Source organism: Schistosoma mansoni, assembly GCF_000237925.1.
Source record: "Schistosoma mansoni, WGS project CABG00000000 data, supercontig 0199, strain Puerto Rico, whole genome shotgun sequence".
Classification (NCBI taxonomy): domain Eukaryota; kingdom Metazoa; phylum Platyhelminthes; class Trematoda; order Strigeidida; family Schistosomatidae; genus Schistosoma; species Schistosoma mansoni.
The window spans coordinates 182788-251035 of NW_017386074.1; the positions used below are offsets into that span (position 1 = coordinate 182788).

General features: G+C 34.9%; 3 protein-coding genes and 1 non-coding gene across 4 annotated transcripts in view; 3 read left to right on the top strand and 1 right to left on the bottom strand.

Annotated features, from left to right (window-relative positions):
• The first annotated feature begins 32672 nt into the window (after positions 1-32672).
• On the top strand, positions 32673-32739 carry Smp_tRNA_00289_Gln_TTG.1.1. The gene has a single exon. It is a non-coding gene (tRNA).
• Positions 32740-39212: 6473 nt separating this feature from the next.
• Smp_033330 (sh3 domain-binding glutamic acid-rich-like protein) lies at positions 39213-44146 on the bottom strand. The gene is made up of 3 exons (XM_018793621.1): positions 44087-44146; positions 43876-44049; positions 39213-39874 (listed from the first exon to the last, which is right to left on the bottom strand). Exons 1-3 carry the CDS (start codon positions 44129-44131, stop codon positions 39773-39775), a joined length of 321 nt encoding a protein of 106 aa, XP_018647124.1. The 5' UTR covers positions 44132-44146; the 3' UTR covers positions 39213-39772.
• An 8405-nt stretch (positions 44147-52551) lies between these two features.
• Smp_140160 (hypothetical protein) lies at positions 52552-59559 on the top strand (the record flags this gene model as incomplete). Its single annotated transcript, XM_018793632.1, has 2 exons — positions 52552-52684; positions 59432-59559. 2 exons carry the CDS (start codon positions 52552-52554, stop codon positions 59557-59559), a joined length of 261 nt encoding a protein of 86 aa, XP_018647125.1.
• Positions 59560-64205: 4646 nt separating this feature from the next.
• Smp_140150 (katanin-related) overlaps positions 64206-68248 on the top strand; it is a gene marked incomplete at both ends in the record, with an annotated part of 16470 nt that continues 12427 nt past the window's right edge. Inside the window, 5 exons of the mRNA XM_018793643.1 lie at positions 64206-64288; positions 64320-64480; positions 64518-64549; positions 65786-66052; positions 67943-68020. Coding sequence (XP_018647126.1) covers positions 64206-64288; positions 64320-64480; positions 64518-64549; positions 65786-66052; positions 67943-68020 — 621 coding nt within the window. The remainder of the gene's footprint in view (positions 64289-64319; positions 64481-64517; positions 64550-65785; positions 66053-67942; positions 68021-68248) is intronic.

Here is a 68248-nt window from a genome sequence, read left to right on the forward strand (position 1 = left end):
AACAAAACGATAAGACTATAATTTATGGATTAACAAATTAGGTATAAGATGACAAGTCTTTGATTTTGTCACGAAATACATTCATTCATTTCACTAAATTGAGTTTTGGCATCATAGCTGATGTCCGTCCCTAATCGTAAACATCATGAGTAAATTATAATCCCTATTCTGTGCACAGGTTTATAACCTTCATTTAGCCCTGGTGAACAGATGGACATTCTCAAAGTCACTTTGGTGTCTCTCACAAGATATCATGTTTTTGCTTAAAGATGAGATAAACACATGAAAAATACTTATAAAATTGATAATATAATCCAATCCGTCTGCTGACACTGTTAGTAAGCTGAATGAAAGTCTATGTTTAGTAAAATATTTATTGTCAAAAAGATATTAGACTGATTATGTCGAATGATACAGGACAAAGTGTTCTTTGTGAAGGTCGAAGAAAGGATGAAACACATTCATGGAAAGAATTTATTTTTAAATACAAAGTATAAGAGATAGAAATAGTAATTTCAATTGAAAGTCAGTCCAAAAGTAATGACAAATTGTGCTAAGAAGTGTTCCAAGCCTACAGTTATTCCTTGTTGTAAACTGTCGAATGACATCACTTTATATAATCACTCAATGAGATGAAAGTTAGGAATTCGTGGGGAGCCTAATATTCATAAAGACAGATCTGAGGCAGAACTATATTGAAACAGAGAAATTGCTGAACTAGGCGCAAAATAATAATCACAGTGGTTATCTCTACAAAATAGATCCATCATTTGCTGATTTAAATCTAGATAACTTGTGATCTTCCTAGCTAAACATTTGATATATTTTGATTGAGACGATGAATCGACCAATTTTAGACCACCATTGAAAACCTGAAAGCATTCGATGGCCCTTTATTTATAGTATAGGACTCCTCAGTAGTGCGCACACACAGGATTCGAACCCAAGAGCTCCGGTCTCGCGCGAAAACGCTTAGCCTCCAGACCACTGGTCCAGTACCCAACGGGGTAAATGCCTAATTTCAACCAATCCACGAAATTTGGCGACTATCTTCCGTTGTTAGACAATAACCCCGTTGGATGACAGCTCAGTGGTCTACAGGTTATGCATTCGCGCGCAAGACCGGAGCTCTTGGGTTCGAATCCCGAGTGTGGGGTCATAGATACTCACTACTGAGAAGTCCTATATTTGAGCGAAACGGCCGTTGTTTTGTTTGAATCCACAGTTTAGATTTGGTTTCTTGACTATTCTAATCTTCTACCATTATTTTCCCATTACTATTCAATAAGAGATGAATAAGCAAAGATTGTATTAAATGATGAATGTTGGGATCAATATGAACAAATCAATTTTGTAACAAATTCTATCAATTTTCTTGTATTTCCGTTACTTCTTCTTGACGCCATATAACACTTACTGTCAATCTTTGTGTTAAACAATCCACAGTCTGTTCCATCCTATTATTAGAAATAATCTACTTGAACCAAATGTCCATTTTATAGTAGACTATTTTTGGAAACTATTTGAGTAGAAGTAATTCATTTTATAGAAGAGGATAAGAACCTTTCTTCAATTCACCTGTGATATAATTAAATTTTAAATGAGTATTTATAATATTTTCTCAGTTTGTCATTCTGTGGTGCATGCTACTAATGTCGACAGACATAAGTAGTATGTAACACTAATCAGAATTGGAACGACTGGCAGTAGAAAGTTGAGAAGATGGAATTGCAGAGAATAAGAATGTAAACAGAGAGTCATTGTTATAACAACAGGAATGAAGGGGAAATTAGGAAATCATCAAAAAACACCACAAAGCACTTCTTAACTTGGAATTCTCAAAGCAAGAGGAAAAGAGAACGACCAAAGAATGCATTGTCCTGAGAACAGGAAGAACACATCAAATCAATTGCATCTGGGAGCAGTTGAAAAGAAAAGTACAGCACAGAGTAGGCTGAAGATTCCTAGCATATAGCGCTTGGTGAATGGTTGCTCAACTTCGTAGATTGGTTGAAGTTAGACATTAGCACCGTTGGATGCCGGCTCAGTGGTCTAGTGGTTAAGCGCTCGCGCGCGAGACTGATAGGTCCTGGGTTCGAATCACGCGGGGCGGGATCGTGGATGCGCACTGCTGAGGAGTCCCACATTAGAACGAAACGGCCTTCCAGTGCTTCCAGGTTTTCGATGGTGATCTAGCTTCAATTGACTCATCATTTCAACTATCATAATATAATACAATTTAGTTCAAAACATCATGTTTCATTGGAAAGATATCAATTGTACATGGATACATACAAAATATATTATCAAAACTATTACTCAATTTAAGCAGAGATGGATAGTGGCTAGCAGTGGAATCCAGTTTGACTCGCTTTTCGTCCTATTTGGGGCTCGTCAGTTGGATGTGCCTGCATCTCAGAGTTGATGTTCACTTTGAGACTCGAACCCAGTACCGTTCGTTTCAAACGCCATCGCGTTATCTACTCGGCTACTGAGTCCATCTCTGCTTACCATGCTTGTGAATTGAGGCTATATCGAGGCAATACGCACAGTATGCACATATGACAATTAGAGACTGACCAGTTGCAGTCCTAATACATCGATGGGAAGATTCAAACAAACAATATCAAATGAATTTATAGATGAGAATCATGAATGATTAAGAGTAATAATAAGGGTTAAATTTGTTCTTATCATGCAATTCAATATTGAGTTATTACATTAAAACAAGCGAAAGAGAGAAATTATCTATATGTGTAATAGAGAAAACTAACAGTTGACTACAGTAACCTTCAGTGATAACCGATTACCTTTAAAAAGTAAACGGTGTTTTACAAAACAAAAAAACCATTTTAAACAAATCAATAACAGTTACTATGCATTGGATATGAATTGTGTTGTTAACCTATCTTACCCATATTAAAACCATCTATGGCATTACTTTGTTGAAATGTAGTTAAAAATGTATCGTGACTGAAAAAGATTCATTCAAAATAGGAATGGTATGTAATTAAATTTTGATATTTTCACAGTTGTATATCCTTGATTTTGTTACTTGTAAGTGTGTGTGTGTGAAGTTACTTTGAATAGTTTGGTTATTATTATACAAGCGAATTTTATCGTAATTTTGGTTTTTAATACACTATGGTAACTAATAATTCATTAAATAATGAATTCTATTACAGGGTATTACTTACCTACGTCTGTTACCCCCAATGGAGCATAGACCGCCGACCAGCATTCTTCAACCCACTCTGTCCTGAGCCTTCCATTCTAGTTCTATCCAACTTTTGTTCATTCTTCTCATATTTGTCTTCACTTCTCGACGTAATGTGTCCTTTGATCTTCCTCTTTTCCTTTGGCATTCAGGATTCCATGTAAGGGCTTGCCTTGTGACGCAGTTGGCTGCTTTCCTGAATGTGTGTCCTATCCACTTCTAAAACTTATTCCTGATTTCTTACTCCACTGAAATCTGTTTTTTCTCTCCCACAGTAGGTTGTTGTTGATAGTGTCTGTTCAACGGATATGAAGTATTTTGCGTAGACAACTGTTAATAATTACTGTTTCTTCTGGATGACGGCTTTCATAGTCCTCCAAGTTTCCGCCACATACAGTGCAATTATCTTGACATTTGTATTGAAAATTCTGATCTTGGTGTTGGTTGACAATTGTTTTGAGTTCTAGATATTTTTTAGTTGTAAATATGTTACTTTTGCTTCTACGATCCGCTCCTTCTCACAGAGTAGACATTCTTTGAAAAAGTTTAGAAGTTCATCTGTATAGTTTTCAAATCTCACAGTCTCAAGACTACATATAGTCGACTTTCTTATCATCCTTTACATAACTCTATAATGAGGTCAAGAAACCTTTGTCCATGAACATGATCATAAAATGGTTTTTACTTTAAAATGATTCTTTTGAAAGTCTTGAATGGACTGACAGGAATACTTCGATCATAAAAAGTCTTATTTGATATTTTAAAGAAAACCATCAAAGTCTACTTCAACGAGAAAAGTGAACTTTAACAAAATATTATTCTAGGAGTTTTTTACCAGTTCATTTCTGTTTACTCTGTTTTCAACTGATTTTCATTAAAGAGCTTACTATCTTGATGTCCTCTTTGATTGTCATTGACTTATTTGTAAGGATTCACATCGATTATTTTATTAAAATATTATTTCTTCATAATCTGATAGATCGAGATCTGCTAAAGAACCCGATAACAGTACGAAACGGCTATACAGTGCTTCCAGTTTTTTTGCTGGTTACCTAACTTAGATCGATTTATGATCTCAGTAACTGAGGATATTAATTAAAAAAGACCGACGTGTTTTAAAAGGTGAAATAAATAATTATCTACAATAGGTTTCATTCTAGCCACATTGGCTTCCTAGTTTTAAGCAACTGAAGCATATTCAAGATTAAAATCGCTTTCGACTAACAACTTACAAGCTTTGCATAGTCATTATTATCAAAATGATAGTAAATTGCCTTATACAGATATGGAATTATTATATTGATGAGTGTGTAGATGATAATTAAACTATTATTTTTTTTCGTATTGTTTGTTTGAATCTTCCCGTTGATCTTTAGGACTGCAATTGATCAGTATCTTGTTGGCATATATACGTCCTGTGCGGATTGCCTCGATATTGTCTTAAGTCAAAAGAAATTGTAAGTAAAGATGGCAGATGGCTAGCAGTGGAACCTAGGACGCATATTTCGTTCTACTTGTGACTCGCTAGCTGGATGTACCTGCATCCCAGACTTGTTGATATTCACTCTGGGACTCGAACATAGTACCTTTCTCTTCAAACGTCACCGCGTTATCCAATTATCCATTGATTCCCGATAGCCACTAGCTTGTGTAAGGGTTAAGAAAATATAAGTTCGTTTCAAGTTATATTTATGTACGGTCTAATAATTACCGAACATAGAGAACATTTTAAATGATTATAGATAAACAATAAAAAAATCTCTTTCATTTTCTACAAAAATATTTTTGTTTTTGGTTCGATAATTTTGTGACACATCAATTAGTTTGTAAACATACTATTCAATGTTCAATGAATGGAACGTATTACTGTAAAACTGTGTAGACAATTCAAAGCAAACAGAGTGAATATTTAATCATATTCACTAGGTGGTGATTAGTGTCAGTTCCTTCTTCGTGCATATCGAATGCTATCGATCAAGTTGCAATGTGGCCACTAGTCTAGGTGACTCGACACTGTGTGCACTATGTTGAGATAAGATAGTGGTTAGAGGTGGTCAACAGGAAACCTTGGACACGGGTTTCGTGCTACTTGGCACTTGTCAGCAAGGTGTACCTGTAATCTTGAGGGACCTGGTGCTCCCTGACCGATTCAATCCCGTATCACCCAGCTTCATAGTCAGAGACGTTACCACTGAGCTATCCAGGCCGCGACCGGCCTCCTATAGGACTGAGATGTAATCACAAATGATTGATCAATGGGTAGTGATCAATATCATATGTTTCAAGTCCTTCTTAAGACTATTCATTTTGAGAAGATAAATGAAATCTCACCCACAAATGAAATTCATCCATTTTATAATTATTCAAATGAGTTAAAATAGTAAACAACTTTAGATTCAATACATTATTTCATCAATAAAACTACTTTAAGTTTACTGATTGGTACAAGTGAATTTGAATATTCTTGATTTCTGGTCAAAACATAATTGACGTTACTATTATTAAATATGGAAGCATCGATGATAAACAAGAAAGATCGATGCAGATGTAAAGGCAAGGATTGGCCAAGCAAGGGCAGCATTTCTACAATTGAAGAACATATGAAACTCAAAACAACTCTCAACTAACTTCAAAGTGGGAATCTTCAATAAGAACGTCAAGACAGTCCTACTGTATGGAGCTGAAACGTGGTGAACTACTACATCCATCGTGAAGAAGGTACAAGTATTTATAAACCGTTGTTTTTGCAAAATACTCAACATTCACTGACCGGATACCATCAGCAACAGCCTTCTGTGGGAGAGGACAAACCAGCTTCCAGCTGAAGAGGAAATTAGGAAAAGACGTTGGAAGTGGATAGGACATACATTGAGAAAATCAACAATGTACATCACGACTCAATCCCTAACTTGGAATCCGGAAGGGAAGCGGAAAAGAGGAAGGCCAAAGAACACACTACTCCGGGAAATAGAAGCAGATATGAAAAGGATGAATGTTAACTGTAAACAACTGGAAAGGAAGGCTCAGGACAGAGTTGGATGGAGAATGCTGGTGAGCAGCCTATGCTCTTTCACGAGGGGTAACAGGCGTAAGTAAGTAAGTTATATCTCAATGTAAAGGTAAGAGTGAGATATAGTCGTTTTGTTATATCCAAAAGAAGAATAAGTGAATAATAACTGTAAGGAGTTATTTATGGACCATTATTACATATATTCTTATTGAATAATTATCAAGTAACTAGATTATATGGATATTTATATTCCTTTTATCGTAAGATTCATTTGACCTATCGCCTACGGTTATATGATTCACCATTCTTGAGTTATTCCCATCACTGTCCGGATACTATCAGCAACAGCGTTTTATGGGAGAGGAAAAACCAGCCTACAGCTGAAGAGGAAATTAGGAAAAGACGTTGGAAGTGGATAGAACATACATTGAGGAAATCACCAATGTGCATTACAAGGCAATCCCTCACTTGGAATCCGGAAGGGAAGCGGAAATGAGGAAGTCCAGAGAACACATTCCGCCGGTAAATAGAAGCAGATATGAAAAGGATCAATGTTAACTGGAAAGGATTGCCCAGGACAGAGTTGGATGGAGAATACTGGTGTGCGTTCTATGCTCCTCCACGACGGGTAGCAGGCGTAAGTAAATAAGTAATTATTAAATATCTCAATTAGTAGAAACTTTGTATTCCTGACGTTCCGTGACAGAATTTGAGTCACTTTTTCAGAGTGAATTAATGAAATAATATGAACATAAATTTAAATAGTATGAATAAAACAATGTAGAATATCTGATGTTGTTGTTTGGTCTTTGCATAAACATAAAAAGGAGACAAGCTCTGTTGGAACATCTTTCCCCGCTATTTTAAATACCAACTGTAGTTTTGTAGTGAACAAGAACGCAAATGTGAACAATCGAATATATATCTCTATGAACATCCGTTTTATCTCAAATCTTAAATATGCAAAGCATTTCAATGTGTATAGTACTGGAGATAGAAATTAAAGGATATTTATTACATATCAGTTGTGGATTTTCCTTTATTTAAAAAATATACCATATAATGTATGTTTATATGATATAGAAGAATTTCAATACATTATAAGCAAAGATGGATAGTGGATAACAATAGAATTTAGGAGGCGCGTTTTGTTTAATTTGGAACTCATCAGTTGGATGTACTTGCATAACACACTTGTTGATGTTCACTCTAGGACTCGAACCCGATACTGTTCGCTTCAAACGTCATCACGTTATTCACTTAGCTACTGAATTCTGATAGCCACTTGCTTGTGAATTAAAGCAATATCGAAACAATGCGCACAGTATGTACAATAAGAGATTGATCAATTGCAGTCCTAAACATCAATGGTAAGATTCAAATAAACAATACCACGTGAATTTAAGTAAATACCTTTGAATTTAGTATTTTTGTCTGAAGTAGATATTCTACTAAGAACTCCTATTATACTGTCTTTTTCAAACTTTTAATTGTTTTATTGAGTAATGGACGTATCTAGTGTAGTGAACGAGAACACAAGTGGCTACAATCGAATACAAAATCACAGAATGCCTTAGTAAAATCTGAGAACCATACAGTAAACACTTCATTTGCATAACATCAATCAATTGTCTCAGACTTCATTGTTCCTTTATTTTCATACCGATCATTCAGTGTACTCGTTACCTCTTCTATGATCTTCTTAACCTTCTGTCTCCAGACATTTCACTTACTATTAATGATACATACTACTTATATCTGTCAACATCAGTAGCACACTCTACAATATAAATTTTTTTGAAAACATTTACAGATTAGACAAATGTTTTTTTTAATGATGGAAATGTTCCTATTTAATTACCCCTATATGATTATTTTTATTATCGTTGTGTAACCCATTGAGTTCTGTATTTATCTACTTTGATTTACGAAAGTATAAATCAGCTCATTATGATATATATATATAGATATAATAAACAATGGTTTACTAGGTAAACAAAACTGTGTATGTTATATCCTGGTGAAGACATAAGTACGGGTAACTCCCAGAACCTAATAATGGACGATTAATCCATATATAATCTTATGGTTTAACTATTGAGTAATTAGATTGTATATATCTATATTCATCTTATTATAAGCTTCATTTTGACCTATGAATTATTGCTGTACGATTTACTGTTTCCAAACTCTATTCATTTTATTGATTATTGTCTCCCATGTTCACAGTCACATTTGGCTCGGTCTTATACAAATATTATTTTTTTATTTTGTGGTGTGATGCCGTTTGTCTGTCTGGTATATAAACAGAGTATGCTTGAAATAAATGATTCGCATAGATTCGCATAGCAGAAGCTGTAATTGGTGTTCTGGACTGAATTGGAAGGGTTAGGCGGACAAGGGACCAATAGGGACGCTAGACTGCTCATACTAGCCGAATGTCATTGATTAGCACACTATTTAAATTAGAAAAATCGTATTTCGATTGGTGGATAATTCACGTCATAAAAAGTCGGACATCGTAACGAATTGGCATACGGCCTTCTTATTTTTTAAACTCATTACAGTGTACTTTCATTATACTACAGTTCACAGTGAACGACAGTAGATGTACTTAGATATACAGATAGTCTTTTCAAAAAAATAATAATCTTAAACAGAAAAGTATACAGATGAATGATCTGTTGGTTTTGGTCTTGGTTAAACAACTGAATAAGTGAACTGCATATATTGTAATCAATGAAAGCACAAGTGGAAACAACCAAATCTATCTTAACGAAACACTACAAAGTTATTTCATAAAATGTGAAAGCAGTATATTCTATATTTCATCTCGAAAAATGTCCATCAATTGTCTCACACTTTGTTGTTCCTCCGTTTCCATACTAATCACTCTCTGTTCTCATTCTCTTCTTTTCGATTTCCTCAATCTTCTGCCACCAGCTATCCTATTTTCGTTTGGTATTACATACTACTTAGATATAAAGACATAAGTAGTATACACCACAATATGATAATATTTTTAAAATGGGAGATGAGTTATTTGTGTATGTATTTCAAAATATGACATTTTGGGGGAAATAATATCAACGTGATGTTTTTATAAAAGTGACATATTTTGATTAGAAAAAATGGTTTTCTTTATGAATTAAGTAATAAGTCTTACTCATTGAACGCTATACTCAGATCCTAAATTAATCTCGTAACCCCCAAGCTAGAACTACACAGCGACTTGAACACAAGAGAAAAGTTGCAAAATATGTGAGAAGCACTTTACTCCAAAGGTCCATTTATGTACAGAAAATATAGGGTTTTTATAGTGTTTTAGAAGTCCTCGGGTTTTCCTGAAAATTCTAGAATGCTACTAAACATAATAGCAGTGTAGTAATCAGCCTATCACAACCTATACATGTGACTTTTCATCTTCGCGATGTTTCTTGCAAAACGTCTAATCAAACGCTGATTGCATAAAATGCTTCTTAATGTTTCCTGAGCTTGTCATGTCTATTGCGAGAAATTTTCAGGATCACCCCAACATTTAGTTTGATTAAAAGACGATTAAAAATCAGGGAACTTTGGACACCTATTTCGTTTGGGTATGAAGTTGCTTAGTAGTGCACAACAATGACTCTGTCAAGAATCGAAAATTAATGTTTTAGATCTTATAGTGATCATGGTACCTGTGATTGTAATTTACTGTTCACTTTCAATCAAATAGTTCAGATTTTTAGCTCTCAGTATTCATGATAGAGCTTGGCAATCATGAAGATAATGCTTACGTAACTGTCTGACTTTTTCTTAATTCTGGCTTAACATAAAAGCCTTATGGATATCACTCTGAAAAAATCTTTGTTGATTAGAAGATTTCACTTCGATTTTAGGGATTTTAGAGATTTATTAAAGTTGCGGGTATATGACCGCCTCAAGTGTGCTTTGATTCCTTTCAAAACAATTCCATAAAATTACATAATATAGTAAATGATCTATGATTAAATGTCCACATTTCCTTCTAAATTAACCTTTTTATATTGATTTTAGATGCAACTGATAACAGTGAAAAAAGACTATAACAAACACAATTTGTGTTACTGAGGTTTCCATGCTAGATAGTTTGATTACTTAGCCTTTATGATCGCCCTGAGTAACAGTGATCAAGTTTATTTCATATAAAAATGGGTTTCTCAGTTGTTAGACAAGCGTTAAATCACTTTTTTTCTGATGCCCTAATTTGTTTTTGGTTGTCTTTGCAGTCTTTATTCTGTTCCTTTTGTCTTGTATTTATTAATGACAGTCATGTTTGGTAGATCTCTGATCATGTGGTTGTGTGTCTATTTTGATATGAGTCAAAAGATCTTATTTGTCTTGCTATGACTATCAATTACTAATTTATCAGAATGTATCGCTTCCAAACATCCAATTGCCTTCATGGAATTCCCTTGATCTAGAACCTCGACATTTCTCAAGTGTGATTCATATCTCACATTGTCTATTTAAGCAACAATGGTGAAAAAAGGAAACCTCCATATTTAAACGATCAAGCTCAAAGAACCTATCATTGTAGACAGTATAAACTTAAGTTGTATCTCTTCTCCACTATACATGACAAGCCAATTTACCTAGCCAACTTGAGTCAAGTTTTCACCTTGTTAATTATTCACTTATTAACTCCAACTGTTTTTACATGAGCGTATGTGTGTGTACACTTTTTATCTTATTCACCACATGTCTGTAACTTATTCTTGTCTGACTATAAATATTAATTAATACTTGATTAAAGTGAGTTGGCGTACCCGCCATGTCCAATGCGTGCTATTTTCGCTTGCTCGCTGATATTTGCTCATGTGCTTATAGTTTTCTGGCCTTCGTCATAAGTTAATAAAATTGTAGTTGCCGCTTCTCTTTGCCTTCTGATTTTATGCACAATTGGGATTTCTATTATGACGGTTATCGAGGTGAACGATTAACGAAGCACGGCACTACAATTTCACACGATTGTTGATCTGAACAAACAATCAGGGGGAACGAAGCGAAACGGTTCGGAGAAGGCATGTGATCTAACTCAATTTAATGAAGCGTAACTCAATATTCATGCTCAGAAATAAGTAATTAACGCATTTACAGACTATATAAAAAATACAGTCGAGGTTAATAAGCGAATAAGTGACAAGATAAAAATGTGGCTTGTAAATAATGAATAGATTGGTATGTCCAGAAGCTAGAATAACCTATGTAGGCTTGACAGTACAAGCCCCCACAAGGTTATATTATTCCTCATTGGATTGAAAAAATGACCACATAATATTGAAATTAAAAATTCAAACTGTCGTATCTGAAATCAACGATCTGAAGATTAAATACACTCACAGTGGAACTTGAAAGTTCATTGTTTGATCTTGATGTGAACAGCGAAACAAGAAGCCTTAACAGACTACGAAAGCTATTTTCGGGGACGTTTTTTCATTTAATTCAAAACTTGTAAAACTGTAACATTTACTTTTGTCTCATGTCTATTCTACGCATCATAAGCTTTCGTTTGATGTATGATTCACTGTCATAGCCCTTTCTGTTCCAAAGCTAATATAATTTAGACGTAACCTTTTTGTACTCCATTTTCTACTCTAATCCCCCAGTTTTGGACATATTTGTATTTTCCTGATTATTGTACGTTGTGGTCAGGTTAGTCATCTATTTATTCATGTATCTTTTTACACTAATCTGGATTCGGAATTCGGGTACCAGATCGGAATTTGGAATAAAGAGAGTAGTGTTCCAATTGTCTTGTCTTCTCTCTTGTGCGTGCTTGTCAGCCAATCAGGAATAGAATAGTTGTCGGCTCTCTAGCCCCAATTCGAACTCACGCATACTAGACTCAAGGTTAAGCCAGTCAGCCTATTGAGTCAAGGTCTTATTCTACATTAGACAAGTTAGTCTCAGCACAAAAGTGGGTAAACTGATCAAGGACGTAACAGATCTTATACACATATTCATAGATGAGTCCTCTTTGCTTGCTTACTTACTTATGCCTCTTACCCTTCATGGAGGAGCACAGGCCGCCTACCAGGATTCTCCACCCAACTCTGTCCTGGGCAATCTTTTCCAGTTCTTTCCAGTTGTTATTCATCTTTTTCATATCTGCTTATTCCTTCAACTCCCAGGACAGAGTTTAAATGGTCTGAATTATTTTTTCTGGTTAGCATTCTTTCAGTGAGTTAGTTTTTCTACAGGATAGGGTCGCTAACCCCATACCCAATCCTCCTCCTTTACCTGGGCTTGGGACCGGTAGTAACTTTAAAAGAGCTGCAGGCGGAGTTAATCCTCTTTGCAGAATCCCCTAAATAGAACGACAAAAACTATTCATCACTTTCTAGTTTTTCCCACATTTCTTTCTAACTAACATCTATTCATAATCTAAATTATATATTCAAGTAATTTATTAATACTATAATTATATTATCCTATTTGTAATGTTAATTACCAATGGTCATTAGGTAAATTTCATCAATTTATCAAGTTAATTGTTTCTCTTTTTTTGAAAAAAAAGGAAAAAAAAAGGAAAGAAAGAATTTAATTTTAATTTTCCTTTTTTTATTCACCGTATCTAAGAGTAAAGATTTTTCTTTTTCTCTTTTTTTCTTTTCTTTTCTTTTTTTCTTTTCTCTTTTCTTTTTTTCTTTTTTTTACAACACTTACATACTAATTTCTAATTGATTACAATGTACCCAAGGAGATATTGTTTAACTTATTGTTTGTTTGTTTGTTTGGTTGGTTGTTCCCCTTTCAGATTTAATTTATTTTTCATAATTAATTTATGAATAATGTAAAATGGATTGTTTAAAGATAATTAACACATTTTATTAAAAACTATATTACTTATGAATTCAATGTAAATAGGGATTTCTGATATAAAATAGATGTGAATGGATAGTTATTGGCATTTCGGAGATTTTATATAGTTGAGATCATGAGTCAATTGAAGCTAGACGACCATGGAATACCTCGAAGCACCGGACAGCCATTTCGTCCTATTGTGGTGCTCCTCAGCATTGCGCATCCACGATCTCGCATCACGAGATTCGAACACAGGTCCTATCAGTCTCGTGCGCGATCACTTAACCACTAGACCATTGAGCGGGAATCCAATGGTGTTAATGTTTAACTTCAACCAATCCACGAAATTGAGAAACCATTCATCAATGTCTTCAGTGAGTTGATATCTCCCAAAGGACCTGGTTGAACTCCACCTGGTTACCGCACTGGTAACTGCTGAGGAGTCCCACAATAGGACGAAAGGGCCTTCCAGTGCTTCCAGGTTTTCTATGGTGGTCTAGCTTCGATTGACTCATGATCTCATTTAAATAAAATTAATAAAATCTTCACAAAACCCCCTTCTGATTTCGGAGATTATTTGGTTTGAGTTTCTTAAATCCATATAAGTAGTATTGGACAGTGATCAGGCATGGAATGTAATTTGCTAGAAGATCGATAACGAAAGAAGGGGAACGCAACGCAATTGGTATGAAAATGCATGAACAATGAAATCAGAGACGATGGACTGATATTTGCAGAAGGAACGGTTAAGACTGAGATAATTGATTGATAGTTCGCAAATTAATTGTTTACTGTATGGTTGTCAGATTTTTAGTGAAATAGTCATTAATTTTCGTATCAAATACATTCGATTGTCCCCACTCGGGTTCTTGTTCACTAAAATTATACTTAAACAGAATGTTTCAAAGTTGAAGGGTTGTTTTCAGATATTAGAAAATAAGTGATGAGTGATAATTTGATAAATATGAATAGTTGATCTATGCAGATGAATATACACACTGAAGTCTAGTTATATAATAACACTATGATTGGTAAGGTAATGGTTACACATAGGTGGAGTTTTGTTCTCTTAGCTGGATGGTTTGATTTTGGAGCTTTCATCGTTATTCTGAGCGACATCATAAGCACAAACTTCAGGTAGAAGAGAAATGTTAGATTTTCTCCATATGTGACTCACAATTTATCCTGTAAACCTTGATCTTGATTGTTTATTGTTGATCTTTAACATATCATTGTTCAGCTCTTTACTTTGATTGTATCTCCTATTGATTTGATTCTTGATCTTATATTCGTCCATGAATTTTCTGATTAGTTGATGATAGATTGGGTTGATTTCAATGTGTTTGTTGATTTCTGATTGATTTGAGTGCCAAGCTTCTAAAAATTGTCTGGTGCATTTAGTATTCCCTCTATCCAAGATCACAACATTTTCCCAGTCGAATGTGTGTTCACATTTGTGCACATGCATTATTAGGATCCAGGATATGTCATGGAGTTTCACCGCCAACTGATGTTCGTGCAGACGAAGATGAAGAGGGGGGAGTCCATTTTGTCTGATGTAGTGTTTTTCGTGGTTGGAACAGTTTATTTTGTAGATGATCTCCGGTTTTTCTTCTTTTATTATTTCATTCTTTGGTCTGCATAGGATTGACTGGTGTGATTTTGTTGGTTTGTGTGCCACACCTATTTCAAATGACTTCAATAATCCAGTTGTAATTTCTGATGATTTTTATATACGGTGGAATAGTCTATTTTATCCCCACTGGTGAGTTCGGATGGTATTTTTGGATGAAGTTGCGTGAGCAGCCATTAGTTTGAACGGTGGTCATTATCACCATTTTTAATTGATATTTATGTTCTTCTTCAAATTGCTACCGCCAAAATGAAAAAAGTAAGTAATTCTTGTGTAATTTCATATTCAAACTTATCAAATATATCAACTGATCAAAAGTTACTTTGCTTCAAATAACTCTAGGGGAATGTTTTTTATTAAATATACATTATAAATTATTTTGAAACTCTTCTACTGTAGTGACTAGCAACGGAATTCAGGATGCACGTTTCGTTCTATTTGGGACTCGTCAGCTGGGATGTACCTGTATAACAGACTAGTTGATGTTCACTCTGGGACTCGAACCCAGTACCGTTCGCTTCAAATACCATCGCGTTATCCATTAAGCTACTGAGTCCTGATAGCCACTTGCTTGTGCAATGGGGTGAGGTTTAAATTCGCTTGGTATTGTTTGTTTTGAATCATCCCATTAATGTTTCGGACTGAAATTGATCATTCTCTTACTGGAATATACGCGTCGTGTGCAGTTTGCCTCGATACAGCCTTAATTTACAAGCATTATAAACAAAGATAGATAGTGTCTAGCCGTGCATACTATGCATATATGCCAATAAGAGACTGATCAATTGCAGTCCTAAATAACAATGGAAAGATAAACGTATATAACACCAAGTGAATTTAAACTTTACCCCATTACATAAGCAAGTGGCTATCAGGACTCAATAGCTAACTGGATAACGCGATGGCGTTTGAATCAAAAAGCACTGAGTTCGAGTCCCAGAAAGAACATCAACTCTGAGATTCAGGTACATCCAGCTAACGAGTCCTAAATAAGACGAAACGCGCGTCGTACTGGATTCCACTGCTAACCACCTGCCATCTTTGCTTATAATGCTCGTGAATTAAGTCTATATTGAGGTAATACCCACAGTACGCATATATGACAATAAGAGGCTGATCAACTGAAGTCCTAAACATCAATGGGATTTTTCAAAACAAGCAATATCAAGTGAATTCTTCTACTATAGATTGAAATTAACTGAACATCTATAAAAACATCCATTTAATTACACTTTAAAAAGCTTATTAAGGTTTACTTCATTGATGATTTCAACTATAAAATTACTAAAATCTCAACACAAAACCCCTTCTGATATTAAATAAGAGTTTTCGCCTGGACCATTAAAATGAACACACTTCAAAAAAGGAATAAATTCTCTTATCAATACCGTTTGTATAATTTGAAAAGGGAAAAATAGTCTGGTTTTATTCATAATACATATATATTTATATCTATTCATTATAATTCAATTTATAGTTGAAATAAATGAAGGTGACAGTTTAATTGTATTCAGAATGCTTATATAATGCTATACAGTGTCTTTAATTTACATTTAAGGGCCTACTATTCCATTGAGACGACTATTATAATCAAATAGATGTGACAATAATAAAAATAAAAATAGCCGACGATACATAATAAAAATTGGTCTACATTTGAATTATTATATGACTTGAAGTAAACCTACTTCTATCACTTTATTCTGTATTATATAAAACTACAATCTATAGTAAGTATAGAACTATCATCAAGAGACTTAGCATCAGTTTATGATGTTGGTTTGTTTGTTTTTTGTAGAAAACCTTTAGGGAACAATGTGAAATGATAAATGTATGACCATTTTTAGTTTAGTTATTAATGTATGAGAATGAAATTTATAATCATCTTATTTCTTCATTTAGTACGTCAAAATGTATGGTGTTATAGTTAACATGACTAATAACTATAAACAAAGATGGATGGTGGTTAGAAGTGGAATTCAGGATGCGAATTCCATCTTATTTGAGACTCGTCAGGTGGATGCACCTACATAACAGACTAGTTGATGTTCACTCTGGGACTCGAACCCAATACTGTTCGCTTCAAAACCCACTACATTATCCACTTAGCTACTGAGTCCTGACAGCCATTTGCTTGTGAAATGGGGTGAAGTTTAAATTCACTGTGTTGTTTTTTTACCTTTATACAGTAGCATTAAAATAACATTTCTGATAATGATCATATGCTCACTAGTGACTAGCTTCATGAGGTATTTCCTGGAGTTCTAGTGATAAGCAGTAACCAGTGAAGTTCAGCCAGGTCTGTTAGGAGATATCAACTCACTGAAGACATTGGTGAATGGTTGCTCAATTTCATGGATTGGTTGAAGTTATACATGAAAACAATTGGATGCCGGCTCGGTGGTTTATCGGTTAAGTGCTCACGTGCGAGACTGATAGGTCCTGGGTTCTAATCTCGTGAGTCGGGATCGTGAATGAGCACTGCTGAGGAGTCCCACAATAGAACAAAACGGCCGTCTAGTACTTTTAGGTTTTCCATGGTGGTCTGGCTTCAACTGACTCATGATCTCAACTATTTTTTCTGATTACCATTCTATCGTGCTCATTTGCTATTTAATTGTGATGCTACCTTTGTACCTGATGAAATACAGGATCCATAAATCTCTTTGTAAACCAGAATTGATTTTTCCCATGAATTTTGATTGTTTTATTAAAAATCAACTTACTTGAATATATCACCACTGTTAACTCACAATCCCCACAGGGATTTAACTCAGATTATGTATGTCTCCCTTACTTAATTAGGGCCTGTTACCCATCGTTGACCAAAGGCCTAGTTTTACAATTTCCTGAAAACTATTCATCAGCACATTATGAAGTATATAAAGTAATTCAATATTTAGGAGCAGTTAAATATAATAATATTATTTTAATACTAATATATAAAGGTAAAAAAAAACAACACTAAGTGAATTTGAACTGCACCCTACTGCACAAACAAGTGGCTATCAGTACTCAGTAGCTGAGTGGATAATGCGATGACGCTTGAAGCGAATGGTACTGGTTTCGAGTCCCAGAGTGAACATCAACAAGTTTGTTATTCAGGTACATCCAGCTGACCAGTCCCAAACAGGACGAAACGCGCGCCCACTGCTAGCCACCTGCCATATTTACTTATAATGCTTATGACTTATGATAATATCGAGGAAATATGCACAGTATACACATATGCCGATAAGAAACTGTTCAATTGCAGTCCTAAACATCAATGGGAGGATTTAAACAAACAATACCGAATGAATGGACAATAACTTTCCAAATAGTATTCCAAAACCTACTAACTACTTAAATGCTAATTTAAGTAGTCAACTCAATCGTGAGAAATGAAATCGACAAAAATTAAACAGAACAGTGTTAGGTACCGTTCATGTTATTCGAGCTGTAACTATCTGAGATCGAACCCTGAGCCTTTGATTTCATGTCTTATGGTTCAACCATTTTGAGTGCGAGTCAGTTGTTCACAAAGTACATTGGTAAATGTTTGTACAATACAACGAATTGATTGCATTTGAACATGTAAACGTTCAAATGTATTTTAGAGACTGATCAGTTGCAGTCCTAAAACATCAATGGGAAGATTCAAACAAACAATACTAAGTGAATTTACACTTCACCCCAACGCACAAGCAAGTGTCTATCAGGACTCAGTGGCCGAGTGAATAACGCGATGGCGTTTGAAGCGAAAGTTAGTGGGTTCGAGTCCCAGAGTAAACATCAACACTGAGGTGCTGGTACATCCAGCTGACGAGTTCCAAATTGGACGAAACGCGCGTCTTGGATTCCACTGCTAACCACTATCCATCTTTTCTTACCGTTCAAATGTAGGCCCAGTGGTTTAGAGGTCAAGCTTTCGTGCACAAGACTGAATTTTCCTAGATTCGAACACATATGGTGTAGTAACAGATCCTCTTATTTGAACGAAATAGCTTTCTACTGCCTCGTGGTTTTCAGTGGTTGTTTAACTAAGATCATTCCAAGGTATTAACTAAAAAACAACTATCTGTATCTTCTGATCATACATTGTCCAAGAATACTGATTCAACGGTTTTTGGGTTGAACGTTAACTAGAATGATCTTTAAAATCATTTAAAATGATTCGATGTTATCTTCTAGGAACAATCCTCTCTGTGCTTATTACTTAAATACATTACTAATGAGCTACTCGAGCAGCCTTTTAATTTAAGGAATTTTCAACCAGAAATTTTTATCTAAAACCTGTTGACTACGGTAACCACAAAATTTGTCCGAACTATTGATATATGGTAGTGAAAGTAAAGCATGATTGATTGTTGAGTGTAGACAAACAACAGCCACAGCTTAGTAAATATGTGATTTCTTTTCCTGTTATCGATTTCTACTCTGGACTCACTGAGTGTGATTGCTTGTAATTGTATTGAATAAAGTATTCTCTAGTGTTGACCGGATTCTCTATTATTGATCGTAAATCTTGGTTCTCACATAATGTGACTAGTCTTATGATCATTTTAACGTATGACCGTAATATATGAAGAAGTGAGATAAAATATTTTAAGTATCTAATACATTAACTATTGAAATAAGTATAAAGTATAATACCATAAGTCTAGAAAATATTTTTTAAACTTGGATGAAAATCCGCCTGTAGCTCCTCCGGGGTCTACTGCCAGTCCCAAGCCTGGATAAAAGAGGAGATTTGGGCGTGGGGTTAGCGACCCCATCCCGTAGAAATATAACTCGCTAAAAATCGCTAACCAGGAAAAACTATTCAAACCATTTAAACTCTATCGTGGGAGTTGAAGGAATAGTTATGACGCCTCATGATGAAAATCGAGTTCCTTCAGATGTCATGAGGCCGATGCACCTTCTAACAACCAGAGCAACATTTTTTATAGGTACATGGAACGTCCGGACAATGTGGGAGACAGGATGAGTCTTCCAAATTGCTGCAAACTTGGATAACGCTTAGAAGTGGGATTCCAAAAGGACGTTTCATCCTACCTAAGAATTGTGACTCAGGCCTACCAACAACTCACTGTTGGTGTTTAAGTTGATGCTCCAACGCGTAATTCATTGAACTGTTGAATCCAGATAGTCAGTAACCTATGCAACGTGTATGAATTTTATTTTTAAGGGATTTTTTCTCGTGAAACTTTATTGGTAGTAATAAATAACTGATCATAATCAGAGAAACTGAATACTTAATTTATTATTTTTGTGGTATTGTTGATACGTCTAGTCAGTTAGACATAGACCAGAAGATAAGCGCACTCTACTGGTCAAGATTTAGATTCATTTTCTAAGGAAAGAAGGGTGATTGGTTAAATGTGCGACTTTATTTTCTAAGGAAGAGAGATATATGTTTATGAACAACTGTACATATATTCTTGATTAAAGTCTTTGTAATCAAGCTTCTTTTTCATTCAGTATTCTCACTCAAGTAACTGGTTTGGGTATACAATGAGATGCATGTATATCAGTAGTTAAACCGGAGGACTAAACAACGTAACGATTATGGACTTCATCAAAGACTTGTGAGGAAAATATCATTTGTCTAAATAGTAGGAGCATAGAAAATTGATCAAGATCATTAATTGTTATATTAATATCGAACTATCAATGTATAAATTTTTCATATTTGTATCGTTGTGGAAAAGCAAGTGAAACTATAATTTATGGACGATCTTTGAGCGAAGCTAGACTGACCTTGAAAGTGTTTACCTTATAACCAGGACCAAATGAGAGATACTATCCCTAACTCAGGGTCGGAAAAGTCGGTAAAATGAAAATTTCACAAATGCAATAAAAATGATCTTGATGGTCTTGTGATAGTATTCCGACACAAGACAATGGATTTTATGCTTTCTTTATGCCAAAACATAGTCAACTTATTACAGTTTAGTATAAAAAAATAGGTCATGATGAAAATGAAGAGTATAATATCGTTTGTTAAACTAATGAGTTTCACAAAACATACCAAAAAAAAATTAACTGATAAAAAGTGTAACTTATTGTGATTCATTTCTCCATGGTAATATCATTTGAAAAGGATGTAAAAAGACATGAACCGATCAATTTATTCAAGAATATTGACAACTCTATATCTATTACATATAAAACAGTTTGTTTCTCGTTAGTTGTATGATATAAAAATCAATTAAAGAAATATGAATAATTATACTTTCATTCTCTGTTCTTAGTCTATATCCGACTCAAAGAGTAAATAATTTGGATGCCAAAATTGTTTTCGTTCCATATTCAACTTAGATTACTTATTAAGAATTCAGTAGTTATATCTCAATGTAAAGGTAAGAGTGAGATGTAGTTTTTTTTTGTTATATCCGAAAGAAGAATAAGTGAATAGTAACTGTAAGGAGTTACTTTTGAACTATTATTACATATATTCTTATTAGATAATTATTAAGTAACTAAATTATATGGATATTCATATTACTTTTATTTGACGTTTCGCCTACGGTTATATGATTCACTATACTTAACTTAGTTCCAACTAATTAGTTAGTCTCTCACGCCCATAGACGCTTTTGGCTTAGTCTTGTACATTTCTTATCTTTTTATTTTATGGTATGATGTGGTCTGGTTTGTTTAGATATGAATCACATGTGTTATTCATACAGAGGTGGGTGATATTTGTGTTCTGGACTGAACGGGCTGGGTTGGGCTAGAAGTTACTATACAGAGTTACTATACTATACTATCTAACAGGACTCAGAAGGCTGATAGTGCCAGTTAACTATTATGATAAAAGTACACTTCTAGAATTCAGAGAATCTCTAAATTCAAACAGACAGGAAGAAATTTAATAATTTCAAAATCCACTAACAAATGACTGATAGTTAGCCATACGCATGAACGAAATGCAATAAGCAATTTTATACATTCAGAACAACATATATAATCGAACAATATTGTTTTCGATTAGATCCTCATCAGGCTTTACTTTAATATACAGTAATATTTATATACATATACGAAATTATTAAGCCAATCAAGGCAGTTTATGAGTCAATGATAACAGTGGAATAGATTACATAACTACACATAATAAGTGAAAAGTACAAATTGGTAGTGTAATGACAGGTGTACTAGTTGTGATAAGGATAATAAAGGCTTGACTCAATGTTACATAATGGGAAATAGGTCAATGATTAGAAAAATATAGACATTGGTCGAAAATCGTATGCTAACATTTTCACTAGCTTATCATGTTCATTGATGAAACTAGTCTGATAAGTTAATCACATTCATTACAATTATCCCAATCCATGTCTGATTATATTCACTTAATGTAACCACATCTAACCACATCTAACTAAATCTAAAGAACAGACAAAAATGTCTTAGAATCTATACCATCAAATAACAAACAACATATTTGTTGTTGTTGTATTTTGTAGTGTCGATTACGATGTCAAGCCCACATAGCTTATTCTAGCTTCTGGACAAACCAACTTATCCATTCTTCTCTCTATGCAAGCCAACACAGCATTTATTTGACAGCAATCATTCGATAACGATTATTTGTCCCATCAACCTGGAGTCAGATATAGGGTCCACTGACGACAATCCCAACTCAGCAAACTACGTTGATAATAAGCCTTTTGCACTACATACCTCCAACAAACAAACATCTAATTCAGTTCAATTGATAAACAATGCAGTTTTTTACCATATGATCAAGTCAGAAAGAGATTACTGCACCATCAAAGTGGTGAGCCTGTCAACGATGGATTAATGAGAACGGTTAGGAAATGAATGATATTTATATCAAACTGTATGCATGAGAAAAGTGGTAAGCACGACACATTCTGAATATGTCTTAGGTAGTCATGACCATTCCAAGGGTAGCAATCACCTTCAGTAGCCAGTACCAACTATCATATGCGAATACCAGTCTCTAGGAGTGTTTTATTCCAAAGAGAATTATGAATAGTAACTTTTGAGAACCATTCATGAAACAATATTATGTATATATTTTTTTATCTTATAAACGCTATATAACTAAACTGTTCATATTTGTCCCCCTTATTATAAGCTTTATTTTGAACTATAAACTATTGTTATATGACTTACCATTCCTGGATTATGCCTTGTCTATTATTTACTATCTCCCCTATTCACAGCCACATTTGGCTAAATCTTGTACAAATGTTGTTTCTTATTTTATGGTATGATGTGGTCAGTTTGATTGATATATAAACTCAGTATGTTTGAAATATAATGATTCGTACCCCAGAGGCTATTCTGGACTTAACTGGCTGGGCTAGACAGAAAGCAGGATCGACAAGTACTCTAGACTGCTCGTACGGTTTTGTGTGTCACTGGTCCGATCGCTAAGTCGCTGCTCTCTGATTGGCAGTCTTATCACGTCATACGTTAACAGGGCATCCATTCGGCCACAAGTTATAACAAGGAGGATTTAAAAATAACGTTGTGGAAGAGAAGAATGAATAAATAGTCTATTCACTTTGAAAAAGCCAACCCATAAATGTGTTTGTCCATTTATTCATGTACACACATGTACTATAATAATTTTTATTCGTTACTAGGCCATCTAATGTACTAAATATATTCCATCCTCCTTAGTTTGATTGTGTTGATAAGCCCCAAAATTATGTATGGTAACTGAACCAGATTATAGCTCGTAATCTCATGTGAAAGTGTAGATAACGTTAAATGTTGGAGTACAATCCAAACCAACACAAAGAATAATATTACGATAGACATACAAGTATACTATGTTATGTAACAATTAATTCAATATACATGGATCTAGTAAAATTCTATGTGAACAAGTTATACACACAAATATGAAAATAAGTAGTATATATTTCAAAATTTAGAAAATAAAAACATCATTAATTCATTATTATAAATCTTAACATGATTGATATAAACAATGTACTTACTTAGTTACTTACGCCTATTACACATCATGGAAGACCGTAAGCCCCTCACCAGCATTCTCCATCCAACTCTGGCCTGAACAATCCTTTCCAGTTATTTCCAGTTGCTACTGATCCTCTTCATGTCTACTTCAAATTCCCAACTTAATGTGTTCTTTGGCCTTCCTCTTTTCAGTTTCCCTTCAGGATTTCAATTTAGTGCCTAATTTGTGATGCACTATATGTCCTAATTCCAGTATTATCTCCTAATTTCCTCTACAATTGGAAGCTCGTTTGTTTTCTCCCACAGCAGGCTATTTCTGACAGCATCCAGTCAACGGATATTGTATACCTTGTGTAGACAATTGTTTATGAATACTTGTATCTTTTTGATGATAGTTGTAGTAGTTCTTGAAGTTTCATCTTCGTACAGTAGAACTGACTGTATTTAAGTGATGATCTGATGCTATATCAGCTCCTCTCCTGGTTCTCACATCCTCAATCGTCCTCCTGAACTTTTTGTTGATGCAGATATGATCAATTTGGTTCTGTGTAGTGTGATCCGGTGAAATCCAAGTGGCTTTGTGTATGTTTTTGTGTGGGAATATGATGCCACCTATGACCAGTTTATTGAAGGCACATAGGTTTGCAAATCTCTCACCATTTTCGTTCCTTTCTTCACGTCCATGTCATTCCATGATGTCTTCATATCCAGTGTTGTCTATTCCATCCTTCGCATTTAAATCTCCCATCAGAATGGTCAGGCCTTTGTTTGGCACTTCTCGACGATTGACTGCAGCCTATCGTAGAATTGATCTTTAACATCTTCATCATAGTCGTTGGTAGGCACATAGCATTGGATGACGTTCATTGTAATGCCCTCTTTCTTTGTTTTGAAGGAGGCTTTGATGATCCTTGGTCCATGCGATTCCAATCCTATAAGTACATCTTGTGCTTTTCTGGACAGCATCAATGCAACTCCGTGTGTATGTGGGGCATTTTCTTCTTCATGACCAGAGTATCACAGAAGCTCCCCCTGAAGATAGTCTTTGTTGTCCAACTTGCTTCCAAGCATCTCCAGGTTGTATCTTTTCATTTCTGCAGCAACTTAGAAGTCTCTCCCGGTTTCACAAATTGTCTGGACGTTCCATGTACCTATAAAGACTGTTGCTCTGGTTGTTAGAAAGTGCATTGGCCTCATGACTTCCGAAGAATCTCGGCTTTCATCATGAGGCGTCATAATTCTTCGTTCAACTCCCAGGGCAGATTTTAAATGGTTTGAATTATTTTTCTGGTTAGCGTTTTTTTAGCGAGTTAGGATTCTACAGGATGGGGTTGCTAACCCCATGCCCAACTCTCCTCCTTTATCCTGGCTTAGGACCGGCAGTAGCCCCCGGAAGGGGTACAGACGGAGTTATATAAATATATGGAGTATTTGCAAATAAAGTATTGAACCTTCCAGGTTTTCCATGGTGGTCTAGCTTCAATAGACTCACGCTTTCAACTATGAAAATACTAAATCTCCACACAAACCCCTTCTGATAATAATTACTGTTATTTCATAATAGTAATGATATTAATAATAATAATAATAATAATAATAATAATAATAATAATGACGATAACAGTTACGTTATTTAGATGGATCTATTTATTTACAATGTTTACAATTAATGAAAAGTACATTTATCCTTTTTTTAATATTTCGATTGTTATATAATGGGTAATAATATAATGTCCTCACCAAAAAAATAGCACTTTTTAACTAATTTTCAGATATAATTATTATCAGAAGGGGTTTTGTGGATATGATAGTAATTTTAACAGTTGAGATCATGAATTAATTGTAGCTAGGTATTTCCTGGAGTTTTAGTGAAAAGCAGTGACCAGTGGAGTCCAACCAAGGTCTGTTGTGAGATAGTAACTCACTGAAGACGTTGGTCGATGTGTCGCTCAATTTCGTGGATTGGTTGAAGCTAGACATTAACACCGTTGGATGCCGGCTGGCTCAGTGGTTTTAGAGGTTGAGTGCTCGCGTGGGAGGCTGATAAGTCCTGGGTTCAAGTCTCGCGAGGCGGGATCGTGGATGCGCGCTGCTGAAGAGTCTCACAGTGGGAAGAAACGGCCGTCAAGAGCTTCCAGGTTTTCCATGGTGATCTAGCTTCAATTGACTCATGATCTGAACTATTAAAATATAATTATTCTTTATTTTTTATTCTAACAAAGACGTCTATTTCTTTTATTAAAAAAACTGGACACATTATTCAAACATTGAGTATTGACAACACTTTCAATATAAAGTTTATATCACAAACTGATTTTAGTAAAACAACCATTTGAATAGAAGGAATGATGGATGAATATTTCATCCGGCATGAAAATTCCCTGTAGTACACTTCTAGAATCCCGCCAGGGATTGGAATTAAACAGAGAAGGTGGAATATTAAAGCTTGGTAGTCATTTTTTGGTGAATAAGGTTATTTTTAACAGATCTTTGCAATACGGCTGTTTTAGGTTAGTTATGTATAATCTTAATTGTGTTGGCAGAATCTTTCCATTACATTTGGCTCGAAAACAAAACTATCTAGAATTACTTTGTACTTATTATAAAATAGAACACCTATAACGCAACTATCGGAAAAAGCAGCGCCTAACTATGAACAATCTAACCCATATGAACCACTGAACACAATTAGATAGAAATGACCGAGTGATGTTTAAACGAGGAGGGATGTGTATATACATTCATTCAAGAAACAAACAAACGGAGAGTAGATTGTTCTGGAGTTCAATTAAACATCCAAGAGTATAACAGAATTAGATTACTAAGATATAAACAACCTAAAGACACTATAAATAGCTCAAATGAACTACAACTGTAATCAGTATTTGGGCTCATTAATTACTGTTCGATTATATACTGTTCAAAGACAAAAATCATTAAAATACGACCTAGTTATTCACCTTAGTCATGAAATTATCTGAATTCTGTATATTTTGTCTTCAGATTTATAGATTATCATCATAAGTTCTAGTCGCTTACTTTAATGACATAATCATATGATTTATAAGTCTAAACAATATAAAGTACATGTGATTACTCAGCTGGCTTCCAGGTATTCTGATTGGAGATTTCAGAATATGGCATTCATAAAGCTTATGGATTGTTTGACGAAAAGATTAACAGTAGTTAAATAAGGGATTGTTTGTACAGCAAACAGAACCACAATAATTTGTATCTTGACCTCACTGTAATAATTACGGATACAACACTTCCAAAAGTAATTTAAATAGTTGAATTCATGAACCAATCTAAGCTAGACCACCATTGAAAACTTGGAAGCAATGAACTATCGTTACATCCTAGTATGGGACTCTTACGAAATGCATGACCACGATCCCATATGCGGGATTCGGTATCACTCGCGAACACCTAACCTCTAGACCACCTAGTCGGTATCCGACGGTGTTAATGTCTAAATTCCATCGATCCATGAATCTCTACGCAACTATTTATCTATTGTCTGAGGTAGATACATGTCTCCACTTGGCCCGGATTGGACCGTTGGAGGCAAGCCCAGTGGTCTAGATATGAAGCGTTGGCGAGAGATACCGAAGGACTTGAGTCCGAATCCCACATGAGGAATCTTGGACGCGCACTGCTGACGAGTCCCATACTAGAACGAAACGTCCATTCAGTACTTCCAGGTTTTCCATGGTGGTCTAGCTTAAATTGGCTCATTAATTCAACTGTTAAAATTACTGCATTCTCCACAAACCCTATTCTGATCATAACTTCTAAAAGTGTACCATATCAACAAAATAGTTCAAAAAATTACATAGTGAATAAATCGTCTGAATAAATTGTCAAGAAACTCGTACTTTTAAATATAGTTGAGAATATTTCAATTTTTCTTTTCATTTAGCCATTAACGTGTTCGATTCCCCCTATTATCTAGTTGACCTTTATTCTTCACATGAAAATACTTTCGAAAGTGTGTGATCACAAGTGAATTTAGTTTACTGGAACGAAGTAAATATGGTTATAAATTAGATGAAATCAATAAAACTCGATCATTATATGAGATTAAATAAACATCTTACTCGTAACTAAATACTAAATAATCAATCGGTGTAGGTAGTTCAGTTCGATAAACGGTTAGTCACTGTCCAGTATTAGTATTAGCATCCCGGAGCGGCACAGTGGATGTTGAAGGTTCAAATCTTACAATGGATGTCACTTTCTTCAATTTAATAGATATACCTTATTGGCATCTGTCACCTGGAATGAAATTTAGACTCAAGGCCTTCATCTAATTGGCTCCTCCCATTACCTGACATAAACATCAGCTTGTACGGAAGCAGTTAACGATACCACTAACCTCTCTTGAAATGTAAAATGCACTCAGCCTATTTAAAAGTCCATATTTGTACTACTTACAAACGTTCATTAGTGTAGCAGTAATTCTTCTGATTTGACAATAATTTCCACTCTTTAATTTCATATATATTGGAATACTTCAGGATGGTTTTACAGATTAGTATGCAACAATTTTCGCTTTATTGTCAATGTTATGGAGTGCCAATTAGAAGAAGCCTGATGAAAAGGTCAATAGATGGCAATCAGAAGTGACATAAAGGTTAAGTGTATTTCATTGGGATCAATAAGTCAATCTCATGAGGATATAGTGGGACATATATGAATGAGTATTTGTGCATTTCATTCTCTTATGAATTTAATAAAGATAAAAAGGTCATATGCCAATTTGTTATGATTTTATGTCCGACTTTTTATCACCTGATTTACCCACCAATCGGAATACAACTTCTCCAATCTTAGCACTGTGCCAAAACAATGACGTTCGACCAGTATGAGCAGTCTAGAGTCCTTATTGGTCCCTTGTCCGCCTAGCCCTTCCAGTTGTGTTCAAAACACCAATTACAGCTTCTGTTATGCAAATCATTTATTTCAAACATACTTGGTTTATATACTAGACAGACAGACGGTATCACACCATAAAAGAGTATTTGTACAAGATCAAGCCAAATGTGACTGTGAACGTAGGAGACAGTAATCAATATACTGAGTATAATTTAGGGGGCAGTAAAAAAATCGTCGTATAATGATAATTTATAGGTCAAAATGAAACTTATAATAAGATGAATTTAGATACAAACAATCTAATTACTGAATAGTTACAATAAGAATATATTTACTGGTATGATTTCTAACAGGTTGTAAAATGTCAACTAACCATTTAGCAATCAAGTGATAAGGATATATGTATAGAATAATAGTCCATTAATAGGTCCCGGGAATTACCCTTTCTTATGTCTTCGCTAGGATATAACACATTCAGTAGTTCAATACACTACCTCTCTCATGTAGTCAGTTGGGGGGTTAGCGCGTAGCATACCATGTATCAGTATCGGATTTCGGACACCGCACGTCAAACCAGTCAGACGATTTATCAATTATTCAATAAACATCAGTGATTCAGCGTTGGTCTCGTATATTTTTCTGATATCTCACAGTGATCGAAATCACTGACAGAATAGTGCTAGAGTGAACTAACTGCAAATGGTGAGATCTGTAATCAGATGCTGATTTTGATGGAGTATTATCTCTGAGCTGGATGGTTTGGTCAAGGAGTTTTCCTCCTTCGCTAATACGATGAAAAGATTACAGTCCGAAACAGGTCTACATGTTTGGTCTTGTTTTCTGATAACAAACTCTTCCTAATGGTCACCATTTGCCAAATTACATTGGAAATCTTATTAATTCAGATATCTTCATCATAAATATTCAGAAAGTTTGCCTGAGTTATAAAAATACAGTCAGCTATAGTTACCTTGACAATTAAAAACTATTGATTATTAAATAACCTTGAACTTATATAAAATTTAAATTAAATACTTTGGTCAATTCATTATTATTCGCACACCTTTTCGAATGTGACTTTGTTACCAAATCATTAGTATTGCATGTGAGTTATGTGGATTTCAATGATTATAAACATTGAAATTTGTAAAAAAAAAGGTATATGTAACTTCTACACTATTACGCATAGATGTTAATCATGAATAGACGAGAATTAAAATACATACAATGAATCTGATTCGAAGTTTTAACATCATAAATGTAATTATATCATGAACTGATTATAGCTAAACCCCCATGAAAAACCTGGAAGCACTGGACGGCCGTTTTGTCCTAGTATAGGACTCCGCAGCAGTGCATATCCACGATTCCGCACGTGAAACGTGAACTCAAAACCTTCGGCCTCGTGCTCGAATGCTTAACCTTTAAACCACTGATACAGCATCCAACGGTGTGAATATCTAACTTCAACCAATAAACGAAATTGTGCTACCGTCCACCGTTGTCTTCAGTGAGTAACTGCTCTACAATCGACACGATTGAACTTCACTGATCACGGCTTCTCATTAGAGCTCCAAGAAATACATCTTGAAGCCAATCACTAGTGAGCACATGATGATTATTATCAGAATAGGGGGGTTGTGGAGATTATAGTAATTTAACAGTTAAATTCATATGCCTATATATATATATATAACACCACTTATAAATGTGGCGTATGCTACTTATGTCGACATGAGTAGTATATAACATCAGTCGGGAATGGAATGCCTGACAAAAAAAAGGTTGGGAAGATCGAATCGAAGAGAACGGGAACAGAGAGCAATTTTTATGGAAATGAAGGAAAGATGGAGTTTAAGACAAATGAAGTATTGAACCTATGGTTTTCACATTTTACTAAAGAACTCTGTAATCTGCTAAACAAGATTAGTTGTTTCCACTTGAGTGTTCACATTCTTTACATAAATATCGCAGTTAAAAAGTTAAGTCTGGGAGATTTAGAGATCTTTATCGTCGACAAATACTGTTAGCATAAACAGTTACAGATGCGGAGTTTTTGTAAATGTACATCTTAACGTATTGAATATTCACCAATAGATCACGTATACAGCAGGTTGAAGATTTCAATTATAATGATAATGTGAAACACCAACTTATCACTGAATTGTGTAAATCACTCAAAACTTTCACAATTCTATTTTTTATAATGATTTTCATGATCTTCATAGTTTCAATTTCAACTATGGCCAATTCATTTTATCAAATGAATTCAACGTTGACAATACCATCGATCCATAATTTTTGTTTATATTTCTACCTATCCAAATGTTTTTACTAGTTACATAGACTGTAATTATCTATATTACACTTAAATTCATGCTCTCACCATGACAACATATCTATCAACATAACAGAAACCTACTAACTTTTCAATATTGAAAGTGTAATCAATGGGATAATATTAACAATTCACTGGTTAATCTCATTCTTTATTATATTCAAATCCATTATATGTTTACATTTTATCTTAAAATATATGCAAATTACATAATCATAAAATCATTCACTTGGTATTGTTTGGTTGTACAAGCAAGTGGCTATCAGGACTCAGTAGCTAAGTCGATAACGTGATGACGTTTGAAGCGAACCTTACTCGGTTTGATTCCCAAAGTGAATATCAACTCTGAGATGCAAGTACATTCAACTGACGAGTCCCAAATGGGACGAAATGCGCCTCCTGGATTCCACTGCTAGTCACTATCCATCTTTGCTTATGAAATAATTGTTTTTAAATTCAAGTATGTCATTGTCTAGACTGAAAATTTTGTAATCAGTTCAAATATTTGTACAGTATATACTTATTGTACTGATCATATATACAATAATTTAAGAATTAATTCAATTGGCGAATAGATCGGTTATCATACAAATCAATAAATCCTAGTAGTAACTAACCAGCTTTTAAGCCAACTCTTATAAATATCATTTTTATTTATAGAGATTATTTACTTGAATGTTAGAATTCTAATTACAAACTGTTATCAAATGTGTTAGATTCTTAGTATGTTGCGTAATAACTGAGCACTCGGACGCTAGAACCCTCACAAGTCACAAAATGAGAAGACAGAAGACTAGTAAATAGGAATGTTATTCCCAAAACAATGTCAAATATAGTACAAAAATTTATAGTTTTTGGCCGAAAGTAAACCATCATTTCGGACAGCCAGTAGGTACATAAGAGGGCCTTCTTATTCATTCGATAGAAGAGCTACACGTCGACTTTCTAGATTGTTCCTCTAGCGGTGATTGGATGGAATGTATTCGGCTATTTCTGGGCTTCTTGAGGCTTTCTTGAGTTTGCCAACGATCCATCCTTATAAAATGATTAACTAATTGAGAATTAAAAAGTGTTAGATAATCAGTTTGTTCTAGTTGATAACGATTTAGAATTGATTATTTATGATTTCCTAGTGGTTTAAAAATAAGACATACTTATCTTAAAGTAAAAAAAGATAATTTTAGACAACTTGTTCGCAATCAAATAGCCAACAATTTCAGCTTGAACTGGTGGTTTTCACATTGTAAACAAGATTCCACTTAAGATTATATTTTTTCACAGTTGAATTCATGAGTCGATATAAGTTAGACCACTATTGAAAAACCTGGAGGCACTGAACTGTCGTAATGTCCTAGTATGAGACTCTTACGAAATGCACGTCCACACTCCCGCACGTAGAGCTCGAACCCTGGACTTTCGGTATCGGCGTGAACGCTTAACCTCTAGACCACTGAGTAGGTGTCCAACGATGTTATTGTCTAATTTCAATCGATCCATGATCTTGCGTAACCACTCATCTATTATTTGGGGTGGATAACTGTCGCAAAACCGACACGGATTGAAGTACCCCTTGATGTTTAGGACTGCAATTGATCAGCCTCTTATTGGCATATGTGCATACTGTGCATATTGCCTCGATAGAGCCTTAATTTACATGCATTATAAGCAAAGATGGATAGTGGCTAGCAGTGGAATCCAGGATGCGCATTTCGTCCTAAGAGTTTGATCAATTACAGTCCTAAACATAAATGGAAAGATTCAAACAAACAATATCAAGTGAATTCGAACTACACCCCATTGCACAAGCAAGTGACTATCAGGACTCAGTAGCTAAGTGGATAAAGTGATGGCGTTTGGAGCGAACGGTATTGGGTTCGAGTCCCAGAGTGAACATCAACAAGTCTGGGATGCAGGTACATCCAGCTGACGAGTCCCAAATAGGACGAAACGCGCGTCAAACTGGATTCCACTGCTAGCCACTTTCAATCTTTGCTCATACATTAAAAGAGTTTAGATCATGAACTGATATTATCTGTGACATTTACTCTTTCCTTATTTCCAAACTTCATTGATTTCTTTCATTCTTTATTCTTATTTACCTTCTCATACAAAATTCAGTAATAATATATAGCAGTGGACGAAATGAAATGTGAACTTTAAAAAATAGATAAGAATTCCATGAAAATGTATTTAGTTAACTCAATATGTAAAGATGCAGCATAGTTTATTATAAAATACATTTGCACTATATCCATGTCAAGGTATTTATGCTACATGTTTCAGGTACTTTGAAAGGACATTGAATCAATACTTTAGTATGTACGAGTTAGAAAGTATTTAAAAGTATCTTATAAGAATACACAATGGCCAGAAATTGTAAGCAAAGAAGGATAGTGGCTAGCAGTGGAATCCAGTTTGACGCGTGCTTCGTCCTATTTGAGACTCATCAGCTGGATATATCTGCATCTCAGAGTTGTTGTTCACTTTGAGACTCGAACCCAGTACCTTTCGCTTCAAACGCCATGTCCAGTAATATTCTCGTTTTGCTACTTGAAAACAGACATTCAGTCATATAAAAATATGACGGGATAAAGTGACCATACTTTAGACCATATCAATATTTCTTAAATGACAGTGGTTCTTCAACTCATGTAAACTACCTGACTATTCTAAGCGAAGATGGATAGTGGATAGCAGTGGAATTCAGGATGCAAGTTTCGTCCTATTTGGGACTTGTCAGCTGGATGTACCTGCATCTCAGAGTTGATGTTCTTTCTTGGACTCGAGCCCAGTACCTTTCGCTTCAAACGCCATCACGTTATCCACTTAGCTATTGAGTCCTGATAGCCACTTGCTTGTGCAATGAGGTGAAGTTCTAAATTCACTTGGTATTGTTCGTTTGAATCTTCTCATTGATGTTTAGGACTGCAACTGGTCAGTCTCTAATTGGCATATGTTCATACTGTGCGTATTGCGTCGATATAGCCTTCATTGACAAACATTATAAGTAAAGATGGATAGTGGCTAGCAGTGGAATCCAGGACGCCTGTTTTATCCTAACTATTCATTTTAAATATATTTAAAGTATTTGTGTAATGACAAATTTGTTATTAAAAGCTGGAAACTTTTCAGACTGATTTTCAATCGTTTCTCAGTTGATGAATAAGAAGATGATTTTCAGTCGCACATTTTGTTGAAGAGTCCGTAACACCTTGACAGTCCTGGTTATCTGGGTACCTTTATTCATTCTTATTCAAACATTCTAACATTTTAATTTCGTTATGTCAATAAATTATGTTTACAATTGAATTATAATTTTTAATCGATAATTCATCATTAGTTTCTGTTACGTAAGCATCATTAAAGAAGTAAACTATGATCTTATATCGTTCACTGATCACTTGAAAACCATATACATAGATGTTTCATGGAGAATTTCAGCGTTTCAAGTTAGATTGCTCGTTGTTAGTCGATATCAACTGGAGGAATTTTTATAGTATGATAAAATGGATAATTTATCAGCACTACACATATGACACAAGACAATATGACTAACAAAGGATGAAGAAGACTTAACATTAGATCATCAAACTCAATACTAGACTGGTCGCTCGACTGATACACGAAATAGAGAATCAGAGCTGACCACTTTACATGTACAGTCATATAATATACTATCAATGATTGAGAACCATTTATGGTCCAGAACAGTTGTTCAATGACAAAACACAGAGTAAAGTCCGAGGAAGTATAAGAGTCATATATGTGAAATATCCACTGCTATGCCCATAGCTGGATATTTCTATTTTCGTTCACTATCATGAGACAAATCAGAACTATTGAAAGACAAACAGCACTAGATATCTATTTCGCTATCGTTTGAGAAATCGCATATTATACATACTATAGAACTCACGATATTCGGATCTTATAATCAGATCAATATAGTGGTACTACTGAGTCAGAACGTAAATTTCTATGCTTTTGATTTCCGTCAAATCACCACATAATGCAACCTTTATACAATATTATCAACGACCCGTGGAGTTCAGTCATTTCGGGTGTGGGGCAGTTACCCACCGAAGACAATGGAAGATCATCACGCAATGCCGTCGATTGGTTGAAGTTAGACATTAGCACTGATGGATCCTGGCTCAATGGTATAGAGATTAAGGGTTCGTGCACGAGACCGAATGTTATGGGTTTGAGTCCCGAGTGCAGAGTAGTGGATAGGTACTGATAGGGAGTCCCATACTAGGACGAAAAAGCTGTCCAGTGCTTCCAGGTTTCCAACGGTGGTCTAACACTAATCAATTCAGGATTTCAACAATCTCTCCAACCTTATACTGACAACAATTTATTATTTTAATTGTAACTATTCCAAAAGCTTTTGAACTAACATCAGCTTGGAACATGAACTGTATGTATTGAACATAGAAATTTATATACCATTTGTTTATAACTACAGTTAATTAACAGTAATTTACACCGTTGTCAAAAAAGTATGAATGAAATCACACGTTATTAATAAATCTGAATAACAACAAGCTATAATAGCCAGTAGCATAGTTGATTGAATGAATTAGTAAACAGAACATTCAAAGTATAACAACTTTCTGTGTAATTTTTGGTTAGTGAAGCTATGTAGATGACCTTGAGTAACCATGTGAATGACCTTAGTGTTTTATGTTTTTTATTAACTGACAAATTAACAGACCTTTAAAATCAAGGAAATGAAATCCACGTCAGTCAGCTACAACGTAAAACCAAGCACACATATGCATCGGTCCAGAAATCCACGTACATATAAATTTGAGTAAACGGTTTATGTTTTGATGCAAAAGTGCCTATTATTCAGTGCATTATTAATAAAATGTGATGGTTCCAAGTTTATATTGAACAAAGAACAAAACGATTCTTATTTAAGTGTGACTTTCAGAACCAACAATGAGTAAGAAGCATTTTTTGTGTGTGGCTAAATCCAAATCTACAATATATGCATTGACAGTTTATTCATAAATATATATATTGACTTCATGCCTTTCATCATCTCCTGCTAATGGCTAATTTGCCCTGAGGATCATTTTTATGCACTCCCTATTCCCAACGTGGTTTTTGATGGAGTTTTGTTTTCTGAGCTGGATGGTTTGGTCGTGGAGCTTCCATCGTCCAGCTCAGAGAACAAAACTCCATCAAAATCACCCACCTGAGCTACAAATCTTCTCCACCATCCCAACGTAGTCCTCAACTATCAAGAAGACAAACCCTATTATATAACTGTAATGAAATATATTTTTTTGGGGGAAAATATCACTCTTTTTATAGAAGTTTTCATTTTAGAGAGCTTTAATTACATCGATGAAACTTAAAACGAAGTTGATGTTGAACAAATGTTTAGAGTGGATATATATATATATATATATATATATATATATATATATATATATCACAGAAACTATTATGGAACTAACTTACTGAAATGATTAACAACTTAAGGTTTCAAAATATAATCAAACCTTTAACAGAATGATTATCATTACTGAATCACTCAATTAATAAGCATAAGCCTTAGCATGTCATATCAGTTTGCAATGGCGAAGGTGCATACACTCTTTGTGTTCTATTCTAATCTTCTGAATTCTTCATGTCCGTATCCTTTTTCTCTTTCCAAATTTATTTCACCGTATTATACTCCTTCAATAACATCTTCAAACCCTTATCTTTCACATAATACTTATACTTTTACTACTTCTACGAATATGGGATTTGAATCGACAACTTCATCTCTGTGCTAATGTGGTATGGCAACTCGAACTGATGTACGTACGTACGAAGTTCTACGTTGTAACTGACTGACTGACTGTCATATCAGTTAGCTCAGTAATAATATGAGCATTTGACAACTAAACGAAGAAAAAAACTCACGACCAAATGATTGTTTAATTTGATCCTTCACAGTTTTCTGCGATATTAGGTTATTTTGAATAACCGGGGGACTTATATTAAATACTAAAGAAAAAATGATAGTACTACTGTGGTGTATGCTACTGGTGTCGATAGATATAAGTAGTATGTATCATCAATAGGAAGTGAAATGTCTGGTGGCATAAGGTCAAGAAGATCGAATAAAAGAGAACGAGAACAAAGAATGATTGGTGTGGAAATGAAGGAACGATCAAGTCTGTGACAATTGATTGACACTTTGCAAATGAAGAATTTGCTGTATGGTTCTCAGAGTTTACTAAGGGATTCTGTAATTTTATGTCCAAATACATCCGACTCTGCCCGCCTGTATTCTCAATCGCTACACTATATGCTTAGATTTGATGCGTCCCATTAAATTCTTAATTAGCTTTGTTTCTTGTACTTCTTCTTAGAACGAAGTATCGGAAACACTTAATTTGCTGTCCAACTTTTAGAAATGATTAAAACAAATCTAGTCAACCATTCTATATTATACTTGATTCTATTCACTTTCTATAATATTTAAACTTCACACTCGTAATATGACACTTTTTGAATAATGCAGTGTTTGTTTAAAGTGACAAGTAGTGACTTCAAGTGTCATTGCGAATATTGACGTTGAGATGCAGGTATATTCAGCGAACAAGTCATAATTATGATGAAACAGGTAGGCTGAATTCTACTGTTAGCCACAATCAGTGTATTCTATTTCATCAGTTTCGTATGAAATAAACAAAACTCTGAATGTTATATATATAGAAGGGTCATTCAATTGGTATGATTCATCCAATTTGTTTATGCATAAGAAAAGATTATTCCTCTAATTCACATATAATTCCTGCAAGAACAGACTCCATTTTTTATATAAAGACTTGTATAGGTTTGTTTTTAATTATAGCCATCATTACCACTCCCCAGTGATATAGGTGTAAGCGCTAAACATAGAGTAAAACCTCTAAACGTCTTAGGTTGTGTTTTCTAATTATCAGAATAATATATAACAAAAGCTTGATAAACAATAACAAGAAAACACATGATCATTTGTCTGTAATGAAAGAATAATTTGCATATTAATGCATATATTAGTTGTGGATTTGTTCTATATATCTTGTATTCCATAGACTTCATTTAGCAGACAGTTTTCACCAAAAGGTGATTAACCACATAACGTAAGCGCTGATGATGATGCCCAGAATGATTTTCCGCAACAAAACAACCGACATTTCAGAGAACATAACAACCAGAAAGTGGTAGAGGTTGAAGAATCATTAAGAATCAAAAAGTACTGGCTACTCTCTTCATTCTATCTTGGAAATCAACTCAACAACGGATGGAATCAAGAACGTCTTGAAGCGAGTATGATACTTTTCAGAACACCAAGTCAAAAAAGGAATGAGCGAAAACATCAACTTAACTCAATTTAGATTATACCATGTCAATATTGTCAGTGAATTCATGTTGTACTCTTACCAAAGTAGACTTTACAAACTATGAATTAATAAAAGTATTCCCATACCTCAGCGCCACAGCTTTAACTTATCAACATACATCCATTAACAAAATTTTAATGACTCAAAAAGGGAGTGCTTCGAACATCCGCAGGCCTGGTAAATAACTTACAGTAATATTAATCCACAAGATTACATTTCAACAATTGTATTGTTCAAAAAGTATTATATTATCAGTATATTTGATCGAAATCGAATGTTTACTTGTCACTACCCCTCTCCGAAAATTCGTTTTCAATTATTTTCAAACATTTCATGAATTAAAAATAAAAGGTTGGAAAGACAACATCTGAATGATACACACTATAATGTTTAATGATCCTATGTTTCTGCAGAAACATAGGAACAAAAATCAAACCAATGGGAGATACAACCCGAAACAAAGAAATAAACAATGACAGATTTAAGGTCAACAAGAACCAATGAACATCAAGGTGCACAGGACAATCTGTGAATCACATATGGAGAAATTCAAACACTTCACTTCTATCCGAAGTTTGTGCTGATGATGTCGTTCAGAAGGACGATGAAAGCTCCACCATCAAACCATCAAGCTCAGAGAACAAAACTCCATCAAAACAGTTTATTTATTTATTTAAACACATAAATATTGGTACAAAAAGCACCAGATAAATATGAGCCTCACAAATCTCATTTGATTTGTGTGAGGCCTTTGATACTGCCCAGGTGCCCAAACTGAAGCAGGTGGTTTTCTTAGGGGGCCACACCCCGAGCCTTTGACCTGAAGGTCTAGTCCACAAAGCAGTGAAGCATCTTAAGGAGATGCAGTCCCATGGTAGCCGGTGACCAACGATTGGTTCATACGCCATTTGTTCCTTCAGGATACTGGAGCCCATGTTCACCATTGGTTTGGAATCAAAACAGTAATTATTATTATATCATTTTATTTACTGATATAAATTAATATACACATGATTCTGAATAAATAAAAAAAGATTATTTTTAACACAAAAAGATCACCTATCCCCAATATAAATAACTATTGTGAACACCATTAGTACGTTTATAGTTAGAAAGCTGTTTAGAAACGGAAAACAAAAACAAGTAGGCAAACACAAGTAGTTACATTGATTAAAATACTGAGATAATTAAGCAAGAGAAGATATTGCCAAGTTAATATATTCATATTGCATAAAGAAAAAATAATAATAATATCAAGTGAACGTACAAGATTATAATACTGTCAAGATAAGTTATAATAAACACCAAAACTGGCAATGAAAGGATGCGGTAGAATAACAAAGAAAGCAAAAGAGAGAAATATACACATACACACATATCCTATTACATATAAATGGGATACAAAAGAGGTTTTTTTTAAAAAATTTTAGTTAACGATGACAACAACAACAACAAGGGATGTTACATTTCCCTTTATAGATTTATTTATTGAATAAAGTAGTAAGGAAAGATCATATATATATATAAATTATGATTCAGTTTCTAAACTTGATGCACGTGATGAATCATTAAGTTTTAGAAATTCTAATAACATTTCATTTTCATTAGCTTGAATAAATTCATCATAATCCTATTAAAACAAAAAGATACATATTGAAAAGGTAAACAATATGAATCAGAGAGATGAATAATTTTTTCAATGTAATAATTAGTTAATTTAATAATAGTAATTCAGTTTAGCCCCCAAATGCCCTGGTACAGCCGAGAGTGGGGACAGTCTGCTCTCCCTCTCGAAATGCTCTTACACGGCTAAGCGTATATAGCCTCTTCCAAGGAAGTCCTACTCAATGCCTTCTCGTGACGGAGGTGTTGTATACGAAATTGAGAGGATGAAAAGCGAATGTTCGACGCTTTAACCGGGTTGGTGGACACGGTAATTCCACCTAGGGGAGTTGGAAAACACTCATTCCGAACCAATGGTGTACATGGGCTCCAGTATCCTGAAGAAATAAATGGTGTATGAATCAATTGTTGGTCACCGGCTACCATGGGACTGAATCTCCTCACGATGCTCCACTGCCTTGTGGATCAAACCTTTAGGTCAGAGGCTTCGGGTGTGGCCCCCTAAGAAAACCACCTGCTTCGGTTTGAGCACCCGGGTAGTATCACAGCCTTCATACAAACCAAATAATATTTGTATGGCGCATATATATCTGGTACCCTCTTGTACCAATATTTGTGTCCAAATAAAAAAAATAAATAAAGCTAGAATAAAATTACAACAATATTACAACCAGTTAATGAGCCAAAATTACAAAATGGATAGTTTTATGCATTAACAGTTTTTATTCCAGTAAAACACATCACATGGAGCTTACAGAATCACGTGACAGTGGTACAATGCAAACATTGTAATTTCTTGCAAGGAAAAGCAACTTTGAGTAAAAACCAGTGAAAAATTTTCAAAGATCTTAGGACTAACTACCCCTTAATGGAAATTGATTTTTCTACTTTGTTTAGATAGCTATCACCATATTTATGTTGTATGGTTTGTGATCCATCTTTTAGTACGCAAGGTGTATCAAATTATAAATCATCATAACAATATTATCACTATTGGTCGTTATTATGAAGTATAATTTTACCAGAACTAGTAACTGCTAACACCAAGGAAAATAAAAGATCCCTATCACAATGTACTAGAGATACTTTTGAATAAGCATCGCTTCCTGTATTTAGATTTTCCCTATGCTAATATGCCTCTCTCAACAGAGACTAAACGACAAGGCTAAGAAATAACTATATAATAGTATAATATAATTGATATGAGGCTTGTCCAAAGGGGCGCAAACCTCTCTCCATAAACCATGGTCTAGGAATAGAACAAAAAAACAACAAGTATATATCAAAAAGCAGAAAAGTGGCTGTGAATAGAGGAGGCTGTAAGTAATCGACTGCCAGCAAATTAGGGACAGTAAGTCGTATAACGGTCGACTGAAAGCTTATGATAAATAGAATATGTAGACAAAGTAATCTGGTTACCTAATATTCATACCATAATATATATAGTAGTATTCCGTAAATTAGCTCTAGGCGTAGCTATTCCTTCAGTATTTGTCCTGATATATCATGTTCAAGCAGTCACCCTATTAGCACAGATAAGTGTCAATATAAACACCAGAATAGTAGAGGCATTAGTGATGACAAAAAAAGAATAAGCATTGAAAATACGGTCTGCAAAAACATAGATTAGTGGAATAAAAAATTATTAAGTAGTTTAGTAACTTAAGATCTAAGAGAAAACAATGAGTGAATGCACTTGTGCTACTCAAAACGATTCTGAGCCATGTTACGCAGTTTTTAACCATTGGTTACGATGATCACGCAAACCCCAACCAGGCGTTCTGCACTTACCTACATGGTTTATTCCAATAGTCATTGTCTTCATCAGTTGACCCTATGTTCCGGTCTGACCATCCCTAACCTTCTTGAAACCTATATTTACAACAGTGAGTTGACGTAGTCCGTGGACGCGCATACGTAATACATATCTCAATCATCTCAGTCGATATAGACTCAGGATGCCAGACACTGCTATCGAGTTTTCTGTGATTATTATGCATATCCAACCTTTCTAATACACGGAAGTACATAAGAATATCTGCAGAAAGTTGGAGACCACAACTCGTCACTAAATCTCATGAATAATGTCGGAGGCTACATCACAGAAGACCAAACGATTATGTTTATGTTCGTTATTATAAATAATACGGAATCGAACGTGAGAATCGAGTTTTCAGAAGCTCCAGCTAGCTACTTGATAAAGTGTAACATGATGCTGAAGTGATTTTACCCCAATAACGGGACGGAATGCACTCAGTGATAATCGTTACAACTAGCAGGAAGTAGTTAACCGTATCCGAATACTAAATCGATCAGAAACATAAACAGGTTTTCTACAGTTTATTGATGTTGCAAGCATTGAGTTTTAAATTTTTGAGAAACCTAGTGGTACGTATAAAGAAGCACAACTAAAACCCAAAAATGGTTAGACAACTAACAGAAGGTTTTCATCATCCGTAGCCACAATACTACTGCATAATAGGTAAATCTACAGACGTTCAACTTGTTGTAAGTATATGTGGATTACTGAGGGTTTATATTTCTTTGTGTACTCATTATAATGCTTTCTTTGGCATGACAGAGCCTTGATATACTAGTCCTACAAACCTCTACTCACGTTTACAATGCCAAGACGAAATCATATTTCTGCAAATGAATGAATGAAAGGGAAACATCGAGAGATAAGAATAATACAAACACCTGAGAACACAATTCAAATGAAAACACTGAATAGATAAACCCTACATCTCAAAAGAATGTATCTTAGCGTTTAAGTACTATAGCCCTCAAATGCCCTGGTACGGCCGAGAGTGGGGAGAGTCCGCTCTCCCTCTCCAAATGCTCTCACATGGCCACGCGAATATATAGCCTCTGACAGGGAAGTCCTACTCACTGCCTTCTCGCACCACAGGTGTTGTTTACGAAATTGAGAGGATGAAAAGCGAATGTTCGACGCTTTAACCGGGTTGGTGGACATGGAGGGTCCACCTAGGGGAGTTGGAAAACCCTGATTCCAAATCAATGGTGCACATGGGCTCCAGTATCCTGAGGGAACAAATGGAGTATGAACCAATCGTTGGTCACCGGCTACCATGGGACTGCATCTCCTTAAGATGCTTCACTGCTTTGTGGACTAGACCTTCAGGTCAAAGGCTCGGGGTGTGGCCCCCTAAGAAAACCACCTGCTTCAGTTTGGGCACCTGGGCAGTATCAAAGGCCTCACACAAATCAAATGAGATTTGTGAGGCTCATATTTATCTGGTGCTTTTTGTACCAATATTTGTGTTTAAATAAATAAATAAGTACATCATAACCACAAACAGTTCACCATTAGGTTATATCCTGAATCACATTTGATTTCCAGAATCCCAACTAAGCAGAAGTTTCCCAGCATATGATAGTCTGAAAGAGCTATTTCTAGATCTGAGATACTGTATGATGGGTTGGTGGTTGCTCCGCTCGTACTATGCACTTCCATTATCAACAAATAGGGATCGACAGACGTTTTTGATATAGGCAGTAAGCATACTACGTTGCTATCTCATTAAGAAAAACTGTTTTTTGAAGCATAAACAAGCATTTTCTTTGTTTTACAGTTTAAGTCTAAGTAACATTTAGAGTTAAATTAAACCTACATATCTTCAACAAGAACCATGAAAGTGAGTTTTAAAACAAATGAGTGAGAGAAACACAAGGTAATGAGACGGGAGTGAAGCCCCAGTTTATCTTGATATTTACAATATGTAACCCATGCCAATATCCGATTTTTGTATGCTTTTACAACCATAAAAAAACCTTCGATAATGTATGTCTTGACGCATTTTCTAGCGGTGCAGTCAGCAGGAGACCAGCATTACGATCAGAACACACAGTTCTGTTACAAGCAGAGTAAACTCACTACACGTGGTAAGCTTTTGTTGTATCCAAAATATAATAGCTGCTAGTTTACTAGTGAACACACTTCATACAAAAAAAGCAAGTCATTCAGAAAGATCTGCGTCGACATACCCCTAGGTATTCCGATCCAAGAAAAAGCTGAGGAGCTATTACTGTTTTCCCGTTTTCTTCGAGAGCCTTGAACATAAATTGTTTGTCAGTCTCTGAGGATGATATATCTTTTACTTCAAAGGGTATCTTGGCTGCACTAAGTATGTTTATAATATATTGTTGTCTACTTTTGACCTATAAAGATCTGATAAGATGTTTATGAAGAAATTACTTTTGTATTTCCTGAGGTTGATGATATATAAACATCCACAACCATGACTTCGTATTTTCAGTGTTCCGCCAAATGAACAAATACAACCTTGTCATTATCGCCATATGTTGCTATGACATTATTTTTTCCAATATACTTGATTGAATAGAAAATACCCAATTTATCTATCAGAATGTCTCATAACCTGATGGCAAGATGTGGGGGAATGTTTTTGAGGATTAAGCAGTGTTCTCATATATTACTTGTTTCGAAGTGTAAGTCCTATACATTTAATATCAGAAGAGGCTTTTATGGAAATTTCAGTAATTTTATGTTTGAAACCATGAGCCAATTGAAGCTAGAGCACCGGTAATCTTGTGGTTAAGCGCTCGCGCGAAACTGATAGGTCCTGGGTTCCAATCTCTCAAGGCGGGATCGTGGATGCGCACTGCTGAGGAGTCCTACAACAGGACGAAATGGCCGTTCAGTGCTTCCAGGTTTTCCATGGTATTCTAGCTTCAAATGACTGATGATTTCAACTATAACATTTCATACCTTTAAGCTGAGTCTGTATAAATCGATTTTTTGTTTGCGCTCACTTTATGTTCTTTCGGTACGATAACATGTCTCTGGTAATGTATTATGAGAGCCTATCTTGACAATCGAGTGCACTTATTCCAGTCAGTTTGACAGTAGTTTCTAGGCTTATTTTTCTAATAATCTGGATCCGAATCAAGAAGCTACCTCATTACAAGCAAAGAGGTTGTTTAGTTTCAATGTAATAGATAATGAAATGAAAGTACAAATGCCAAGTGGACATTGTTTCAAGATGTATATAAATAAGTAAGCTAATCAGTCAGTAATACAGACAGCATGAGAAGATTGAAATTTGAGAAAATGGTAAACGGAGATAATAGTAAGAGACATAGAAGTGTGGAAATGACATGTGTTTACTACAAAAGTGGTTTTCTTAAGAGACATATATCATGTAGAGCTAGTTCGAAAGACGCTTGACCACTTTGAAGCTGTAGTGAACTTCTTATATGAAGAGAACATGATTGGTTTAACAGAAACAATTATTATCATCAATTGTACTAGTGGTTGTTTCACTGTACCTGTTTGTTCAAGTATACCGAAAAAAACACCCTCCCGTTGCTCTGTGACCTTGTACGAACTTTCGGACACTCGGTAGTCCCGCCTGCAAACTTTGGCATGATCTCAGTATTATTTCGATCGCCAACAAATACATCTTACTACAACCTTCTATTGCCTTCTGATATTTGGCCTGTGGAATGATCTAACCTAGCGACTGGCACGTAGTTTCCTGTAGCTGTAGTCACTTCGTCTGGGCAAGGATTCCAATTGGGGGGACAATCCAAATGAAGAAAGTTTTGTAGAGTGCCTCGATTTTCGATTTCGTATGCAATATTTCGGAGTTATTTTGATGAGTGTTTTAATTTTATGGTAGTGTGGATCACCAACGTAGATGATCAATGTCGAATGATTGGAGGCCTACTTGAGTTAGACGGAAATGATGTGACCAGTTACTAACGTCGAAGTCTCACCTCGCGGTCAGCATCTAACGTGGATTATCTCTTCATTGTGTCAAGTTACTACGGATGCCTTGAAGACCATATAACACAAAGGACGTTATTATGGAAGTATACTAGTAAGAATGAGTACAGAGATCTCGAGAGCATCACGTCATGCGCCAGTACATGGCATATGATCGACTGATGAGCGTTGGTTGCCTTTGACCTTGACAGAAATCGATGATCCGTTCCATATTCAGTGACCCGACAGTCGGATGATTTGGCTAGGGCTTAGTGACATTTCACTGCCCCCACAGTAGGATGCACGTGTTGGTGTGTCTTCTAGTAACTAATATGTTATCTTCCATTATTGGGTCACCTCTCATTTTCCTATAGCTTAAACACAAAAACCATAAGTGCTGAAGTCTGATTTCCTATAGTTTGTGTTTCAGCCTTATCACACATCTAGTTGTCCGTTTATGGTTTTGGTCTCTTTCACGACTACTAATTCTCGGTTTGCCAAGTTTACTTTTGATTTGACAGGACCTTGACTAGGTTCAAACGGACACTCTGATATTTTAACGTGTGTAGACCCCTTTAACACGATGACCAAAAGCAAAGCTTATAAAAAAAACGATTGCTGAATTAGTGGCTTGCTCCTTTGTTGAACGTGAGTAGCACACTTCAGCTGTCCCCCAACTGTCACTACAGACCGTTGAAACCGGTTTGTATCTGGGCATTTCCGTTTTTGTTACACTACTAGGAGTCACATGAATAAGAAAGTCCACTTATCACTCACAAGCTAAAGACTTGGTAGGACGGTCTCACCGATGGTTGAAGGCTCTACTCTCAGCCACAAACAGTGGACTGGTAACATTCCAATCGTGTTACACAGTATTCTCAATGCAGTGCAATCTCACGATGAACATACTGCAGCAAAATACATTTAAGGAACGACATTCCGACTTCCAAGGGAATTTGTTGATTCTTCACCTTTTTCCATGAATATTAATCCAAAATCTTACACGGGAGTGTTTATAAACTCTATACGTTCAGTTAAAACTGTTTCCATCGAACAGCAGTTAACTTCTGATTCCTTTCAACTTGCCTTACGACACAGCACATACGTTTCCATATGTTGCGATTCATTAAAACGACCTCTCAAAGTGACATACGAAGGACTCTTCAATGTTTTCCGTTGTCAACCCAAATACCATACCATCTATAGGAAAACGAAACTAACGATACCTACAGCACTGACCGTCTTAAAGTCAAGTTTTCAGGAAGGAATCCTAATAATGTTGATTTCCTCCTGCACAGTCAAATGAGTCGAGCTTCACAGTTATGAAACTCTAATCGATAAACAATAATCACAAAGATAATCCGGCGGTATCTCAGAATCAAACCCAGACGACGCTTCGTAGCAGAGGGGTAAGGTTTCCAGAATACTTAAATGACTACTGTTCATAAGATACTGAGTAAAATTTTGTGTCGTTTGTTTGCATTGCTATGTCAATAGTGTGTTTTATTTTCTGATGTGCTCATATATGTGTATATTTTTCCGTCTTCTTGAAGATACGACTGGTATTCTAATTTCACAACTAGCCACCAGTAACACCTATATTCGAATCGTTTCCAAACCAGTAGAAATCAGAAGTCAGACGAGAAGAGGTAGGAAGGTTATATTTGATGCGTTATCAACCTGGCTAGTGAACGTAGGATCTGTGTCCCACGCTGGGTCGAAACGTGATCTGGTGCGGATGCATGACTGAAAGCCTTCAGTTAAACAAGTTCACTTAAAACAATGTGGTCAGCATCCAATGTCGAACGCTTAATGGGCTATTAATTTTGGGGAATTATTTACAGCTACATTCTTAAAAAAGTCAAAATATTCATTGTTCAAAATTACTTTTAATTGTCGCATGTTACCATAAGGCATGTACTTCAATTATTTCTCACATTTTGTGTCATTAGGCACGTAAGCGTGTATTTCGATGTACACTTTCAATTTGTTCAATTTTACTCAGACGACTTGGAAAGACGAAGGCCCGACGAAGAACACGATAAATAGAAATATTCATTGTACATTTTTGTTCGTTGCTGTTTTGTAACAAATGGCCTCTCATATTAAGAAAAGACGATCAGATGCTCGTGAACACAGCAAGCTATCAGAAGAGTGTTTATCAACGACAGGCTCTTTGGACTTCAACTTCTGGCTGGCACATATTAAGGTCATCACAACCTAATTAAGGGGGAAGAGAGCCGTAGCGGTAAACAAACCCACAGGATAATTAGTCTCGTTAGTCCTGTAAATTGGTGTCCACCTCATTAGTTTTACTGGGCAAGACCAAACTGAAGGCTCTTGGTGATGCATCCTAACAAGGTCACGAGTGGGTACGCCGTACCACCCATACATTGTAACTACTGGCCTGCTCAGACCAAACCCTTCTCGATAGACAGATAGCTTTTCAAACACATCTCGGAAGCCTTTCATTTCCGACTTCTGATCTACCTGGGTCGTTATACGTCGATTGTAAGTGTGTTAGGTGTAATTGAGTTGTCAAAAACCGAATATCTGTGAAATCTTCAAACTGTCTTCTACAAGACAGAGAATATTTTAGTGTTGGATTGCATTATCCCTATTGTTCTGAAGTCAGGGAAAATACAGTTAAGGACTAAATTAAACATGGTTTCAGAAGTTTAGCTGGAATCTTCAAACAGTATGACAAACAGACAGTCACCATCGAGTTTTTCTGGAAATGAAATTTGTCAAGCAGCGTGACAATTGAAACAGTATCATGAGATGAATGCGATAATAATTAGTGGAAAAATCATTTTTTCTTTGAACAGCCCCGCGAAGCGTGTAGGTCCGGTTACCATTTGTTTAAGCAAATCTTTTATTATTTATCATTTAATGCCCTCGTTTTCGGTTTTCAAGGTCTCAAGGAAATGATAACTTCTGTTCCCCTGTTATTCATTTTTGGAATTTTCAAAGAATGTATGTTGCCTTTAACTTTTATTTATAAAGTATTATCCATGGAGTGCTATGTATGCAGGAATCAGGAAGGGAATAAAGATAAGTGCATCAAAACCACAATGCAATGTCTAGAAGACGAACACTCCTGTATAACCAATATTTCATATACGAGTAAGCTGACTGCATTTTAATTTCGTTGTCGTCAAAGATAAGTCTCCTTATTTCCACCTAGATCGTGTTCTGGGTTTTTAGCACTATCCACACTGCCCATGGTGAGAACTTGTTACTGCTAACCTGTTGTACCGAAACTATTACAATTTCGTGTAATTTCTGTATTTAGAAATGTTGAACATACATAGGACGTTGAAATCTCATGTTTGCTGAAGCTTGCTCTCCTATAAGACCTACTCACTTCTCTAATATCAGGGCGTGGAGCTTATTTCCAAAGTCTTGCGGACTTTAGAGATGGACAAAACTCTGTATAGTTTTCTGAGCAAGAAGATAAAACTTGCTGGTGACCACAAAGTCTGTCAAACAATAGTGTTATGATTTTATTGATTAACTTGTTGAACACTGTAGAACCATTGATTTCTCTTTATGGACTTAGGTGTATATGTGTGGCATTTTACGGCTTACATTTCCTTCTTACAATGTACAAGACAGTTGTTTTTTATCATTTGAGTTGTGAATCGCAAATATTTTCATTGGCCGCTAACTAAATGTTTGTAACATTTTCATATATGAACCTAGTATTTTGACATTCTTCATGAATAATAATAGCACGGTATATAAACCAGTTGTTCTTTTATGTAAGGCTGACCATCTGGTTGATTATTTGCTATTTGACTCCTTACTTTTTTCTCAAGTGCTCAGTTACTTGAACGCGGACTGCTGTGCGTCTGCTTATTAATTAAATTTTGGAGACCATAAGTTACAACTATGATTAAAATAAATACTAGCATGCCTATCTGTTGAGCACCGTAACTGCAAGTAGAACATTAGTCGCAAAAATACTGATGAAGAGAAGTGAGTAATTTGAAAGGAAACGAAGTGAAGGTTGCTTCTTGAGCTTCATGTTATCCTTTTATGTCAAAACATGAGATTCTACCAAAAGTTTGAACTTTTCTGATTCTTGCTTTACTACTTGACATAGTATACTAAAAATGGGTGCGGACCTTTTAACTCAGTTTTATGGGTATGTAGCGTTCGCAAAATGAAATTATTGTTTTTGATATAGTAGTACTGTTAGATCTTGACAAAGGTGTTTCAGGACACTACTGAGGTTTTCTTCATGACTAATTATTACTGCAAGGACAGCCTACGGTCCTTCAATTTCCCAATCAAATTTAATCTGTTCCACAGATAATTGTAAATCCTCTTTAAACTGGTCAACCTGTACGTCGTTATTACAAACTAGCAACTACATGAACTAGACAGATCACAAAGATTTTGAAAGTTGTTTCACATTACAGAGATTATCAAGTGGTGTGAAGATTCTCTTACGCTACGATGGTCATATTCAGATTTCTACCAAAATCAAGACACTGAAATGTCTACTAACATGTCAAACCAACCATTTGGAAAGGATCGTCACATTATCATGGTGTACTAGTAGGACAGCAAAAATTATTCATAGACATATTCCATTTACAAAACCCATAAAGTTTTGAAAACTTTGGGATACCGTTCAATAACAAATCAAAGTTTTAAACACGTAAGCATACAAACACTGCTATCATAGTAAGTCCTGATATCTGGTCGTATTGCTTTAGCTTATCACTTAGCTTAATTATGTGTTCAAGCAAAATCTATGTGGAAAAATAAAATATTAGCAAGAACTTTGTAAAAATGGTATTTTGATTTTAAACCTAATTTCCATGTAGACACAAAGTACTTGACGATAACGTAAATCATAACTAATTATAAATCACATGAGTATTGATGTAAGCTACTTTATAAGTTGATTATTAAAGATGCTACATTTATAGAGTAACCCTTTGCGTGATATTTTTAAGTTTACTACACCATTTACTTCTCATCTTCATATTTCTAAGTAATGCTGAAACGTTTTGCGCATAGACTTGAATTTCTATGGTTAAAATAAAAACGATTTGTTCTTTAAGTGTATAAATGAATTTTAAAGCTTTTTCTAATATGTTTTCTTGTTAATTTAAAGTATGATTATTTGTGATGGATCTGAAGAAGTTCTTCGCCGACAGCTTTTGTTCTTAAAATATTCCGCTCAATATTTATATCGTTTGTTATCGCCCATAACGTAAATTTAAATGTAAAATGTTAATAAAGTTCAGTCATATTTCTTGTATTGGCTTGATTTGTTTGATACAAACGTTAAATTCTGTCATTTAATTTATGATCGATTTACATTGAAATATGAGCCAGATTCTAAGTGTGATGGGCTAATAATACTACTTAACAGCCGAAACCGAAGTGAAAAGGAATTCGAACTCGAGGCTTCGTAGCTGAAAACTAAAAGCCTTAACTACTAAACCCCACAGCTCCACTGTTTTAGCTTGCAAACGTGTTGCAACACCACGTGTCTTGATATGTAATGAATAGTAGTGAGTTATTGGAAAGCTAGACCCAACATAATCCAATGAAATTATTGACAGTTGTTCCTACTTGTTTGGATATGTCTGTACCAACTAGTTGAGGTCCGTGGGATAATCACGACTCAACATTGGTTGCGATGATATAGATGTGTATAGTCCTTGTTCTCTCAAAAATCTTCAATTTCATTGACGGTTATGCTGTCTATAAATCAATTTTACTTAATTCTCATAAGTGTACTTTCTGTACCTAATTATTTGCTATCACTGAACCCAAGGCCATTTCGATATTTTAGGTCCGTATCGTTCTAGGTTACTCTGGTTGAGTCATTGTTGTGTCAGCTTGAACTGACATACATTTGCGTCAGATCCTACGTTATGTGCGACTGAAAGACGGGTTACATTAGTTTGTTTTATTTACAAACCACATATTTGAAATTGCATCACTTTATAGCCACATGAAAAGACGTATACATTTCTCTTCGTAATTACGAATAAGCTAGCTGGTTTCATAGATTTGGGTTACATTAATTAAAAACGCACAGTTTTGCATGATCTGGACGATAGTGCAAATAGCTAGCTATTCGCGTAACCAGATGTCTAGTAGCCATAACAATAATCTCAGTGTGCTGATATTATTATAGTTACAATTTTGTGAACCGAAGTTTGGTAGCCAGTGTGTCATAAAGTACAATTAGTTCTTCCTTTACTATTATATGTATATTCATGATCTATAAAGTTGTTTTCTTCCAAACATTGATGTGTATTGTGGAGGAAGCTGTAATGTGGTTAGGCATAGGTAACTAGTCAAACATGGTACATCGACTAATAAAGTTGCTAATTTCCATCAACCTAGGCGGGTAAGACACTTTTTATATATGAAACCACCAACCACCTTAACAGACAATATTTGCCAGTTTGGGGTGGTAGAAGTAGTAGTAGTAGAGTAATTCTAAAACATATGCATTCATCAACTCATTTATCATTGATCTGAGTAGTTCTGTTAGAGACAAGACAAGTGGTTAAGTTTAGGTGAATAACTTCGATCAGTGGTTTGAAAAGTTAGGTAATATGGCTCAAAATCGCTTACAATGATGCAAATTCATTTAGTCCCTATCTTCTTGATTGTGGGACCCAGTATTCTTTCGAAAATGTCTTTTTAACCTCTCTTTTAGTATTTCTCATTGCTATTCAATAGTTTTAACTTCTTCACTTTTCATCTTAACTCTATCTCGTCGTGTTGATATAGTGTCACGACTTGTACTAATCATTATAACTGACATCTATAGATGTTTATTCAAATCAAAATTGGACGATAAAATAGCGCTATGAAGATTTTACTCATACATTTAATCATTATTATTTTCTCTCAAAATCATATTATTTCTAGTTCCTCCCTATTGGTCGCCAATGGGAGAACGAACTCACTTTTTATGGAAAGCGTGTATTTCTACGGAAGAATGTGAGCGTCAAAAAGAAATCGCTGGTAAAACTTGTCAACGTGAATGGTATATGGACTGGAGATGTGTGGAATGCTGTCAAGGTGAATTGTGTAATTATTACGCAACAGTAAGTCAACAATTAAAATTTGTACCATTAAAACAAACATGATTTGTACGAATCGTTGGATTTTTTCCCAGTGGAAATACCCTTAGGTTCATTGAAATATTATTCATATATTGCCTTAATCTTTGACTAAACTCTGTGATTGATTTCATTTGGGGAACTAAATAATTACCTATCAGGGTGTTTGAGGATCTTGGTTGGATCTTTAGTGATCTTTAGTAACTATTTCAAACATGGAACAAATGAAATGTGGCTAGCAGTGAAACGTAGGATGTGCATTTCATCTCATTTGGGTGTACCTGAATAATAAATTGTTTATTCAACCCTTAGGGTTTGTGATCTCTGTATTCGATCACTCAACTTTATGAGTTATTTGAAGTTGTGAAAGCCGATAATCAAAGTATTAAACATCTTGAACTGAGACTCAAAACGTTTTCTCTAAAATATATAGTTGGGTATTAAAAACAAATATCAAATGTTTTGATATGCAGTAAAAACATTACAGATGTTTGAGATAGAATTTTATTCATCATGTATTCTCTGTTACAAATGAAATCATGCTGACTGAGAGGTAATCAAATCTACTTCCCAGTTGATTGAAGTTATATATATGTAACAAAGCATAAATATCTTTTGGATAACAATTATAACTATTATCCGGCTTGTCAAGACAATCATTTTGTCTCCGAAATACCAGGTAATGAGTTTGAGTATCATGTCAATAAAGAACTTCTTGGATAGGAAGTATCTGAACTGTATGATTACATAACCGAAAACTTTTTTAAGAAATCTCTAACAATTTTTTTCATGTATTAAATAGTTGGAGGTAGTCAGCAAATAACTCTCGACCTTGCTTTCGTGCTAATTGTTTGTTGTCAGCTAACTGCACCAGAAAGCTTGAGGGAGGTGATATTCCCTGTATGATCCAAACATGGGTAAGCTAGCTTCACAATCTGGGACGTTGCCATTGAGCTATTCAGGCGGTGACTGATTTTTATGTAGTCATAGGTGCTGAACGAGTTCTGCAGATTAAGTTACGATGTTGGTGCCATAGATGTAGTAAAACGACTAACTATTGTTAATCACCTCGTCTAATATTACATCTGGACTCAATCGTCTGATGATTTATAGTCCAAATTTAGTCATTAGTTATTTAGTTATTTATTCATGACAAGGTGTCATAATCTGCAAAAGGTGTTTTAAGTCAATAAGCACCAGAAAGAAGTTTATATCACAATTTCTTACTCTTGAGAGTTATGCACATTTTCCAGCCACATACATATCAGTTTCTGGTCGTTTCCTAGTTAATTAACTGCCTAACGAAAATAAAGATCACTATAAAAAGTCATGCAGGTTGCTATAACGATGCAACTGACGGAAACACTGAAGAAGTGCGTAAATCTGTCGGGTTGATAATGTATTCACTGAACTGGCTCCGAAAGTTCAACTGAGCAAAGCTCAAAAGACAGAATCATTGCAACATTTAGTGTGAAACTATATTTTCCATGACTAAGTGTATTGAATACTGTGGTCAAATGAACTGAAACGTGTTATGAGTTTCAGAGTCGACTATCATTTCTAAACTATCTTATGATTTGTTACTGTAAAAACTCATTGCTAACAATATAACAATATCTAATGATATTACAAAAAACTCGTATTTAACATAAAAATGCTGTCTTGTTGTTTGGCTATTTGAATGGGTATTTTAGGACTTGGCTTGAGTTTAATGCAGCATTTGTCGCATACAATCAATTTAGATTATCGTTAAAACTCTAGGAACAATGGATAGGTGTTTTGTCCTAGTATGGGACTACTCAGCAGTTCACACTGTAGTGAACACGAACACAAACGAGGACAATCAAATGTATTTGGACACAAAATTACAGAGTTTCTTAGTAAAATCTGAGAACCATACAGTAAATCCTTCATTAGCAAAATGTCAATCAATCGTCTCAAACTTTATTGTTCCTTCATTTTCATACCAATTACTCTCTGTTCTCGTTCTCTTCTTTTCGCTCTTCTTAACCTTCTGCCACCATCGACTGATGATACATATTACTTATATCTGTCAACATCAGTATTACACACCACAACACCTATGATCTCACTAGAGATCGAGACCCGGCAATTCAAGACACCAGTTCAGTGGTTACAGTGGGTCACTATTTTCTGCTATACCTGGAGTCCTTTGATTTGATTCCTCGTTTTGCTGTGGGTGTATACCACTGAAAAGTTCCATTCTAGAACAAAACAACTATACATTGCTTCCTGGTCCTTAATAGTATCCGAACTGATATCAATCTGCAACTGATGTTGCCCATCAAATGATCACTTATTAGTTCAATGATTCTCATATTCAGATATCAGTGATGATAAACTTACACAACAAGTTATTCACAAATAATAAAATAACTCTTACTGCACATAAATATTATTGGGCTTTAAAATTGATCACTTTTATTTATATAAATGTAGTCCTTTTTGTGTTTCACTTTCATAAATAAACTGAATTTCCATGATGACTTAACCGATGTGACTTCTAACAGTCGAATGTACTTTTACATGCATAACGCAAATAGAAAATAGATAGATCGTGACTAACATTAAAAATTAGTGTTAGATTCGAGTCCTAGGATGAACATTATCAACACTGAGATGTTGATACATTCAATTGACTAGTCCAAGATAGAACAAAACACACATCATGGATTTCACTACTAAGTACAATCCATCTAAACGCACTTGCTCATATGTATGCTTCATTCGACTTTATTAAATTTATAATATGATTCAATTGTATAGTATTTATTTTCATAATAATATATATTTAGATCATTGATTACATAATTCTCATAGTTGAATGCGTGAGTCAATTAAAGCTAGACCACCAGGAAAAACCTGAAAGCACTGGACGGCCGTTTCGTCCTATTGTGGGACTCCTTATCAGTGAGCATATACGGTCCCGCCTCGCGAAATTCGAACCCAGGACCTATCAGTCTCGCGCCAGAGCACTTAACCGATAGACCACTGAACCGGCATTCGATGGTGTTAATGTCTAACTTCAACCAATGCAATCTCACGAGGCGAGATCGTGGACGCGCACCGCTGAGGAGTCCCACAATAGGACGAAACGGCCGTACAGTACTTTCAGGTTTTTCCTGGTGCTCTAGCTTCAATTGACTCACGCTTTCATTTATGAAAATACTAAATCTCCACAAAAAACCCCCTTCTGATTACATAATTCCCATTTGTTTTTGTTATTACAGTTATCAGGATATCGAATTTATTTGGATAAAAATTTAATTATTTCAATCATGATACTTCTCATAGTATATCATTTGTTTTAACTACATAATTGAATAGTAACCGAAGAAACACTTTGTATATATCTTCCTTCTTTTTTCCAAAGGTAAACTATCTTAATTTACTTTTTATATAAAATTCAGGTTATTTTGTATATATAAAAACTATGTAGATTATATAAATAAATTGTAATACGAAGTGTATATATTTTTGGTAAAGCTTTTAGAATAATGTTGTATATTTCATTGATTACTTACTTACGCCTGTTACCTCGAATAGAGCATAGGCCGCCGACCAGCATTCTCCAACCCACACTATCCTGGGTCTTCTTTCTTAGTTCTATCCAACATTTGTTCATTCTTCTCATGTCTGTTTCCATTTATCGGCGTGATGTTTTCTTTGGTCTCCCTCTTTTCCTTTGACCTTCAGGATTCCATGTGAGGGCTTGCCCTGTGACGCAGTTGGGTCAATATTGCATTGATAATTACAAACTATCTTATTATCTATATCCATTATTTGAAGGCCTTGGTTAAAATGGTTTAAATGAGGTAGCAATGGGTTAAATACATTTGTTCCTAATTTTCTAGATCTCGTGTATGAATATTAGTTACTCAGGTTCATTTTATTACAACTACGTCCTCATTGTTTAATCTTTTTCTCTTAACTGTTATTGATATTACTATTACTTCGACTTATTTATTATCCATGTTGTCGGTGTAGTATTATAACTCTGACCGACTCACATCTGTACTAGATTCTGAATTGATTGTGTCTGAATGATTAGTATTTTTTTAATCCTAACATTAATGAAGTAACCATCATGAACATTTATTTAAGCCACTTACAAAGACTTGTTCTGCATGGTAACATCTTATTGGTGAGACAATCAAATAGTAAGACGGGTGATTCGCCTAAATCTCTATTCAATAGAATGTATATAAATATGATTTATACAGTCTCGTTTAAGTCATACTGTAGTGAATAAAACACTGGTTGGGACAATCGAATGTATTTAGACACAAATTACAGACTATCTCACTAAATTCTGATAACCATACAATGAACAGTTAATCTGCAAAATAATCATCAATTGTGTCAATCTTCACTGTTCCTTCTGTAAATATCAATCCATCTTCTCTAATTTCATTGTTTGTGCATTTACCTACCAATTGCGCTTCATTTCGGTTTTTTCCTTATCGGTCTTCTGCCAAAATACATTCTATGTCTAACCATCACCATATACTACTTATATGAATATAAGTAGACCTCACCACGATACAAGTTGCCATGAAGAAGCGGATTTTCATATTAAATATGTTTCGAATTGTTAATATGAACGAACACAGTGCTAATCGATACTTTATACATAGTGGTAGGAAGTGATTTAGTGATATTTACTCACAAGACTAAGTTATTGATTCAATCTTCTGAATGGATTGATCTCAAAGAGAAAATGTTCTGTTTAGCAGAATAGATTTTTCCTTTAGTGAAATAATATGCTTATATACAAATTATGAAGCATAAAAGTAAGCATGATTAGGTGTGACTTAACAAATAAACATGTAGAAGATATTCATTTATATTGGTTTCCTGTTCATTGATGAAATGAAGACTTAGCTATCAAGTTTAATGCTTTTGGATATCATTCAAATGTACTTCATTATTTTGGATAACGTTTAACGTTGTAATTGGAACCAAAAAATAATAATATAAATTGACATTGTTTACAGACAGCTGGTTTAGGTGTTTCCGAAACAGGCTGTTCAGCATACGATTCAGTAATCATTCTTGAAGTTGATTATTACACTTGCATCGTTACGATATTGATAAGTTGATTGGATACTACATGTTATCAGTCTTAGAGTCGGACTTCTCAACAGTGCGTATTCACGATCCCGCACTCAGGAATAGAATTCAAATTATTATATACAATCGGTTATTAGTTAGTTATTATTGGGAGGTATGAAGTAAATCTTAATATATTGGTGATTGTAATAAAATCTTATGAACTAGGAAATACAACTGATTCCACACTTCTTTGACTGAATTCGACGTCATCATTTTCGTTCACTATCAGGCAACATAGGAATTTAATCATTGGGTGTTGTATTTTAGAAGAGTAGTGATATTCCATCATATATTTTGATTTATAACTCTAGTTTATTTTCGTATAGATGTTTTGATATAGTCACTGATGATATAAGTGTTCCGTTGAAACTACTATATTTTAAAAATAAGAACAAGTCTTCGCTAATACATTCAGTCTAAACAGTTTCAAGCAATTTTAAATATGTGAAAAAACATCTAAAGTTTTATTTTCTGTTAACCCATGATCACTAAAAAGAGATCTTGTCAACTCTATCTGACTCCAAAATGAAAGTGCTTAACGTTACTTTGTGATAAAAGTCACCAGAATACTTATTGACAACCTTTTTCACGTAATGGTATATCGAAATTCTACTAAAAAGATTTATTGACAGTATATATAATAGATGGTATGTGACTAGCAGTGAAATCCAGAATTCTCATTTCATTCTATTTGAGACTCGTCTGTTTGATACACTTGCATCTGAGAGATGATGTTCACTCATCGTTCATCGTTTAGCGAGCTTCAAATAGGATGAAACGCGCGCTCTGGATTCCACTGCTAGCTATATTCCATCTACTTTATATAAACTCGTATTATAATAGGTAATTTGAGGTAATTCGCACACGTTGCATGATGGGATTTCAGTCAAAATATCAACAATGAGATAGTCTGAATCATTTATGGTGTAGCACGTTATATTTTGACGTTCACTTGGGAGCAGGAGCGACCTGAAACAGCAACACAACAGTCAGGACAGACAAGTGCCTCTGAAGTGAGAACACGGTGTGCTGGCACAACAGATATATTTGAAATTGAAAAACGCGGTTCCAGTACAAAAAGGGAAAGTTATTACAAAATAGTTTTACTCGTTATTCTGCAGGTTCAGATCGCGTAGGGCTTGTTCTTCTTCTTCCAGTGCATTTACTCTTTGTTGCCCAGCAATGAGAAATACAAACTCACATTAGTGATGTTGCATGTAATGATTTTTATTACCGTTACAATAGTATGTTTCATTTAAACCTGACAAAACAGAGAGACTAAAGTAACACCACACCGTTTAAGTCATGCAGGTAATATTTTAATTATTTTCAACAGATCAATATGCAAATGAAACCGAAAATTCATTCTTGTCATGTCTCAGTAAAATGTCTGGGGATACATGAAGTAAAGTTCCTACAAGTCAAGTCGGATACAAAAATGTGCCTAATAATTTTAGAACTTAAGCCTCCTGTAGAGTTTTGTATAGCAAAAGATTTAGATAATAACAGTGATATTTTATGAAGATTTCCCAAGTGAAATTTTCAGAATGGATCGCCTCCTTGTTTATAGAAGGCACCTTCTTTAAAGACTTTGTTGTTACACTACGAAATCGTACATATCTTGGTAATGTGACTGCAAAACCAGCTCTCGAAATGTCGTCCTTACCATTATGGACAAGGAAAATCTACTACTTTTAAAGGATTAGTAATAGCCTTTGATTTTCTATGAAGATTCATCAGAAAAAGTGAAGTGTCATCTCTCTGTATAAATGAGAAAGTAATAGACACTACTACAAGTGCTTAGGTTTATCAATCAATGCTGGATAAATGTCTTTCATCTATTTTTCTTGGTGGTTCAAGGATTATCATTTGAATTCCTGATATCTATTGTTCTCTTTTGCTGTCGTGTTTTTTGCCTCTTGTTACCATAGTTCAAATGGATCGAAATGTCAAATTCAGTGATAAATCTAATAACTAACAATGATTGGACTGTGAATTTAAGAACATTCGTTTGTTCATTTTATCGGATTGTCATATTCTTGAATAATTTTACGACCCATTACACTCATTATAAACCCTTGATCTAAGTATCTTTTATATTAATAAAAGCTAAAATCTAAGGCTTTTGGCAGCTATTATGTAATTGTCTTTTGTCGAGCGCCCTAAAACACGTTTTAGGTCTGTAAAATCACGATAAAGTTATCAGAAAATTTTCCCTGTTGTATTCAGAACTAATTTGGGAATATTTGGACTACAATCAGAAGTCAAACTTCTTGATAACTGAAACCAAATGTGTCTGGCTGTGCGATCACATTAATTAGTTACAAAGATGTGATGCCGACCACTTGTAGCTCAGTTACTTAGATCTTATGAAGATTTGGATTTTCTATTTGTCTTAGTTGTGCTCGTTATAAGATCATTCTCTCGATTTATAAAATCATAGTTTTTCTACTATTATTTACAAGTTATTATTTCGGAAATCCTTATTTCGTTGTTGAGAATTATTGATTGATATACGGTCAAGCGTTTCTTTTCTAGTTGTTTTCATCTGTAACGTGCTTGTACAATTGTTAGTCCAGATTTTCACGTTTCCAGTTACTTTTCAGTGCTCATGTTTCTCTGGGGACAATTTATGCTAACTTCATTGCATACGTTTTTAGTAGATCTGCAAGCGCTGGTTATCTGTACTCAGTTCTATAACGAAAAGTTGTAAAATCTAGAGGGTCAACACTTTTACCATGAATATTGGACGATAAAGGTTAGTTTTATTAACTACGAGTCCAGGAAGAGTCAGAAACTGAATTTAGGAGCTGACGTTGCAGCGCTGATTACGAACTAACACGGGATCTAACTATAGTCCTACCGTATACATTTTGGCAGATAGAAGTCCCAAGTTTTAAGACTTGTGTTTGGATTAGCTGAATGCTTTGGTCACACAAAAATCGTTGGTTGAGAGACGACAGACTATGCACGAAGTTGGAGTGATTTGAGAAATTCAAACTATTCACTAAATTCATAACAGCATTATATTTCGAGGTGAAAAATGTGGATTAGAAGTTACGGTCATAATAAATTCCGACGGGTGCTACCGCGAATCTCATAAGTCCGTCCATGAATTATGGTATCAACAATTTTTTCGCTTGAATTTATCTCTCAATAATTTTCGTTATGACGAGAGGGATATGGTAAAGGTCAGACCTGGTTTATTTCGTTTTATCATCTGGTCTGGTTCTTTGGCATAATCACTGGGTAACTTGATTGTAGCGGTAAGTACATCCTAAAAACAATTAGTTTCGGAAGTTCTCAACGTTGATGTTGACCTCATCATTTTTGCTGGACATGCTCCAACTGAAGGCGCTCGGTCACACATTCTCGCCATATCATGAGCAGATGCGCGAGATAATTAGAAGTATTGGAATCGTTTTACTAACTAGGAATTCACGAAGTCGTGCGATTCAGAGTAAGGAGAACTAGATGACCAGAAACAGAAGTACTGTATTCGGAATTCGAAGTCAGCGAGCACTCAAGTACAAGAGGAACATTAGTTCGTTCAAATGCCACGTCCGCCACAGCTTAAATGAAAATCCAAATTTGTTCAATCCATCGTGTTTCTACTTAGGTTCATCGTTTTTCTGTTCGACATGTATTGGATGTGAACAGTGTATGATAACTAATTAAAGTAGCGGAATTTTTGGTGTCCTTGCGAGTCATTTTGTGAAGTTTCGCTCCCTCATGGTGTCCAAAATTAGTACACTCCACACTATTTAGTAGTAGTTCTCCGAGATATGCGTACGGAAGTAAAGTAGGCTTGTCTGAAATTGCCAAAGTTTTCAGTAAGCTGTAGATACCTTTTTCGATGAATGCTAAAAAATAAGTCAAAATTTTATCATTCTTAACATCGTCTCTGACCGTAATCCAGATTTCAAACCTTTTTAATGTAATCTTTGAAAGCCTCAGAATTTGAATGTTTAATCCAGCTGTTCAGTCACAGGCTACTTTGCGACGACAATATGATGATTATATATTTATATATTATATTTGGCTTTCGAACTCGGTGGGAGTCAACTACAAAATAATCATCAGTTCGTAGAAATACCTTAGCATGCCGTGTTACACATCCCTTGCAACTACTGGCCAGCTTAGACCAAACGCTTCTCCGCAAGTATTTCTTCAAATTCATTCACATCTGTCTTTTGCATTGACTGGTGGGGTATTCTTCGATAATAAAGGAGAAAAGTGTTTTGAAATAATGAATATTTGTGACATCTTCCAGACTATTATGTTTATATATTCCCTTTATAATAAGCTTTTGATGGACCTATTAACTACTTCTGTACGGTTTCCTATTCTTAATCAGTTCTCAGTTTTAGAGTCAATCTTTGGCTCGTTCATGTTGAACTGTTCCTCTTCACTTTCTGGTGTGAGTTAGTCGGATACCCCTGTACATAAACTATATCTGCTTGAAATATTATATTTGCTAAGGCTGACTACAGACTTCTGGACTCGTAAGCAGGGCAGAATGAGAAGCTAGCCGTTCATTGGTAAGTATTTAGAGCTCGAATCAAGGTTACTAGGGCTGGTTGAACGTGAAATTAACCAATTCAGAAATATAGAGTTGTAGAAATCGGATTTCTGACTGATTGTTTTGTTAGAGGTCACATTAAGTACCCTTAACTTTAGCTGTTCACGTTCAGCCAAAAGGTACTTTGTTTAGTTGGGGGGCTTTCGGATATGAATGAGTCAGGAGAGCTGGGGAGGAGAACAAAATAAAATTAGTTGACGACGAAGTAAACCCAAACAGTGGACTTACAATTTTAAGGTAGTGCAATGAACAACAATGATAACACAAGTCTCAGATTAATCGACATTAGAAGTGGAAAGAGTGAATTTTTTGAACCGCTATATATTCACTACAATATCCACCAGGCGCTGGCGTAAATACATGTGGTTTTCTGAAAGTTATATCCATAGCATAGTCTTAATCAACTATTTTATGAGAAGCTTTTAAACGTTTGATGATGTTCGTTATTCGTTTCATTGAATTTCTATTCTTAATACATTATAAGTTGCAAAAATGTAGCTCACTAGATTACAGTGACAAGGATGTTAGGTTCAAATTATTGAAATCTAGGCTTGTTGAGATATGCATATCCAATAAAACAAGATGAATTTCTCAGCTAAATAACGATTTTACGAACGCGCTAGTCTACAAATATCATTCGCCACGAGCAAATACTAAACATAAATCGCCGAGATTCTAATAGTAATAAGGTTCCCTAGAGTCCACATATAGCACAGCTGACTCTACGACAAGAGAGAAACCAAGGGTTCAAGGTCAGAGAGATAAATACATCTTTGGCAAGAGCATTATATCAAGTATGTAGTAATTCACCTAAACAAAGCAAATTTCACAACAGAGTTGTTTTAGTTTGCGTGGTTCAAACTTACTTTACTCAACTAAAAGCAGATTTGTCAACTACAGTTGCACCGAAATAGGAAACCCAAACTCATAATTTATATGGAGATGCCTAAAACGAAAATGAGTTCATCCAAATGAAATCAACGGAAGGCCACTCTGTTGTGACATTACGGTTAACATTACTGATGGGAAGGTCTTTCCCGATGACTTCAAAATGTATCACGTTTTTATTCGACCTGATAAGTACCTTCACGACAGTGGGAAAATACACTTTGCGTCAAACAATCAACAAATTTACTAAGCAGAGATCCGGTTGGATTCAACAACTTTCTTGCAGACGCTGCATAACTCCCCATCCTTGAGAAATCGGAATGACAGATTCAAACGCAATAAACTTGTATAAAATGCAGTTTACAAAAAAAATAATGAATTATTTTATTCTACTGAACAACTGAAAGCCTTGTAGGAGGATTTTTGTTTAACTGTGCTACAGAACGTTTATTGTCATAGATTTTTATGTCGTAGGTTGAAAATGACTTTTATCATTAATCGAGAATTTAATGCCGATTATATTTAATTTCAAATGTCAGATTGATTTACTTCACCATATTGTTGCTGTTTCGAGGTAACTTCCTCAGTAACTTGGGGTATGTCCGATGTGCTTACTGAATAATCGGCATAGTTTTTGGTTCTTTCTCTTGTACAGGATTTCTCACAGACACTTTTTTTCTCGCTTCATAAGCTTAGTTTGTACTCCAGATTCCACATATTAGTATTCAACTCGTCGTTTATCCGCCAAACCAGTATCAGTCAACTAGTCGATCTAATTATTACAATTTATTCCTTGAAATGTCAGAACTTAGTTACTGTATGATGAGATCAGCAAATCAGGCGAGAGAATCAGTAAGGTCTATTTGTACTTTTAATGAAAACAAAGGAAGAGCAACGGTCCACAGCTAGGAAGAAAAATTTGTTGATATTAGTGATGCATTATTTAAGTGAAGAAGGGTAACTTTCTAGTTTAATTATATTTTCAAAGGTATGTTGAATCAGCGATGTCTCTCTCGAAAGAAACAAATTTAGACTTCAGAAAGTATGAAGTGTGCGATAATGTAGATTTAGAAACAGTTTTGTTAGAATATGAAAGTTATTACTACATAAAATTTCAGAAATATCCTAGAATTACCAAAAAGTTGTCAGGTTTCTTACATTGCTTATATAATCAATATCATTTCAGATAAACTCTTGCAGTGTGACAAAAAGCGACATGTAAGCAGTTCAATAAAAACAAAGTACGTTCTTAGTTTGCTCTGTATTAGTTTATGTAGACGATCCTCACTTCCTCGGCTTTTTAACCGAGGGAATTCTATCCATGACTTTGAACAGAATTATTCATCAAACATTCTGAATTCTGAAGAAAGTTCTGGCGTAACCAAGGTGAGGGGGTAAATAGTTTTTTATCTTTTGGCTTTTAAAACTTTTATTGATGCAATCTTTTATACGAAAACCCTAAACAAATCTACCTGTCCTAACGTTTGTTTATTACACTTTCTTGAGGCATAAATATAAGCTCCTTGTGTAACTGATTCAAACGTTTTGTCACTGTTTAACATGCACATGCTCGCACAAGTTTATTTAATACTCCTTGTTTTAGTTACATTGTAATTTTCGTGTTGATCAATACTTAAGAACAGTTGCTCAAACATGAGACAGTCTATCCTGCTGATATTCTTCCAAATTCAGACATTATTCTGTTTCATATGTTCGGGAAATATATCAAGCTTAGCCGTTGTGAGGAATCCCCATTCAATGGATCGCACTATTTCTTATCATGTCAGTATTGTAATTTTTGGCAATCTAGTCAGTGAGATCCAAACAACAACAAAATTGGTGTTAAGTATGTAGAAGAAAAGGCATGCTGAAAGATGTGTGGACCAATAATGTAGATGATCTGTGTCAAATGATTAGTGGCCTACTCGAGCTAGACGGCAATCGTGTGACCAACCAGCTAACGTCACACCTCGAGGTCATTACATAACATAGGTTGTTCTTTTGCCGTATTCAAGTACTATGGCTACTTTGATGTCCGCACATCACAGACGACGTTATTACAGAAATATATTGGTATGAGTAGGTACGAGGAACAGAGTACAACCACTGCTGCACGGGATAGTCCATGACGTGCAATTAACTGATGCAGATTGGTCGTTGTTAACCTTGACGAGGGTCGGCAAACTGTTTGATATTCAGTGATCCGATTGACAGATTATTTGACTAGGGTCCGGTAACATTTCACAGGATCTACAGATGCTTTTAAAGTAAACATTGTGCCCCAACAACTTGAATTTTCAGTAGTTTGCTTTTCTAGGTAGAAAATGTCCGGATACTATAAGTATTTCCCGCAAGTAGAAACCATATTATTAATGTGTATTTTACGCATTAGTTTTATTTTACATCTTTAACGTTATATATTACTTTTTTCTACATAAACATTTGTCTGTACAGAATAGAGCTTGTAATGGACTAACTGTACAAGGAAGACAAGATCCCCTTATACAAACTTCAGGGCGCATAGTAAAGAGTAACATTACGCCAAATGTTTCAAATGGTTCTTCTATCATACCTTCAAACCATTTGGATTCAACTCAAAACTCTTTTCTATCCTCTTCAACACGACAGAATTTTCCGCGTCAAATAACTGACTACAGAGCAATCATTAATCAGGAAACCCGCTTGCCTTTAGAAGAAAACCAACTTTCAGAAGATCCTCAAGTATGCATTCAGACTATAAGTAAATACATAATAGTGACATTTAGAGACGACGTATCATATGTTGTCATTTGGTAGATGTCATCTAAGCTCTAACCATTTTCGAGGTTTGATATTTTAACCTTGTAAAAATAGGTCATCTTATTTGAAGCTCATGTCTGAATAAAAACGTCCATTAGACACAGTTCTTGCGTTTAAATGATGTATACATTTTTCAAACATTCAAGACGTATAACATACTCGTGCAATCGAAAATAATACCATTAAAATATATGAGCTGCCTTGGAGTCTTTAAAACAGAAGGTCATTATCTACTACAGTATTTTATTAAAAAGTCAGACACTTGAGTATTTAACGCTTGCTGTCTTTTGCACATTTTTTAGATGATAAGATGTCCATCAAATGCTTCCAAACAAAATCTTTCGAAAGGAAGTTGACATAACAGGGAATTCTCATAAAATAACCACTGATTGCTTATATTCGGTTAGAAAGTGACGGAATATAATTTATTTTGCTCAATCTCTCCACAGCCAAGGGTACCCTTATTTATTAGACGTACATTATTTTTGTCATTTGGTCTCATAAGCTAATTTTTGTATATAAGCCAGGAGCGTATCATCTAAATTCAATGACCCATCGTTTGTTAGTGTGATCACTTTACCATTTATAAATGCAATAGCATTCATGCTAAAAAATTAACGAAAACAAGAAGCAATTTTATTCCTTTGTTTATAGAGTGTAATCAAGTCAGCTCTACGTTGTAAGATAGAATTCTTACTGAAAAACAGAATTAAAAGGACTTTTGAAAGTATTCTTAATAATGAGTGTTATTTAATGAAACATGAACTGTAATTTTTATCATGTAGGCATGGATAATATTGACAATTTTCAACTTCCATCACATATTAAGGCAATCTTAAGCAAACTGTATCATACGTAGCCATATCAGTTGTAAAATAATGTTTAATGGACTCAATTAAACACTACTGGATAACATTGTTACTCACTAGTGAAAACTAAACGAAAAAACATACTGTTTTATTCGTTTTACAATGCTGATCAAAAAATAAATATAATATTTCATATTCCATACCCAACTACGATTTTAAATGTTGTGGTACACCTTTAGAACGTAGAAAAACATTCAAGATGTTGTAATTCGTATACGTTGGTTTTTTGGATCTTCTCCTTAATGTTTCAGACTGAAATCGATCAACCTCTTTTGAAATATGTGCATCTTGCGCGGATTGCTTCAATACTGTCAGTAGGTCACTAGAATTTTAATCAGATATGGATTATAGCTAGCAGCGGAGTTCAGGAGGCGCGTTTCATCCTATTTGGGACTCGTCAGCGGGACGTGACTACCTTTCATAGTTGATGTTCACTTCGTGACTCGATCCCATAACATTTTGCTTTAAACGCCGTCACATTATCCACTTAGCTACTGAATCCAGATAGCCATTGACTCGACCATTGGAGTAAATTTCAGTTTTTAAAATCATTCCACTACGAGCCATTATTCATTCATGATGCCATTAATATCCACAAATGAAAACGTTTGGGAGTAACAGTAAACATAATATCCGTGGGTAAGTCAGAGACTATCGTAACTCGTTGACTTAGTGAATAACCCTTTCAAGTGTAAAATAATAGATGATAATCATTTTGGTTATACCGTAAACATCAACACTAAAATGCAGGTGAATTAGCTCTTGAGTTCAGCAAAGGATAAGACACAAATCCTAAAATTAACTGCTACCTATTAATACACGGATAAAATATAATCAGAATAACCACTATTTTCACAAGACAAGTAATAATTTAGTCTTTCCCCAAATCAGAAAGTTAATAAACTCGTGAATTTTTTGTTTTTTGAAAAAAAACATTTTGCAGGAGCGTTTACTAAAGCCTCTAGGTAGTTATTTAGGCTACACAGGAGAATGGCGAAGTTTGGCTTTGACAATATCACGTGTAAGTCTCACTTTCTATCATATATTTTTCTTAATTATATCTTATGTTTAGACTCCAAAAATTAAATAATTTTCTTGAATCGATACTTTATTCGAATTCCTAAGATTTTATGGGTAACGGATAATGTTTCTTTGTTTTTTTCAAAGTTGAAATCATGAGTCAATTGAAGCTAGACCACCATGCAAATAACCAGGAAGCGCAGGACTGCCGTTTCGTCCTATTATGGGA

Bases quoted from the DNA above. Each gene is read 5' to 3' on its own strand.
- Smp_033330 (XM_018793621.1), bottom strand. From the start codon at position 44,131: ATGGTTGTGGATGTTTATATATCATCAACCTCAGGAAATACAAAA. The intron at 44,050-44,086 runs GTAATTTCTTCA...AGATCTTTATAG, and splicing joins CAACCTCAGGAAATACAAAA to GTCAAAAGTAGACAACAATA. The intron at 39,875-43,875 runs GTATGTCGACGC...TTGTTTTAATAG, and splicing joins TTGGATCGGAATACCTAGGG to GATTATGATGAATTTATTCA.